Source organism: Podarcis liolepis (assembly GCF_965112155.1).
Source record: "Podarcis liolepis genome assembly, chromosome: Z".
NCBI classification, from domain to species: Eukaryota; Metazoa; Chordata; class Lepidosauria; order Squamata; family Lacertidae; genus Podarcis; species Podarcis liolepis.
In genome coordinates this window covers 11,434,276-11,506,364 of record NC_139570.1, presented here as the reverse complement: position 1 = coordinate 11,506,364, position 72,089 = coordinate 11,434,276, and the positions used below count along the sequence as shown (strand labels likewise).

Below are 72,089 nucleotides of genomic sequence, written 5' to 3'. Positions count from 1 at the left end.
AGGATGTGGCCCATGGAGAGTTTTGAGGGGCAGATAGAGAGGCGTGGTGGCCATATCTGGCCTGAGGTTCCCCACCCAACCATTACCCATTTGCATATATATATATATTTTGAAAAATACCCCCTCTCTTCTTGATCTTCTTTTGATTAAATAGCAAGAGCAGCAACACCAGTAGAGAAAGCCCCCTTCTCCCATAACTTAAAATATCAAGCTGCTTCTGAGCATGAAGGAACAGAAATATTTCCCCACTGGCCAATTGCATATCCTACCTTCATTAAAAGGTGCTTCAGTTAAAGATGGCCAGTCCAACCCATTGGTATCTGATGGAGTGGGGAAGTGCCTGGTTGTTCCAGGACCTCTGCAAGAATCAGAGGATGGCAATGCAACATCCTCAGCCCAGAAAGGCAGAAGAACCATGGGCCGGTGGGGTAAGCCTTGTGTGCAAATCCCCTTCTTGACCTCACACTCTGAAGATGAATCTGGCCCCATGGTTATAACAACATCTGGGGGTCTGGAGGTTCCTTATCCCTGATACCAAGCATACCTGCAGAGCTTAGAGGGAGGACAGAGCTACCCAGTCAAAGGTCCTGCACGCAGTGGGTGCTAGCAACATAAAACAATCAGTGGCCATTTCTGTTTGTCTTCACAGAGCAGGTTCTGCAGGAAGTGGGCCACTAATTTTCAAGTTGTGGTTTACCACATCCTCTCCCCAGTTTCTCCCTCTTCTATATTTATTTATGTATCGAAATATTTATACACTGTACCTACATTTTAAAATATGGCAAGTTGGTATACAACAGCACACAAAAATACAAAAGATCAATGAAAACAGCAATTAAAAACTTAAATAAGAACATAGCTAAAACATCAAGTAATTCTGGTTAGGAAAAGGAAATTCACATTGCAATGGCCTGTTTTTAACACCATTATTGGGAGATGATAGATAGATAGATAGATAGATAGATAGATAGATAGATAGATAGACAGATAGATAGATAGATGATAGATAGATATGGCAGGAGCGATGCCTGATGTTTGAGATTTTCAGTCAAAACCACAAATGCATGATTGCCAGACAGGCACACGAAGGGCTGACATTCATAGAGTTCCTGAATCAATACAGAAGGAACTGCATGAGGTCACTTCCTTAACGCTTTGGAGGTAAATTCTAACATTAATTATATTAAAAAATAATTTACAGATTTAATCCTCAATCCATGGTGAACCTCTACTAGCAAGGAGTTTCACAAGCCACAATAAAGGCCTGGTCCCTACTAAAGGCTGACTGATGTACAGAAGATTGGGAAACTACAAGTGCCTCGTTAGAGGATCTCAGTAATTGAAGTGGATCACAGGGACTATAAGTGTGAAGGGTGGCTGTTCACAAAGCTGGTCTGCTACTTTAAAAGGATAAAGAGAGAACGAGTGGTACAAGTGTGTGTGCATGTGCCTTTAAAAATGGTTGAAAATTGGGACAAACCTGAGCTATGTGTTTAAAAGTTAGAACTATGGAGGAAATAGAAATAAATGTAGAGTGAATGTAGCTGGAGATTCTTAACAGCAAGAAGCTTTCTGAGCAGCGAAAAGGGAGGTTCAGTGAAGGATGAAGAAAGACCATTTAAGAACAGAATGAGAAATACAGCCACCAAAGATGGTAAAATAATTCAAGCATTAAATGAATACTTAGGTGTTTACAACAGAGGTGACTCAAAATATGTCAGCTGATGTGGGCTGCAAATCTTTGCTATACAGGAGGGCTTTAGAGGTTTTAAGAGAGAGAGAGAGGACAACAGAAGTAAAGAACAAGATTAACATTTGAAGGACTTTGTCATTTTTTAAGAGCCTACATTCAGCCGGTTCAAATGAATGCACAGTGATGCTGTATGTACAAGGTAAGTCACAATGTTCTACCTATTTGAATCAACCTACAGGGCCCATTTCACATGGCCGTGTTGTTGTTTTTAGCATTGTGAAATTTTCCAGTTATTGACGTAAGTCCATTTTTGCTTGTGGCCACACTCATCATTGACATGCAGTGCACAGAAGGTTACCCACGATGTAATGTGGTCCTTGGGCTGAAAAAAGTTCTCCACCCCTGAACTACAGGATATTTGATTAGGTGGCATTACCCACATGACTCACTAAGCAAAGAGGAAGCAGCAGCAGTCAGAATAAACAACAGTGCCCAACAGCATTGAGGAGCAGAGGATAATTGCATAATCTTAAAGGCACTCCATACATTTAAAGCAGATTCAAACAGAGAAAGACCTATCAATCTGCCAATCTTTTCTTTGTCTTGGGGGTATTAAGTTTGTTAAGAATACTAGAAATTGTAGCTATGTTAAGGCATAAACTACAGGCTTTTTAGGATTCTTTGGGGGGAATTATGTGCCATGCAGATGTGACCTGAGTGTGTTTTTCAGACAGAAATTCTAGTTGACCAAACCTGCTACTTTCCATCTGAAAATTGAAACTGGAGGATATTTGGCACGACTCTTAATCACAAGCTCCTTGCTAAACATACTGTTTCTTTCATGCGGTTTATGGGTCTCATCGCAGGCAGGAAAAATAAATAAACAGAAGATTAAAAGATAATTCTAGTAAAGCTCAGATTCAACAGCAAATAAGTATTTGTTTTCACATCTTAAGCTGCCTAAGTGGAGAAAAGATCCTTTATGCTAGAGATTATAATCACATGTGCTTTGCCTCACTTTCTACTAACTTGGAATTCCAGGCATGTCTGTACATGCGATCACTGCAGACTCTCACACCAGCCCTACCCTTATCCCTGTGGTGCCTTTACTATAGCACTGAGTTTGTCCATTACGGGGGGCGGGGGAGAGTTTCCTTCTGCCATTTTACCTGCTGCCATGCTACACTGAAAAGAAGCTGTTTTGCAACTGGCAAGGATATAGGCTCAATGTCAGCCACTGTTCCACTAGATTACAGCCTTGCTGAACATTGATAAGTCTCCTAGCAAGCCTTGTTTTAAACAGCACCAGCTTCATTTTGAACAAATCGCTCTATACCAAGAGTTATTTAAAGAGTGCTGTATTTCATAGTCTCAGAAATACTGGACCCTGCAACTGCTCAGGAACACAGAAATGAAGAAGCAGGGACAAGATATTGCCATCTGCCTCACGAAACAATTATCGCCCCACCATCTGCTTGCACATTGTATGTGTGCATTTGTGTGTTGCTTAATGCCTGATTGGAGAGCTCTAAGGATTGGGGAGAGGTGTCATTGAAGATTGCTAATCACCCCAATTGCTCTTTTGTTTGCAGAAACATCTTCCAGTTAGATCTCTGTGTGGTCAGCAAAATGCACACAGGAAGCTGACTCTGGAACCACTAATAAATCCTAGGTTTTTCCCACCAATTGTCCAGTTAAATGATATATATTGACCCTTCATATTTATTCAGTGATTCTTAAAACAAAAACAAACAAAACAAACCACAAAAACCTAGCTGGTTTAAGACCAGAGTCTAGAAAATCAGTTTCCTCCAAGAGTGCCTTGATCTGGTCCACAAACACCCACTCAAGAAACTTGCCCAAGAAGGAGAGATTGGCAACTCTGGTACTTACTTGTACTTACTTAGATTTTCCAAATCCAACAAAGTTTTCTTGAGGAATGGTTTTACCGTTGCCTCATTAAAGCAGGCAGGAACCACCCCCTTTTACAAGAAAGCATTAATCACCTCCCTGGCCCAGCCAGCTGTCCCCTCCCTGCCAAGATGTGCAAAGGTCCAGAGTTCAAGTGGTCACCCTGCCCAATCCAAAATGCTCCAATGTATCTTTTCCCCCACAATGGCTCAAATAAAAGAGTATGGGGGCAGCAGGGTTAAAAGTCATTTCTGTAAAAAATATTGTTTCCCCCATCTTCCCCTCTCTCCCAAATGTCACTTAAAAGCTACAACTGGAAACTATTAACATAGCAATAGTACATTTGTGAATAAAAGAGTATCATACAATGCCAGAAGTAACCAATAGGAAGAAGCAAAACTCTGCAGGATTTCCCCTAGAAATTATGGCTGCTCCAGGGAGTGTTGAACAGCAGGGCTTGGCATTGTTCAGGGTGTTTGCCACTGACCCCAAGAGTCTCGTGGCCCCAAGAGTCTTGTCTCCCTCTTTTGGCTGCCTGTTCCCCTAAGTTCTCCAAGCAAAGCATTTATAGGCAGGAGAAGGGTCAGCAGCTACAGCTCACTTTTTCCCTTCTCTCTGGCCAGGGCTGGAGGAATTATTCTCAAGGGATGAGAGAAGTGAATGGACAACCATAGCAATGTGGGAGACTAAGGGGTGGAACGGGATGAGTGAACCTGCCAATTTAGGGTTTCTTTCTTATTTTTCTAATCTTAAGTTCAATTTTTCCACATTTCCACATCAGTTTGCAAATTATTACTCTTTTTAAAGTCCTCATAAAAAATCATCAGCATTTAGTGTGAATTTATCCTAATACACCCATCTTTATATACAATAACATATTTTTGCAAGAAACTTTCCCTAACAAGATGCTTCTTTTATATGCAATTGTCACAAACATATGCATTTTCACATACAAGTTACCTAGTAGACACATTATTATACACATTACTTGGCTGGACAACTGTATTGAAAAAGTCAATTTCTAAGCATGGCTGTTTCAGGAAGTGCAAAATGCGCAGACTTGCCTTTAAATGCAAACTGAATCAAATTTCTTCCCCATCATCCCTAGTAACAGACCCACTCAAGGAGAGATGCCTGAAGAGATCATGTTGCCCAGGGGCCTTCCAAAACTTTGAGCAGCAAAGTGGCAATCAATTTCATGTTTAAGCCGACCAAAAGGCCAATGAGACTTCATAATTATAATAACAATTTAAAAAGATGTCTCAACTTGTTTTTAAAATGAAGTCAGAACATTGGTTGATGTTTATGTTTGTTAAGCCCTCAATGAAAATAAATGCAAATAGATGGGGCTGGACTCCTGTTGGGATTTTTATTCTATTTTAATAAGGGCTGTAAATCTTTTCCGATGCTGCATGCATTGCAATCAGGACATTCCACCTACCAACCTTGTGTTAATTTCTAGCCAGCTTCCAATATGCACACATTTCTCCAGGGCATAACCTATCACTTCCTTCACTTCCACAATCACTGGTGGCCCAAAAAGAAAAGAAAAGAGGAAGAAAGGAAGCATTTATGCAAATCAGTCTTGTTCCATCGCCTCTCCAAGTGAAATCCTGCAGGCTCCAAATCTCCTCCCCTGCACACCTTCCAAAACATATGTCTTTAAAAAGGCACTTATCTCCCCATACCATAAGTAAGCATGCTGACTGGCAGATAAAACTTTTCTAAGAGGATTAGAAAATCTTTACATTTTTGTCTCCGGCAAAGTAAAGTGTCACCAAAGTAGTCTGTAGTGAGAGTGCAACCAAGTTCCAGTGAAATGTTCAGCAGCCCACGTTAGACTTACCCAGAACACTCTGAACACTGGTCTGTATGAACTTGGCTGCCCGACACTAACTCAAATCAGTGGGTCCTTTACCTAATTTCCCCATGATTTAAGTTAGACATCTTTCTCATCTCTACTACTCCATCCTTTTACTAAAGGGCTAACTCACCTGTGGCCTTCTAGATGTTGTTGTACTGCAACTCCCACCATCCCTGAGTATTGGCCATCCTAACTGTGGCTCATAGGAACAAACTTCTAGGGACTGAGTGGTTCTTCAGGGCCCCCAATAAAATATTTCAGGGGCCACCACCCCAAAGTTGATGGGCATTGCCAGTCAAATGGTGTGCATGCACTGTGTCATGTGTCAAGGTGGGGCTTACCTGCCGCCTTCTGTATTTTTTTTCAAGTTCCCCCCCCCTGCTGTGGCTGATGACAGCCAGAGTCCAACAGCACCTGGAGCATGACAACGAGGTTCCCTACCTCTGTTTTAACAGATGCCAAAAGATTGGACCTTGCACCTTTTGCAAATGAAACGTGCTCAGCTACTGAGTGGTGATCATGCCAACTATGGCCAGATCCATCTTTACAAAGAAAGAGTTCAAAAACTGCTAGACAAAAAAGGGAGGCAATGACAGAATTGTTCATGGTGTTGAGAAAGTGGATATAGAGAAGTTTTTATCCCTCTCTCATCATACTAGATCCTGGTGCTGTCCAATGGAGAAGAAGGATGAAAGATTTAGGACCGACAAAAGGAAGTACTTCTTCAAACAGTGCACAACTGGAATTTGCGTCCATAAAACATCTTGATGACTCTCAACTGAAATGGTTTAAAATGGAGTTGAATAAAGTAATGGAAGATAAAACTAGAAATGGCTGCCAGCTATGATGGCTCTATGCCGCTTCTGTGATCATAGGATCCTTGGTTTCGAAAGTAGTGCTAGGACTCACAAGTGGGGAGAGGGATAATGTGCTCATGTACTGTTTGTGAACTTCCCAAAGACATCTGGATGGCCACCATGAGACATAATGCTGGCCTAGGTGGGTATTTTGATAGATCCATTGGAGCTCTGATGTTTATGATATTGACGTTGATTTAACCACTCTTCTATTTCAAATTTTGAAATGCTTATTTTATTTCCTAATCCTCAGAAGGTTGGCGGTTTGAATTCCCGTGACAAGGTGAACTCCGTTGCTCGGTCCCTGCTCCTGCCAACCTACCTGTTCGAAAGCACGTCAAAGTGCAAGTAGATAAATAGGCACCACTCCGGCGGGAAGGTAAACGGTGTTTCCGTGCACTGCTCTGGTTCGCCAGAAGCGGCTTAGTCATGCTGGCCACGTGACCTACTGTATTTTAATACTTTGTTGGAAGCTGCCCAGAGTGGCTGGGGAAAACCAGCCAGATGTGCGGGGTATAAATAAATTATTATTATTATTATTATTATTATTATTATTATTATTATTATTACCTGGAAAAACTGTCTGCGGACAAATGCTGGCTCCCTCGGCCAGTAAAGCAAGATGAGAGCCGCAACCCCAGAGTCGTCCGTGACTGGACCTAACAGTCAGGGGTCCCTTTACCTCTACTAATTTCTTAAGAAAGCACCCAAGTCAACTACAAAGTATTAAAGCCCTACACCAGGGGTCAGCAAACTTTTTCAGCAGGTCCACTGTCCCTCAAACCTTGTGGGGGGCTGGACTATATTTTTTTTTGGGGGGGATGAACAAATTCCTATGCCTCAAAAATAACACAGAGATGCATTTTAAGTAAAAGCACACATTCTCCTCATGTAAAAACACTAGGCAGGCCCTACAAATAACCCAGAGATGCATTTTAAATAAAAGGACACATTCTACTCATATAAAAACATGCTGATTCCCGAACCATCCGCAGGCTGGATTTAGAAGGCAACTGGGCTGGATCCGGCCCCTACACCTTAACCCAACACGTGCACAGTTACTCAGTGGAGAATTCAGATCCTCTGAAAAGCAGAGCAGGTGGCACAGATAAATTTAGGACTGGCTCCAGCCCTGAGTAGAGGTAGGCACTGGTAGGGGGCAAAAGACAGCAAAAATTTATAGCACCCTCTTTTCCTGATAGATCATCATTCATAGCTAGTAAGCTGTTTTTGACTCAGCAAGACACACATTGTGGGGGCCTAACCTATTAAAACCTACTGTTCCTCGCTGATGTAGATCCCCACCCAAAACTACTGACATGGAACAAAGATGAGATTTTATCCTAAGGTCTGGATTTGTTGTACACGTCTAATTGGGACTTGAATGCCAACCAGCTCATTTGATATTGGGTGAAACCATTAATTTTATACTGCTAATCCCCAAAGAATCAGTTGGGTTTGGTTCACTGAAAATATTTTTTTTAATAATAAAAAAAAGACTTCAAAGGATCTTTAACAAAACTGGGCTGAATGCCAACTCGTAATAAAAGCTAAAGCCAGATTATTTTTCACATAGTTGCAGGTTTCATACGAGTTTCATAAAATTCAACTATAGAAGCAGAAGTACAAATTATAAAATTGCCACCCTATTAAATGTTTAATTTGAATTTGTAACCTTCATAACAGGAAGCAGAGACAAACATTGATCCAAGTGGAACACATGTGGTAATTGTTCTCTTTAATAGCAAACTCAAGTTTTTGAGCTCCCATCATGGCCAAACTAAAGTGATGCTAGATGTGTTGCTTATTGTTGCCTACCTACCACCATCCTGGATCTGGTCTTTCTAGCAATTTGGTTACCCATTTTTTTACCAATGGCATGTTTGTATGTTATGTTCAACAAGTGTCCACAACAAAGGAATGGTATACTCATCGTCCTACAGCTCGTCCTACACTCAAGTAGGACCCTGGCAGACTGGCATGTTCCCTCCCTCCTGGTCGATCGTTTGGGAGCTTCATGCTTACAACCTGCCTGAACATCACAGCGACCGATGCCAACAGACATCGGCACACTTAGGGATCCACAGAATCTTTGCAGCTTGCATAAAAGACCTCAGCAACTCAGCATTTTGGCTAATCTACTTTATTTACATATAAACACACTGCAACATGGCTCCCTCTCTCTCTAGCATCAGACAGCAAAGAGAAAAAGAACAAAGGACAATAGTCCCACTTCACGGAACACAGTAACACAAACATCCTGTCTCCGTCACTTTCTACTCTGTGGAATGAAAACATATACCATCATGTGATAGATAACAATCCCATGACTGCAATCATGGAGCAGGAATTCTAACAGTTTTCACATCTGTACAGAACAGCTAAGCTTCACAAATCAGCAAGCATTTCACTCAAACACTTGTGCAGAGACAGCTTATGATTCTGTTCATTCTAATGTGTAAGCAACCCTATAGTTCACATGTTGCATTCAGTGAGTATACCTGTTGTACATATTGCTTGTAAGCCGCTCTGAGCCCGGCCTTGGCTGGGGAGGGCGGGGTATAAATAAAAAACATTCAATGAGTGTACCATCTGCAAGATGTGTACAGAATAGTAGAGCTGTACAAATCTTGATCCAGCAAGCCACATTTTTACTCTGAAGTCACAATATGATTCTTATCAAAGGAAATAGAGGGAAACTAAGTTGAAAAGTACCTGCAGGTAGTACACAAATAGCATTCTAGCTACTGTACCATCTATGCTAGCAAAGCATTAATAAACAGCTCTATCACAGAAGCCTATACTTAAAAAAAGAAGTCTGAAAAACAAGACCTTGTGTCATGTTACTGCCTGGGATACACGAGAACAGAACAGTGATTTCACCTAAATTATCACTGCAGGAGAAAGGGGGAGATCCCACCCTCTGGAGTTTTCTCTGCAAAATACAGCAAAGAAAAATATAATAATAAAGAGGCAAGAACAAGGAATGATACCTGTTCATTTCAAAAGCTAGATTCAGACCTATTCAAACCTACAGAAATGAGCCAATGCTTAATGTTTAGATTGCCTCTGGTATTGAAAACATTTCACATGCCTTTTCATAGTAATCCTTCCTGACAGCATCCTTGTTAGGTGGGCCAATATTATAATTTCAAGCATACAGTTGCGGTTGAAATGTTCCTGATCACATATCTGATCACACAATAATTGCTTTTACATATTATGGACTCTCATATTCTATTAATTGTAGGCCAAACTTCCAGGGGCCACATATAGTGGTTGTAGCCAGAGGCAAAAGTGGTCGGAGCAATGAATATAAATTTTACTTTTGTGGAGGCAGGCTAGTTTCTGCACATGCTAACTCACCCCTCTCTATCCAGGAAAACAAGTGGCATCATGGGAGTTCTATGGCATATTTCAGCCAAGCAAAAATACCTGGTGGAACTTGAGAGGAGTTGTGATCTGAGGAGAGTCCCAAGGGATGGAGGATCTCATTTGGCCCTCAGGCCTGAAGTTCCTCATCCCTGGCACACAGCTATTGAAATTATTGTACTAAGTTATCCTTTCCATTAAATTCAATGGGTTGACTTTGAGCATGACCAATATTGGACACAACCTTCTTATTTTATTTATTTCATTATAATATATATGTAAGCCAGCCTTCAGTCATGCAGATACCAGAATGGTATACAGTAGGCAATGGAATAAAATTAAACATGTCACAAAGAACAATACAATACATAATGCAATTGTGAAATAACAAAAAACCAGCAGCAACAATTCATCCTTATGACTGAGACCCCTTTGTTCTTCTTTGACAGTCTGATTGGACTTCCTATGGCACCAAGAGTTTGGGTCAGGGCTGCCCCCCCCCCATGACCCCAAAGTACAGAGGCGAAGTGCGTAGCTGACTGCAGTGTGGTTCCAGTGGCCAGCTCCTTCTCCTCCATCTCCTGCCACAGAGGGGGGAAGGAGGGTCAAAGCAGCCGGGTCCCACCAGTGGTGGCACCAGGAGGAGGAGGAGGAGGAACCACCGACCATTGAAGCCTGATGTCGTGTGTGGCATCACATATGTGGCATTGCCTCCCCACGTTCTTATAAGATGGTGCCTCTGTACAGCACTCTCCCTGGCCATGCCCTCTCCATACTACCACATTGCTCACTCAGTGATGGCATGTCCATTAGGGCACATGGGGCACTACCTCTCCAACCCCAGTCTGTCCTCATCCAGTCCCTGCCTGCCTTCTGTCTTCCTTGCAACCAACCAGGAAATGGAAGGAGCAGGGAGGAGATAAGGGCAAAATGAGAATCAGTTTGGCTCTTGTCTGTCATTGGCTGCCACTCTACCTGCTGTTGGACTCCTTGCCTTCTACTTCTTCAATCTCATGGGCAGTAGCCATCACTGCTCACACTGGCTTTCCTTTGCAGCCCTTCTAGAATGTGTCTAGGTAAAGTGGAGTTTGCTTGTGCAGTGCAGGTGAAGTCCCACCAGAGTTGTGGTGCTCTCAGTGTGCTGGGCTGGAACTTCACTCTGATTGGCTGTGGGTACACCTAGCCATAATGGGGGGGGGGGGAGAGCACTTTGAGAGGGAGAAAGGAAAGCAGTTTTGGTCCTGGTATTGAGCTTGTTAACAGTGATACCTCTGAGCTCTGTAAAATCTACCCTGAGAGAATATATACAGTCAGGGAAGGCAGTCTCTGAGCTGGGGGTTAGAGTGAAAGACAGTTAAGGGTATGAGAACTGGGAAGCTAAATTTTGGGAGAGGCGCTTTGCTTACAGCCCAGTTCAGTAGGAAGGGGATAGATCATCTACTGAGAGGAGAATAATCCCAAATCAGTTAGAAGAGGAATGTGCATTGATTCCCTGGTCTGATGTGCTGGGTCCAATAGAGGAACCTCAGATGTGAGATTTCTAAAGCTTGGGAATAAGAAGCACAATAGGCAGGTTAATACTAGCCAGACAGAAAGTACCACCCTGTTTTATAACCCACAAGGTATTGAAACCTAAGCTGTAACACCTCTGTGATAAGTTTTGGTAACTGAAGAAAATCAAAATTTTACACTTACCATCTGATTGAGAAGCCTGTGACATCTGGTGTGTGTGTGTTTACCATTCTTGTGGTGAAATAAATCCTTTTTCTCTTAAGCTACCATAAGTCTCCAAGTGCCAGTAGTTGTTTTTTAAACACAAATAGCCAGAAGGAGAAGGGGCATGCTAGAGTTTGTTTGTTTGTTTGTTTGTTTGTTTGTTTGTTTGTTTGTTTGTTTGTTTGTCTGATATCCCATGTTTCACCCAGTGTAGGACCCAAGGTGGTTCACAACATGAAACTGAAAATGGACACAGCTTTAAAAAAACACAGCAAACAGTCATAAATATTTTAAAATAATAACAAGTTACCATATTAAAAAAACCATGCTGAATCAAAACATCTTGAAACTCCCTAAGAGCACAGCAGGAGGAGAGGAAAATATGCAATACCCATTCTCAGAAGACCCTGGGATAGCTCAGTTGGAAGAGCGTGAGGCTGTTCATCTCAGGGTTATGGGTTCAAGCCCCAGGTTGGGCAAAAGATTCCTGCATTGCAGGGGGTTGGACGATGACCCTCGTGGTCCCCTTCAACTCTACAATTCTTTGAGTCTTTGAGTCTGATGCAACAGCCAAGGGCCAAAGGCCTGTTGGAACAAAAAGGTCTCTGCCTGCTGATGAAAGGAAAGCAGAAAGGGGGTCAGCCTAGCCTTACATGAACTGAAGTTCCACAATCTGGGTGCAGCCATATGAAAGGCCCCAAATGTTCCTGTGAGGGTGGCAGGGCTAAGAGAAAGGCCTCCCCTGGAGATCTCAATACCTGAGCAGGCTTATATAGGGAGACCCAGACCTTCAGGTCATCAAGCAGTATAGAGCTTTATAGCTCATAACCAGCCCTTTGAATTGTGCCTGGAAACAGAACGGTACCCAGTGGAGCTGTTGCAAGAAGGAATTTCTGTACTCCTTGTAACTGGCCGCGGTCAGCAATCTGGCTGCAGTGGTTTCCACAGGCAGCCCCAGGTACAGCATGTTATGTTAATCCAAACAGATTACATGAACTGTGATAATGCTTTCCTCAGTGGAAATGGGAAAATATACTTGTAGAAACCTTTGAGCTTTGCATGGCTGGGATCAGTAGCAGATGGCACAGTGGGGAGCATGCACTTACCTGACCTACCAGCCGCTTGGTTGCTGCTGCTTACCAGGAAGGGAAGTAAAAAGGAAGCAGGGAGGTTGGCTGCTGTGTTTGCAACATGACACCCTCCTTGCTACCTCATTCCTCCTTCACCCACTAAGCAGCAGTCACACACCTGCCAGGAGGCCAGGTAATCCACCCCACCATGTTGTCCGCTAGTGTCTGGAATGAAGCCTACCATGCAAGCCTCAGATCCATTTTTCTGACCTCTTTTGCCCTCTGAGCCCACCCACCACTGGCACATGCCCCCTGGGAGGTTCTACATGGAGAAATGTAGCTCCATTGGTAGAGCATGAGGCTCTTAATCTCAGGGTTATGGGTTCAAGCGCCACACTGAGTGAAAAATTCCTGCATTGCAGACAGTTGGACTACATGATCCTTGTGGTGCCTTCCAACTCTACAGTTCTATGATTCTAAGCTGAAGAAAGATTACCCACTCTTGCTTAAGGAACATATGTTTTCTGGCTGTGCTGCCTGATATCCTTTAAGTGGAGATACTGTTGGATCTTGGTCCTATACTCTTTGAGCTATGAGCCCAGCCAATATGAGACTGGGCTGATAATGCAGTGCAGGAAAAAATACCCAAGAGATGGAATTATCTCTCAGCTCCCTCTCTCTCTCTCTCTCTCTCTCCCTCCCTGCCCCTCCCTCTCCCTCTCTCTCTCTCTCTCTCTCAGGATCAAAAGAAAGGTTGAGCTGTGGAAAATCGTACTAAGTCTTGTAAATACTGCAGCAGCTTAACTCATTTTGGTTTTCTTCTCTGCCAAATGCAGCAGAAGGAAACCAAAATCCACCCATTTAACACAGCAAATAAAATTAACAGGAGCAATGATAGGTCTGTGAAAATGTGCTGCTTTTTGCAAGGAAAAATATAGAAAGGATACAGAGCAGCAGTCATATTATTATGGGGAGAGTGGGCTTCAGATGGTTGGGAAATTTAGCTGCATCAAATAATTTGCAAGGACAATGGCAATAATATGTTAGAGGAAGGGCTAGGACTCCGTGGTAAAGCATCTGCTTTGCTTAGCATGCAGAAGGTTCCATGTTCAGTCGCTGGCATCTCCAGGTAGGGATGGAAAAGCTCCCTGCATAAACCATGGAGTACCACTGCCAATCAGTGTAAGCAACACAGGACTACATGGAACAATGGACTGACTCAGCACAAGGCAGCTTCCTATGCAACACTGATATGGAGCTTGGGAATTTACAAAATACGCTATTTCAGCCATCCCTACAATAGCACTGTAATGCAGATCATACTGCTGATAGGGAAAGAGGTTAAAGATGTATTGCTTAGTATTGCCTAAGGTCAGCTGATAACTTCATGACCTTGTGATTCCAGATCACAAGGCGGGGGGGGGGGTGACACTTTCTAATTTACAGCTTTATAAACATATCAACTCAGAGGCAGGGTCTGATAGTTTCAGTTCTCCCAATTTCTCATTCTTCCATTCTTAATTTCAGTTCTCCACGTTTTTGCAGCAATTTGTGATTTTTTAAATAAACAATTGTACAAATACTTAGTGCATATTTCTTCAAATAGACTCATTTTTGTATGCCTTTTTGACTACTGTACAATTTTTTGCAAGCAATTTCTCCTAATAGAATGCATTTTTGTATGTTATTATTCATTAATTTGTTCATTTCCATGCACACTTTTATCTAATATATGCTGGAGAAAAGCAAATATATTTCCTTCTCCTGAACTTTAATTAAAGCATGTGTTGCTTTAAATCACACAAGGGCACTGATCATCTAGGAATCAAGCCTGCACCTGCTTATAATTTTTTCTTTGTCCAAGTTAACTCCACCCCTAAAAGCTGAGCCACTTTTGTTGGGCGTTCTCTGCTGACAAAATGTTTTCTCTTTTCTCTCTCCACTCATCATGCATGAATAAAGCCTTTGAACTCCAGAAACTGTGATTATTCTGATCTAATTCACCCAAGCTGCAAGGTCTGCTAACAATTCATGCATTTTTGTAAAGATTGTTTGGTTGGACCACAGAATTGCGAAATTCAGGAAAAAAATGCAAATTGGATAGGGTGGCTGTGTTTTGGTTCCCACACTGTTCTGAAAACAGCACATTAGATTCAGCTTTAAATGTGAACTTGATCAAATTTCTCCTTCATCCCCACTCACATGTAGGGCCCACTGAGTTCACTAGGACTTGCTCCCCACCAGTAAAAAGTATGGATAGCAGCCTAGCCTTCTAGAACTACATAGCTAGGGTATTAAATAGGGCTAAAATTACTCAGATTTGGACAGACTTGGATGCCACTGTTCGAGCAAGTCAAATGCAATTGTTTTCTCTATTTATATTGGATCAGATTAGATGATTGCAACTGGAAGATGTGGACAAGCTGCTGAAGAAGTGTCACCAACCACCTCCCTCTTGACCCTTGTCCATTTTGGCTTTTTGTAGCTAGCCATAGGGCACTGACTGGGTGGGTCCAGGAAGTGATTTGATCTTTCCCTCCCAGCATTCCTGGGAGCAACCTTGCTGGATATGACCAAAAGCCTCTCTAGTCCAGCATTCTGTTCTCACAGTGATCAACTAGATGCCTAAGGGAAGCCCCCAAGCTCACAGGGTGATTAAAGCAGGAATGAAAGAAGTCTATAGAATACTGAACATTGCTAGAACCATGAAAACACCAAAAATATTTTTGTACTCGGATCCATCCAATAAAATTAATTGGCAACAGGTTTAGAACAAACAAAAGGATATAACATGAAATTATCAACATGTTGAATTTGTTGCTAAACAAGCTGTAGTGATTCTCACAATGTCTTTAAAAAAGGATTAGAGAAATTCATGGAGGGTAAGTCTAGTGATAGCTCTTAGCCATGACAGCTGAAAATGGAGACTTAATGTCCAGAAGCAGCAGGGGCAATAGACTTTCTCCCATTATGTTCCTTTATAGTCGCTCTGCATCATTCTGCCATTGTCCCAGTTGACCTGAATTCTGGTTTAATGCAAATAAATGTTAACATTAATTCCAGAATCAAATCATGCACAGTTGGGCTTAGCTTTCATTCCTCTAGTTTATTTGTGACTCCCCCACCCCTTTCTTAAAATACGGATATTGCAGAAATGAAACACTGGCCATATTCAATATCCATGTGAATGTTCATATGATTGCATCAAGGCTCTTTCTGTGCATTGTTTTACAAATGTGCAGATGTGGTCTTGCACATTGGTGAAACACCAGTGTGAGAAAGAGGTGGCTGCTCCTCTTGCAGCCTGACCCGATGCAAACAAAGGCTGGGAGAGGGATGCCACAGCACTGGCTAATCAGAGGACAGTTCATGTACACACCAAGGCTGCAAAAGAGGCAGCTACCAGGAACAGAGGAGCAGAGTGGATTAGAGCACTGCAGCGCAATGCACTGCTTAGAATGCTACAGGGCAATGAGGGTGGGAGAGGAATACAAGTACAGATCCCAGGAAGGATTACATGTCAGGCAGTAGCCTTAGGGGGCAATAGGGTCATTGGAGTAAGGAGCTGAAAAGGAAGACTGGGTGGATATAACAGTTGCAAAAATCCAATGGTGAGCTGGAGATAAGCAGGGCACTGGAGGATGAGAAATTTAAGAGCCAGTTATGGACCCTATGATGAGAAGAGTCTCAATTCCTAGACCCACAAGAACGACTATGGTGTATGAGAAGGCTCTGAAGGTTCACATAGAGAAAATTCTGTCAGCCACATAAAAGCACTCTTGAAGCATCCATCCATACAATCATCTTCAGTGGCCTTTGGAGGGGGGAGGTGTTTTATCAAGGCACACAGGGAATCAGGCTGATCAGTAAAAACATCACACACAAAAGAATCTTGAGGCAACAGTGCCTATAATAACAGCAAGATTGGAGTCTCCTTTTAGTGACAGTATTTTATCAAATGCACACATGCATACTGGTATTACAGAGGGTACACGTGAGCTAATGGAACTGACAAGTAGGGCAACAAACCAAACGTGTAGTGCAATATGTACAAAATTTGGAAATGAAAACAACAGCAATGAATAATGGAGAATTCCCATAGCATCAGTTCTGCTTTAGAAACAAGGCTTGTTAATTCAAAACTCCAAAAGCCAAAGAGAAAGTACAGGTGGTAATTTTTGAAGCATCCCCATGAGAGAGTATACTTCCTGTGATAAGATCCTGGAAAACAGATCCTGGTCTGATTCAGCAAGACTCTTCTTATGTTCTTCTGTTTAATTCTCAGAGCAGATCCCCAACCCTTTCTTTCCTGACATTGGGTTGTTTTTACCTCCCAGTCAAAAATATAGCCCCCAGCTAGCATGGAATTAAAAGAAGATGTTTAGACATTGATTCTTATTACAGAATTTTGCATTTGTCTTCGGGTTGTAGTGAGAAGTTTTGGTTTCAGTTTCAGAAATCTATGTAAGCTTATATACCCTGTGGACACTGGAGCCATAGCAATAAGCAGACGTGGCATTGATTTAATTCAACACCGAGTTCTCACTGATGCTGAAGCAACATCGAAGAAGGCCTGAGAATATAGAATTAAAACCATCCATCATGTGCTTATTGCACTGCACTGGCTACAGAGTTCTCTGGGAACCGGTGAAAATTTTAACTATCAGAAGAGGAAAGGAATCCTGGATTGAAAAATTGCAGTTTAATTTTGATCAGTTGAATGAGCAGATGAATGGGGAAGTGGTGGGGAGGAGGCTAGCTATAGAAACAACTTTCATGGTCTTTGATTCCTTTGCAACATACAAAACGACCTCATTTATTTAGGGATGGAGAAATCTGTCCATTTTGTTGTTGTTGTTTAGTCGTTTAGTCATGTCCGACTCTTCGTGACCCCATGGACCAGAGCACGCCAGACACTCCTGTCCATTTTAGATTTTCTCAATTTCTCATTTCTTCTGTCTTAAGCTTGGTCCCGCCCTGCCCCCACTTTTCTTCATATATTTGCATCTTTTTCTTTTTAAGAAAAGTCTAAATGGATACAGTGGTGCCTCGCAAGACGAAATTAATCCGTTCTGCGAGTCTCTTCATCTTGTGGTTTTTTCGTCTTGCGAAGCACGGCTATTAGCGGCTTAGCGGCTATTAACAGCTTAGCGGCTTTAAGAAAAAGGAAACAAACTCGCAAGAACTCGCAAGACGTTTCATCTTGCAAAGCAAGCCCATAGGGAAATTCGTCTTGCGGAACGACTCAAAAAACGGAACACTCTTTCATCTTGAGCGTTTTTCATCTTGCGAGGCATTTGTCTTGCGAGGTACCACTGTATTTGAATGTATTTTCCTGGAGGCTATAAATGACTACTCATTATTATGTTTATGCTCTGCCTCTAGTATTGGAGGCAGTGATGCTTCCTAATACCACTTTCTGGAAACCACAGGAGAAGAGTGGGCTCTTGTGCTCAGGTCTTGCTTGCAGGCTTCCATTAGACATCTGGCTGGCCACTATGAGAAGAGGATGACAACAGGATGCATATTTCTCTAAGTATATACATTTTTGTATTCAGTTTCGCCTGGCTACATGCATTTTTGCCCCCAAAATGCAATTTGATACATCATTTTCACTAATGAATGCATTATTCAGTTGGATAACTGCATTACAAAATTTGGAAAGTGCAGATTTTGAAGGAGAGCCGTGTTTTGTTTATATATTGGTTTGGAAAGTTCAAATTTGATCACCACTCAGGAGGATTATTAATATCCCACCAGAGATGGTTGGGCATTTTCTTTTTTAAAAAAACCAAATAAATGGTGGAATTTATTAAAATGAATGTGCTAAGTGAATCAGAGTTAACTATAGTTGGAGACCAATGACCTAATTTACCATATGATTGCTGTGTCACTTATTCCTCAAAGTCCTCTGTCCTGGAATGTTTAGTTGGTAGGGTCGGGTGGTTGATCTTGAACAGTAATTCATACACACTATAACCAATTAATCCATTGGCTGAATCAGACCAATGTGGTCAGATTAGCAGGAATGGATGAATCCTGTAATTTTTAGTTTCTCTCAGTTTTCCAATCTTAAAATCAGTTCCCTGTATTGCTGGCTGAATGTTGCTGGATCTTCCTTAAATCTTCTGAATGGGATAAAGGCAGGCCTTCCCCATCCCATTTTTAGAATGAATTAAGATTATTGGGAGGATTATTTGTCCCATTACTTTCATTCAAGGGCCACCATGCTCCCCCCCCCCCCCGAATTGCCTGGATCTTGAGGATTAAAGACAAAGTCATGGCTAAAACAAGGAGTCCTGGAGGGTGCTTCTTGATTTTATTAAAGACCCCCCAAGCTTTCCCTCCATCATCTGAGCACTGTACATAATGTAAATAAAAAATACCCATGCATATACTAAACCATGGATCAGGATAGAAAGCTGTAGCCTTCTCTCTCTCTCTCTCTCTCTCTCACACACACACACACACGTGTGTGCATGGTCAGGAGGCAAGATATTGGAACGAAAATACATTTGAAGCATTTTGGAAAGCTGTTAGTGGTCTCTATGGAAATCTGACACAGTGCAATGAATCTGGCGGGCTGGCAGGCTGGGGTGCTTGAAGCAGTTCCTCACCCATGTTCAACCTGCATGCTTGTAAATGAGAGCAGCTATGACAAATGCTTTGAATCTCCAGTCACCTCCTTCCAGGAGAAACAAAGCCTGCATAAGTTCCACACGCCTGAAAGTTCATTTCACTGCTCAAAAAAAGCAAGGTGAGCATGACAATGTTTTTGACTTTTAGAAGAAGGAAAAGAAGAAATATGTCACTGTGATCCCAATATCTGAATATATATTTATTTATTACTAATCACAATTTATTTGTACCCACCTCTTTAACTGAAACTACCCAGAGCAGCAACAATATATGTCACTATCTGCCTGCCTGTATTTATTAATTATTTCATGGCATGGAAAATGGATATGTATGGTGGGTGGGGGGTGGGGGGAGAAAAGCATTTAACTAACTCTGAAATCACAGCACTAACACTTGGAGTCGCATTATAGATACAGATTTCCCTCCATAAATATGACATACAAGGCAATCTGCAACTGTGAAAGTCATTCAAATACATATTTATAGCAATCAGGAACAGAGAGACTGGAATGCATTTTTTATTCTCCTTCAAAATCAACTGAAGGTTTTATTGCTAATGCTTCCCATTACGAGCAATCTGGAGATTGTGATGGGCCTTTTGTAACATGACCTCCTGAGGTTGCCGTAGAGCTTAGCTATCAGAAAACGCTGTTCCTGGTGAACCTATAGAGTAGCCTAGTTCAGCATTCTAACAGTGCAAACTTGTTCACAGGTGCAGTCCAAGTTGACTACAGGAGCAGCTCTATGCACAAACGGCAGGAATGGTGTAAATTAAGCTGGCATAAAGTTATACCAGAGCTTCCATCAGCAAGGTTGCTGCTGATCTGCCTCAGCCTTGCTTTTAAATAAGCATTTAAAGGAGTGTTATACACTGGGTTGGCAGATCACATGACCAAGCAGATAGGCTTAGTATCCACCCTACATTCCCCACTATTGGTCCCACCTTCTCCACACCCCTTTTGGGGGACTTACACTGGCCTCAGCTGAGCTGGGGTGAACAAGCTGCACTGGTGCATCTTTGGCTGAGCTAGGATTGGGGACTTAAGTCCAGCTGAGCCCAGCTGTGACAGGAATCAGCTGTCTGAGCCACTGCATCCAAAGCTGTTCATCCCAGTGGATCTTGCTCTAGGATTGCCTCCTACATAGCCATTTTGCAAGAAGCCCTTCAAAGGTTTGTCGAATTAAAAGGGTAAGGTGCACACCTTATTGCACTCTGTACTTTGCAATCTATGCAGGCCAGTGCAGATGCCATTCTGCACACTGAGGCAATCGTCTCAGGTAGTAGATAAGGGAATGGCAAACCATGCTCACCCCACAGGCTCAGCACTTCCCCCCTCCAGCCTGGCAAGGTTGGACCTGCCTCTCCACCTCTTATCTCCCTGTGTGTTTCATTTTATGTTTATACAATGTGTGGGCGACATTTCTCTAATTCTGTCTTTTGCATTGCCTGCCACTTGGATACAGCGCAACGTTTTTAAAGCAGAGTTCCACTTTCCCTACTGTAGACCACATTCTCCACATTTGAGGGCATAGAACAGCATACCCATCGACATTTCTCCAATGAAAATAGGCACGTCCCATTCCATAATGATAATTTCACTATTTATACCCCACACATCTTACTGGCTTGCCTCAGCCACTCTAGGCAGCTTCCAACATATATAAAAACAGAATAAAACATGAAACATTAAAAAAAAACCTTCCCTATACAGGATTGCTTGGGCGGGGTTGGATAACTCCATGCCCTCCAACATTTCTCCAATGAAAATACGGACATCCTAAGGAAATGTGGAATATTGTGGGATCAAAGCAGAAACTGAGATGGCATCTCTAAATCAGGGATGTCCCTGGAAAATAGGGTCACTTGGAGAATCTGGAAAAGTTGTAACACTGCAGTGTTTTCTTCTCTTCTTTCAGTAGGAAGTCAGTAGGAGTCAGAATCCTGAAAATTGTACAGCCAGCTTTGCTAAGGGAAATAGCCACATTTTACAGCCGCTGTAATAATGCAAATCATATCGGGAAATGAGCAGTCATATCCATGGACATGACAAATCACACCTTGCTTCCCCTGTGTGTCTGTGTCCCAGGGGGCAGGTATGGACCCTCTTGTTTCAAGCAGAATATTTGAAAATAATTATGAATTTTGGAAGTGGCCCTGCTCTCTCATCCCACATTATAGTGCTACTTTGGGACATTTGTTTGGCCTGTATGGCTTCACTGTCATTTTTGTGTGTGTGTGTGTGTGTGTGTGTGTGTGTGTGTGTGTGTGTGTGTGTTTCCTTTTAGGCTTATCCATGATTTAGTAGTTAGCTCCCAAAACGTCCTCCTGAGTCACAGGGTACCAGCTTTCCCTGCAGTCTGGAGATATACAGCTATTACTCCAGTCAGCCTTGCTCTTGGGTTTATAGTGGTTCTTTTAAAAGCTTCATATTTTATTCCTTCAGGGACTGCTGAGATTTTTATGGAGAAGGGGCAGGCAGCCCAGCCCACTCTTCTATGCTGGCACAGATGTTTGAAAGCTGTTGCTGATGTTGCCCTTCAAGTAACAAAAGGTATTTGGAGTCTGTTCAGGGACCAGTTCCAAGATTTTGGGGATGGGTCTCTGATATGTGTTATAAATGAGGAAGGTGAAACATGCCCATTGTCTGAGTGCAAATCATTGTCCTCTTACAAATTACCAAAAGAGGGGAAACACATCATCAACAACAAAGATGACACAGATTTGCATAAAATCTGCATATCCTAATTTATTCATTTACATTATTTGTAAAGATTTCTTACCAGGCCTCCATTATAAGCTCCCTCAACAGGTTACAATGCTAGCGTTACTCTCTGCACTTCTAGTCTTTAACTGAATTCCCCACACAACAACCGCTATTTAATGGAGCAGAACCAGATACATGGAATGCAATCATGCATTTCACATGTCATCTGTTTAGGAAAAATGAGAAATGGGAGACACTGAAATTGACGTGTTCACCTAGTCCTAGGAGGTGCCAAACGAAACCTGCTCCCAGCCAGGCTAATGGAGGAAGCCTCCCTGTCTCACTTCACCCTTTGATGTAACCTGGTAGAATGGCTGCTGATAGAGGCTGTTCGGGTCCCCTTTATGTAGCTTGCCATGTCCTCTCTCAACATCAGCCCTCTTTTAGTTCTTATTGCACACTCACACACAAGTTCATTTTATTAAAAATACAAGTAACTCCGTGCTCCTAGCATATTATGTTACTTCTCAGTCTTCTCAAGCAACCTTAACAACTGTTGCCAAAAGAAATGTAACAGTTGTTTGGGGATTTGAGTTTTATTTTTGTGCAATGGTTTTGTGATACATGGTTGTTTTTTCTGGTGTGCGTGTTTTTTTTTTTTTTTACACATACTTGATGGATTTGTCAAAATAGCTCTGTAATTAAAATTGAATGTAAGTATAAGAATACATTACTGCCATAATTGCATGGTGCTATTTTGGCTTGTAATTGAACTCAGAAAGCTGACAAAATTAAAAGAGAAAAGACCTCCCCTGCCCCAATTTCCATGGAAACAAGAAAAAAAAGCTATATCCTGATATTGTTGCTTGATTCGAATGAACCCAGCTTTCTGCAAACCCACAGCTAGACCTACATAGAGTTTGTTTCTGGTGACAAAATCAGAGGCCCTGGACCCAATCTATGCCTTCCCAAGGCCCCAGAGGCTCATGTGGAGAGGGAAGCTTCATAGGTAGATCTGACCCTAACACGAGGCAAGCATTCCTGGATGACTCTTGGAGTTTAAGCACCCTGAATAGAGTCAGCCCTGACTGACTGTTGTAGATGTTATTAGATGTTTCAAAACTGTGCATGAAGATAGGGTTGGCATCTGGGGCCTGTGTCGATGTCTCAGTTATGTGGCCTATTGTTTCGGGCGAGTAGCTGTTTTGGGTTGGGAAGGAGATGTCTATGAACAAGTACAGGCCAGTACCCAAGGCTTGTGAGAGAGAAGTATAATTGTCCACTAAGGGCTGTTAGTAACTTGTGACAAATTTGAGTGGTTTCAGCTGGGAGCTGTTAAGTGACGAGAAGTAGAGTTCTGCCATTTTCACATATTGAGTTGTCCTGTAGTGGATTATTCTTTGACACCAGCCTGACCTTGATTATCTGCTTCCCCAACCTCTCACATCATTGGGTAGGTGTCATAGTCTGAGGAATGCCTGGTGCAAATTCCTGAGTTGTGAGTCTCTGTATGATGAACCTGAACAGATGTGATGGTATTGTAGGGCTTGTTTGAAGACAATGCTTTTTGTGTCCCCCTAGGTGAAAGCTGAAAGTGGAGTGAAGCATGTAAGTGGGTTTGCAGTATCAGGTGGTGCTTAGATCAGGATGGCTGGAGAGGAAGGTTGGTAAGGCTTGTGGACTCTTGTCAGTAGTATCAGCGCATTTGCCAAGAGGGGAAAGTGGTCGGAAAGTAAGCATGTACTAACCTCTCCTCTCCTTCCAGTATTAGCACAGCAATGCCACTTATAGGAGGCCAGGCACACACTGCTGCACCTCTCCATTGGCTACCCCTGGCTTACATATCCATTAGGGAGTAGCAGAGCAGCATGCAGAAATGGAACCTCTTGTGTGGATTGGTCTAGGCTGAGGTCAAAGGTGATGTTAAGGTTATTAGAGCCCTGATGGAACTGTACTAGCCCAATGGGAGATGCATTGCTTAAAAGATTGGCCAGTAATACTTCTTTCAAAAAACCAAGTTTGCACTGGTGTTGATGCCTGTCAAAGCTCAACTGGGAAGTCATTCAATGGGGCGAGCACCACTGCAGAAAGAGCCCTATTCCCACCTGCCATAATTCATAGGGGAAGGGGATCTGGAGGTCATGAGGTTCTTTCGTCAGAATGGTGAAGCTGCTTCATCAATTCTCCTAGCTTCAACCACCCTAGGATCATTTGAAACTTAAAATGATCTCTCCCCTCCACTACTTCAACACTGTAAACTGTTGCCTGCAATTACAGAACAACTCCATTTGATGCCTTCCTGACAACTGCTGAGGCGCTCTATATTATTATTTTCAAATCAATGCTTAAATGGATAATTTGTATGCGCCAGTGAGCTAGTCAAAAAATTCACAATGTGCCTAAAAATATCTATTGTGCCAATGGGTAAATCCTGGCAAGTCACTGAATCAAAAGGAGCATGACAGAGGTGATTGGAGGATGTAATGGGAATAATTAAGCTGTTTTCTGTTTTCATTGTAGGGGTAAAGTATGTGTTTTTTGCCGAAATCTAAAAACTTGATGAAAAACCCGAACCTTGTTCTGATGGTGGCAGCTCTCATTTCCTCAATAACTAATTAATTCTGACACCCCAAGCAACAAATCAGAAAGCTCTGAATATTCAGTGTGTGATTTGTACCTGATTTGCAACAGCCTCCAGTTTTGCTGTTATTTAAAATTCAGCATTCAGGAAAGCCTGGAATATAAAGGCAGATTGCAATGCCTCAAAGCCACCCTGATGAATTGGCACAATAGGTGGGAGGTACAGTACTGATCGTCAGAGCCCTGATGACAGCAGACAGCATTGTCCACTGCAGTTTGGAACAGGGGAATCAAGAGCCACACAACCAGAGCTGTGATTCCACTGGGATCTACCATTCCAGAATGCAGGAGGGTCACCCTTTGGAATGCTGCATTATTTGAATGCTACAAAGGCTCATACATTTTGGCACCTGAGGCAAACCAGAAATTGGTGGCCCTCTGTGAATTGTAGTTTGTTAAGGGTGCTTATGAGAGCAATGGATCACCTCACTGGCCAGTTTTCTTTCTTTCTTTCTTTCTTTCTTTCCTTTCTTTCTTTTTATAAATATTTTATTAAATTTCCTCTTTTATAACAAATTACAAATAACAATTGTCCAATTTTACATTTTACGTTGTCTCTCCCCCCCCCCCGCCGCCCCCGGTGACTTCCCTCATTTCTCCCTTTCTGGTTTGTTACAAAAATTGTTATCTTCTGCATGTTAATATACATAAAATGTCATTACATTATCTTCCTCCGTGTTTTAATTAAATAAAATTGTGGGTGTTTATTCAAAACCTGCCAGTGAGTCCAATTCTTTAAGTCGTTTTTGTAAATAAATTGTAAAAGATTCCTATTCATTTTTAAAGTCTCTATTGTCCTTTTCATGCAATTTATCTGTTACTGGCCAATTTTCTGGGGGGGGGGAATAAGCTACTGGAATGAAATGGTTGGAGATAAGATCCCCTCTACAACCTATTTTCAACTATATGACTCTGCACTATACACAGACAGACAGAGAGTGTGTGTTCCTCCCTCTCTCTTTTCTCCGTTCCTTCATTCTCTTTTCCTCTCATTTTTCTTTCGTTCTGTGGTGTCCTCTATTTTATGCACCCTAGCTTGGTTATTACTGTTGCTAGTATTATTGGTTTTGTTTCATTGCTCTTCTCTCTACTGGTTTCTCTTTCTCTCTGTGTGTGTCTTTTGTATTTAATTATGCTAGCGTAGTTTCTAATGGATGGGATACGGTGGCTGAGTATGGGGACACATCTGATGAAATGTGTTGTTGTTTTTCTTCCCATTTGTTTTCAACCTTCTACTGTTTGGGCACCTCCCAGAAGAGAGAGAGAGAGAGAGAGAGAGAGAGAGAGAGAGAGAGAGAGAGAGAGAGAGAGAGAGAGAGCGCTATGATGAGACAGCACTAAGAAGTCCGAAGTACATGGCAATGCAAAAGTGTTCATCAGAGCTTTATTTAAAAAAGAAAACGGGAGAATGGGGGGGATAGAAGAGCAAGAAGCAGACAAATGCCCTTCTACATAAAAGACCCAACTCCACTCTAGGAGGAGAAAAGGAGGGATGGGGTGAAAGGAGAGAGGAAGGGAGGGAAGAGAGAAAAGGGTAGGCATGACTATTCAACATTATTTATTATTGTTAAATTTGTATACCACCCTTCATCTGAAGATCTCAGGGAGGTTCACAAAGGAACATCAGAAGAGCATCTTCACAGGGTCCATATCCCAGGCATGATGTCAGCGCTCCATCAGGAGGCTGAAAATGGAAATATACCCAGTGTCTGAGCAAAAGCCTACCTACATCGTAATCAATAAAGCTGTGGCCAGTTTTAAATCCTGTAACATTATATTATCAAGTTTGTTTACATCTGGGGCTGCTCTTGGGAGTCTGCCCCCTGGGGTGGGGGTGCTGCAAGTGGGTCTGCAATTCCATACCCTTGATTTCAGCCTTCTTTTAAACAGCAAAAAGCCATCTGTGCCCGTCACCACATCTCCTGCTAATGAAGCCTGTGATTTAATTTTGCGTTGTGTAGAGCAGCACTTCCTCATGTCTAGCCTGAACCTACTGCCAGTTAATTTCTCTGGGTAACCCGTTTCATAGAATTATGAGAAAATGAATAGGTTTCCTCTGCCACAGCCTTTTCCATTTTCTAGTAGTTGTTTTTCTGCCGAAAGCGATGATCTACTCTCTCTTTATGTTTTCAGAATTCTCAGTATGCCTTGCCTTTTCCTCATTTTTGGAAGTCAGGGAGGGGGAGTGTGCAATCTTGTATCTTTTCACATGGCAGAGGGGATTTGTAAGTCAACCCTGTGTGATGTGCATTCATCAGTGCTATGGAAACCCCACACTTATTTTCTCCGAATATCGAATTAAGATGCAGCAGTGACCTTTCTCTCTTTCGTGTGCAATTGCATGTAAACTATATGATTATTTCAGACTGCCTTATCATTCCTTCTGGGCTCTGTTGGTACACATAGAGATGAGCCAAATCCATTTTTTAAAAGAAATAAAACCAAACAAATTTTTTTTTCCAGAATGCAAAGGTCAGACCTAAAAAAAACAGTTAAGGTATAAGAATAATGAGGCTGCCAGGGTTGCCTACAAGGCAGCTTGTGTTGTACGTTGACACGGTGCATAAAGTAAGTGGATGCTTTTCCAGTTAATTTATCTTAATTAAATGTGGTTGTCGGTGCCCATTGGGACTGTTAGGGTAGAAGACAGGGAGCCCTACAGTAGGTGGCAACAGAGTCATCCTCCTCCCTGCAGAGGGCAACATAGAGACTAAACTGAAAAAGCAAACTGACAGTGCCAGTCTCTGAACTGATTTGCCCCAATGAACCAGCCTTTACTGTTAATAAATTTTAGCCAGTATGCCAGCAGCAGATAGGAATGCTGATATGCTGCACACAAGAGCAGATAGGTTGCTGCCCAGTCAAGTAATTGTGGCTGACCTTATAACCCAGCCAGTTCAGGAGAAAGCAAGAGGCTGACTTTGCGGAGTGGTGGAACCACGTTGCAGCCAGAATGAACTATGCTGTCTATTTTTCCTCCTGTCCTCATGCAGACTTAAGCAGCTTCTTATTAGGGGTGCCTGCACAATGACCTCAAGGATCTCAGGCTGAATCATGGTACATCACAAACCTGAACTTCCTTGCCTATGAAGCAGGTTCATAATCTCTTTCCAGCATTCCTAAAGCACAAAGAACAACATAATTTATCATCTGAACCTGCTGCAAAAATATTTCAGCATGCAAAAATACTCCTGCCATGCCCCCTTCTCTGTACCACCCACTCCCAGAACAGGAACTACTGCCCTGCGTCTTGTTGTTGTTTAGTCGTTTAGTCGTGTCCGACTCTTCGTGACCCCATGGACCAGAGCACGCCAGGCACTTCTGTCCTCCACTGCCTCCCGCAGTTTGATCAAGCTCATGCTAGTAGCTTCAAGAACACCATCCAACCATCTCATTCTCTGTCGTCCCCTTCTCCTTGTGCCCTCCATCTTTCCCAACATCAGGGTCTTTTCCAGGGAGTCTTCTCTTCTCATGAGGTGGCCAAAGTATTGGAGCCTCAGCTTCACGATCTGTCCTTCCAGTGAGCACTCAGGGCTGATTTCCTTCAGAATGGAGAGGTTTGATCTTCTTGCAGTCCATGGGACTCTCAAGAGTCTCCTCCAGCACCATAATTCAAAAGCATCAATTCTTCGGCGATCAGCCTTCTTTATGGTCCAGCTCTCACTTCCATACATCACTACTGGGAAAACCATGGCTTTTACTATACGGACCTTTGTTGGCAAGGTGATGTCTCTGCTTTTTAAGATGTTGTCTAGGTTTGCCATCGCCTTTCTCCCAAGGAGCAGGCGTCTTTTAATTTCGTGACTGCTGTCACCATCTGCACTGATCATGGAGCCCAAGAAAGTAAAATCTCTCACTGCCTCCATTTCTTCCCCATCTATTTGCCAGGAGGTGATGGGCCCAGTGGCCATGATCTTCGTTTTTTTGATGTTGAGCTTCAGACCATATTTTGCGCTCTCCTCTTTCACCCTCATTAAAAGGTTCTTTAATTCCTCTTCACTTTCTGCCATCAAGGTTGTGTCATCTGCATATCTGAGGTTGTTGATATTTCTTCCGGCAATCTTAATTCCGGCTTGGGATTCATCCAGCCCAGCCTTTCACATGATGAATTCTGCATATAAGTTAAATAAGCAGGGAGACAATATACAGCCTTGCCGTACTCCTTTCCCAATTTGGAACCAATCAGTTGTTCCATATCCAGTTCTAACTGTAGCTTCTTGTCCCACATAGAGATTTCGCAGGAGACAGATGAGGTGATCAGGCACTCCCATTTCTTTAAGAACTTGCCATAGTTTGCTGTGGTTGACACAGTCAAAGGCTTTTGCATAGTCAATGAAGCAGAAGTAGATGTCTTTCTGGAACTCTCTAGCTTTCTCCATAATCCAGCGCATGTTTGCAATTTGGTCTCTGGTTCCTCTGCCTCTTCTAAATCCAGCTTGCACTTCTGGGAGTTCTCGGTCCACATACTGCTTGAGCCTTCCTTGTAGAATTTTAAGCATAACCTTGCTAGCATGTGAAATGAGTGAAATTGTGCGGTAGTTGGAGCATTCTTTGGCACTGCCTTTCTTTGGGATTGGAATGTAGACCGATCTTCTCCAATCCTCTGGCCACTGCTGAGTTTTCCAAACTTGCTGGCATATTGAGTGTAGCACCTTAACAGCATCATCTTTTAAAATTTTAAACAGTTCAGCTGGAATACCATCACTTCCACTGGCCTTGTTATTTGCAGTGCTTTCTAAGGCCCATTTGACTTCACTCTCCAGGATGTTTGGCTCAAGGTCAGCAACCACACTACCTGGGGTGTACGAGACATCCATATCTTTCTGGTATAATTCCTCTGTGTATTCTTGCCACCTCTTCTTGATGTCTTCTGCTTCAGTTAGATCTTTACCACTTTTGTCCTTTATTATGGTAATCTTTGTACGAAATGTTCCTTTCATATTTCCGATTTTCTTGAACAGATCTCTGGTTCTTCCCATTCTGTTGCTTTCCTCTATTTCTTTGCATTGCTCGTTTAAGAAGGCCTTCTTGTCTCTCCTTGCTGTTCTTTGGAAATCTGCATTCAGTTTCCTGTATCTTTCACTATCTCCCTCGCATTTTGCTTGCCTTCTCTCCCCCGCTATTTGTAAGGCCTCGTTGGACAGCCACTTTGCTTTCTTGCATTTCTTTTTCATTGGGATGGTTTTAGTTGCTGCCTCCTGTATAATGTTGCAAGCCTCCATCCATAGTTCTTCAGGCACTCTGTCCAGCAAATCTAAATCCTTAAACCTGTTCCTCACTTCCACTGTGTATTCATAAGAGATTTGGTTTAGATTGTATCTTACCTGTCCAGTGGTTTTTCCTACTTTCTTCAGTTTAAGCTTGAATTTTGCTATAAGAAGCTGATGATCTGAGCCACAGTCAGCTCCAGGTCTTGTTTTTGCTGACTGTATAGAGCTTCTCCATCTTTGGCTGCAGAGAATATAATCAATCTGATTTCGATGTTGCCCATCTGGGGATGTCCATGTGTAGAGTCGTCTCTTGTGTTGTTGGAAAAGCGTGTTTGTGATGACCAGCTTGTTCTCTTGACAGAACTCTATTAGCCTTTGCCCTGCTTCGTTTTGATCTCCAAGGCCAAACTTGCCAGTTGTTCCTTTTATCTCTTGATTCCCTACTTTAGCATTCCAATCCCCTATAATGAGCAGAACATCCTTCTTTGGTGTCACTTCGATAAGGTCTTGTAAGTCTTCATAGAACTGGTCAATTTCAGTTTCTTCAGCACTAGTAGTTGGTGCATAAACTTGGATTACTGTGATGTTAAAAGGTCTGCCTTGGATTCGTATCGAGATCATTCTATCATTTTTGAGACTGCATCCCAGTACAGCTTTCGCCACTCTTTTGTTGACTATGAGGGCCACTCCATTTCTCTTACGGGTTTCTTGCCCACAGTAGTAGATATGATAGTCATCCGAACTGAATTCGCCCATTCCTGCGTCTAGTACCTCCCAAAGCCCAGTGCTCCAAGAGATGGGTTAATCTCAGAGGCCAGCATTTCCCCTGTTATGCCTGAAGAGATCTCTGGGGCCTTGGTGCACACAGTCCAGGGCTGATCACCAGGCTAGGTTCCAAGCACTAAGCTTCAGGCTCCCCATTGAACCTTTAGAGATGGGCTCCCTAATATTAGTCTGCTGTCTGCCAGTGCAATACAGGATTGAGCTCCAAGCTGAACTGCAATCCCTTGAACTCTGTTGAATTGTGAGCATGGGTTATTTGAGGGGGGATGCATATTGGTCAATCAAACATTTGAAGCAGCTCTAATTATTTTTAAACACAGATTCTCAGAGCTAATTAGCTTCTGAACTAAATGCAAAGTGTTTGAAGATGGCACTTGCATCCCTTCACATATAATACACATGCATAATAAATACATCAAAGTGCAAATCAGCCCTGGAGGGTGGCATTGCACATGCAGCTTCCTCTGTTGTACATGTGTGCTGGGAACAGAAAGGAACTGGCTGAGCTTGTTTTTTGTCTTCATAAACTGAAATTAGTTTCTGTGACCTCAGATATTTATTAGTGATCGACCTTTCCCTATTTCTTTTACATGAGAAAACACCCCATCACACACACACACACACACACACACAGAGCATTATGCAAGGATTTGAAGCATATGGGTTGAATCATTATACTCAGTAAGGTCAGCATGATTGCAGCAGAAGGGTATAGCCAGCTTTAATGCAATCTCCTTGACACCAGTTCAAGTCCATCACGCGTCGTACCCCTGCAAATAATTCCCTTGTAAAGTATTTGTCAGAAGTGAAATGAGTTGGGAGTCAAAGCCCCACAGCTCCGCTGAATATATGACTAGCATACTCTGACTGGCAATTGCCATCCAAGAATGTCACTTTTAAAGTTGTCCTTGGAAAGGGATGTCACCCTCAATCAAAGCTTCAGCTCAGTGACAGGAAAATTAGGATGGCGCCTGCAAGAGACTCAACTCGACCCAACAGGGACACTGAATGTTTTCAAATAAGATCATATGGGGAGTTAAATTCACTCTGTCCCAGAAGCAATATTGGTTGCAATCACCCTGCGCAAAGACTCCGCACGTATTTTAAAAAACAAAAAACCATTTATTTCCAATTGACTAGTTTGCAAATAGGCAATCCTTGATTATACAGTAAGACTGTCCATCAATCAAAGAATTTAGCTGGTCAATTGCATTTAAATACATCTGTGTAGTAATGAAAGATCCCTACAGGTGCCTCTTCCAGATGATGAAAGAAGGGAAAGAGCATAAAAGTTGATAAACAAAAGCTACCTCTCATCATATGATGGAAAGCTCTCTCTTTAAAAAAAAAAAAATATCCCAGTTGAGATAACATATCAGAACCCAAACTAAGTAAACAAACATGCCCTTAATTCTCAGACACACTGATTAAAAAATATTCCCTACTGACTAACTCAACAGAGGGGGGAAAATTAATTGGCTTAATCTAGCTATTAAACTTCACAATCATCAAGCTGAACATTTTGATTGAGGGTGACATCCCTTGCATGGTCATATTTAAAAGTGGCATTATTGGTTGGTGAGTATGCTCTGAGTATACTAGTCATATATTTCTTGTTCTGACTTCCAACTCATGTCAGTTCTGACAAGGGTCTCTTCACAGGACTGGGAACCTAGGAAACTGCCAGCTGCCTACACTCACTGGTAGCAACTCATCATGTTTTCCCGTTTCAGGCAGGGTTCTTTCCCTGCCTTATTTCAAGATGCTGTGGATCAAACTTGGGACCTTCTGCAGGCAAACCACCTGTCCTACCACTAAATCAAGGTTCTCCTCATGACTATCTGGATGCAAACTAGGTGCAGGGGAGAAGGCCCAGACCCAGTGGCCTTCTGCATTCACTGGATCCAGCTTCCAGTGCACACTGAGGAAACTTGTGACCAGAGAGATGCTATCCTGTGCTCTACTGTCCAGCTCTGGCCCAAGAAGATGGCTAAAAATAACTACCGTATTTTTTGCACCATAACACTCACTTTTTTCCTCCTAAAAAGTAAGGGGAAATGTCTGTGCGTGTTATGGAGGGAATGCCTACGGGTGGCATGCCTACGGATTTTCCTCCTCTAAAAACTACGTGCGTGTTATGGTCGGGTGCATGTTATAGAGCGAAAAATACGGTAAGTTAGGGTGTTTTGTTCCACCAATAGACCAGTTCATAGGAGCACAGGAAGCTGCCTTATACTGGTCCATTTAGTTCAGAATTGTCTACAGGGACTGGTTGTAGTTCTGCAGATGCAGGCACCAACTGCAGATGCCAGGGATTGAACCTGGGACCTTCTGCAGGCAAGAAAGACGCTCTGTCACGGAGCTGCAGCCCTTCAGCCCCAAAGAAAAGGTCACATAACATTCCATGACATTTATAGAAGCTTCTGATCAAGTGTGCTTCTTGCCTTGGGCAACAGGGAGACCCGCTTTTGCCCCAGACACTCTGGGCAGCTTCTAGCATATACAAAAACAGAATAATGTATTAAGATTTAAAAATTTTCCTATACATAAACTGCAATTGCCTAGCCTGCATTTCCATAAGAGTCATAAGACACAAAGCTTGATTTCAACCTTAGCTTAATTTCCAGAAGTTAAGGTTCATCAGACCTTGGCAGAGGTCAGGGCCCAGGAAAGACAGGCTGTCCATCCAAGTGGGTCAGAAGCAGGTGTTTGATGTAAAGCAGCCCAAGGTCTAGGCATAAATCCTTGATACCAAGGAAGCAATCAGAGGGACTAGAAGCAACAGCTGTACTTGAATGATCACATCTCTGCTTAGTAAGTCAAGATTATGAATGAGCTTCATGCATCTGCACACAGCCACTTCTTCCTTTGTGTGTGCTGCAAACCACCCAGGAAGCCACCACTGATAGCTTCTTGTCACATCTAAACCAGGAAATGACGACTTGTGAATAAGTTAGGATATAAAGCATAGCTGTCAACTTTTCCCTTTTCTTGCAAGGAATCCTATTCAGAATAAGGGAATTTCCCTTTTAAAAAAGGGAAACGTTGACAGCTATGATATAAAGTTGACCTAACATCTTTGCCTTTCTGTCTTATTTTGCCATAGTTTCCAGGTGTAATGGGGAGGCATAGTTTACTGGAGCTACTTGGCTTGTTTCCCCATTTGCACCAGGTGAGGAAGGGACGCGGGTGGCGCTGTGGGAAAACCTCAGCGCCTAGGACTTGCCGATCGCATGGTCGGTGGTTCGAATCCCCATGACGGGGTGAGCTCCCGTCGTTCGGTCCCAGCTCCTGCCCACCTAGCAGTTCAAAAGCATGCCAGTGCAAGTAGATAAATAGGTACCGCTTTATAGTGGGAAGGTAAACGGCATTTCCGTGTGCTGCTCTGGTGCCGGTTCGCCAGAGCAGCTTTGTCACGCTGGCCACGTGACCCGGAAGTGTCTGAGGACAGCGCTGGCTCCCGGCCTCTAGAGTGAGATGAGCGCACAACCCTAGAGTCTGTCAAGACTGGCCCATAAGGGCAGGGGTACCTTTACCTTTACCTACCAGGTGAGGAGCAAAGTAGCTGGGTGCAGATGCAGGAGGCTCATTCATATCCTGGCTGAAAAAGCTGAGATGTGATGGTTCTAAAGCGATCGTTCAATGTACTCGCACCAGAATCAACTTACCCAGAGAAGCAAGCTCCAAAAGCTGGGCTTTATAGGGCCTGAAGTCAGCAAAATAGCTGGCTGACAATTACACAGGTAGGCTAGTACTCCAGTGCAGGGAGTTGCCCTCAAAGGACAAAACTCTGCGAGTGAATCAGGGCACTAATTGTGCAAGATGTCTGACTGCAAGGGCCCTCACTGCAGTGAAGGGAACTGCTGGCCAGTGGCATCAATGGGTCCATCTTGAAAGCTTCCCTGCTCACATCAGGGAAGAGCATGAGGCTCTTAATCTCAGGGCCATGGGTTCGAGCCCCATGTTGGGTAAAAAGATCCCTACATTACAGAGGGTTGGACTAGAGGACCTTCAGGACCCTCTTCCAACTCTACAATTCTATGATGGTTCTATGATTGCTGCATTGCTGTGCTCATGGCGGGGGTTATCTAGCAGGGAAATGGGGAAAGAGAAATATGGGGAGAAGTCACATGAAACAGAAAAGTAGGGAAGAGAGGGAGAAAGGGGGGATGATACAAAAGGAAAGTGGGAGAGAAGGGGATAAAGAATGCTCTCTCCAAGGAAGTTCCTTTTTAACCAGGCCTTTGGTTGACCTGATCAACATCCCATACCCTTTTAAAATGTGGCTCTTTGGGGGGGGGGGGCGGTATTATTGGGTTATTACTTTTATTTTTATTTTATATACTGTGATCCTTTTATGTGAATTGCGCTGAGACCTCCGAGTATAGGGCGGTATATAAATTCAATGAAGGAGAAGAAGAGAAAGGGGGGGAGAGAAACTGGTAAGCAAAGTTTGTGAGAAAAAGAGAATAGCTTAAAGAAAATGGGTGGTGCACTGTCAGCTCGGGTCTCATCTACTGCCCCAACCCACCCTCCTATGCATCCCTGAGAGATTCCCCCTGAAGGAATGCGGCTTAGTCATGCTGGCCACATGAACCGGAAGCTGTACGCCGGCTCCCTCAGCCAATAAAGCGAGATGAGCGCTACAACCCCAGAGTCGGTCATGACTGGACCTAATGGTCAGGGGTCCCTTTACCTTTACCTTTATACCTCAGATTTTGATCAAAATTGCTGTACTGGATTATCTCACATGTCAAAGTCACTGGTGTGAATAAATATTTCCTATGCCCTATATTTTCCAAGTTATGAAGGGGAGTGAAAATTAAGGAAATGTTATACAGTGGTATGTCTGGTTATGAACTTAGTCCGTTCTGGAGGTCTGTTCTTAAGCCGAAACCATTCATAACCCGACGCACGCTTTTGCTAATGGCGCCTTCCGCTGCTGCTGCACCGCCAGGGCGCGACTTCCGCTCGCATCCCAGAGCAAAGTTCACAACAAGGGGCATCTACTTCCGGGTTAGCGGAGCTTGTAACCCACAGTGTTCACAAGGAGGACAGTACGTAACACCAGTTTCCACTGTATACGTGCATGAATAAATTCACTTCTGGGCCCCTCTGGGATTAAGAGTCCTGAAGCTTTTCTAGTTTCCTAGTAGATCTGCCTCTGAGCCCTTATAATAAAAAAGTATCCCACCCACTCCCTTACAAAGTCAGACAAGTCAAGGTTAGCTTACAAGATTGGCAAAAGGAAAAAAGAAAAGAAAAAGAAAAAAGGTCCCACTTTCGCACCTACAATGATCAAGCTTAATATGAGAATGTAACAGGCAATAAACATGGAATTAACACTAAGAGACTAGAATTGAATCCTACTTAACACAATTAATTTGAATCTAAATGTGCACCAGAAATAAAAAAGCACAAATCTACATATAAAAAGGGACAAACTCCAATATAATCTAATCAAGTAATAAAAGGAGCTATTTTCCACTTTCTCTTTAATTTGCAGATATTTCCAGTTCACTCACTCCTATAATTTATTTTCTTGTGCATTAGGGAACTAACTAATTTTTTTAAAAAAATGAAATATAGAAACACATTTTCCATAAAATTGCATATAACCTTCTGCTAGGTGTAAAACTAACTTGACAAAGCAATAAACAAAACAGAAAAAGTAGCTATTAAATCCCAATGGTGAAATATTTCCCTTATCACATTTTTTCTTCTTCTTTTTTTCTTTTGCAAATTGCTCAGCTAGCTTGCTGGTTTCAGGTTCCTGCTTAATTAAAAATGTGGCCTTGTTTAAGTAACACTCTCATAATTTGTGTATCAAACTTTTGACACAAAACCATTAAAATTCATAAATATTGCTGTCCAGTGGAAATGAAATTAGGTCTGTATTCCCACTTAGGTGTACCTTGTCAACATTAAGAGAAGCCCATCTATTGCCATTAGCTTCAATTTACATAAATAAATATGCCTGCTTTGTGGTAAATTAAAAAACAATGGATTACCAGCTGTATTGTGAAGAGTTTTGGCACAGATTCCCAAGTCTCTAAGCTGCCCATTTGCTACCAAGCCTAATTTGGGGTGTTGCTACTGACATCTAAAGCCCTATACAACTTGGGGCCCTCTTAATTCATCAGCTGTCTTCTCCCCTATAGTCCAGTCCATCCACTGAGATCTGCAAATAAGGTTGTTCCAGCACCTGTGCAGGTACATCTTCTAATGACCAGGGGGCAGTCCTGTTCTGTCCGGCCTCCAGAGCCACCTCCCGCTAAGGTACAATGGGCTCCATCTGTGACAATGTTCTGGTGCATGCAAAAAAACTAGCTGTTCACCTGAGCATTTTTCACAGCCAAGATTTAAGTGGTGACTTAGAAACACAGGGAGCTGCCCTATACTGAGACTATTGACCCATCTAGCTCAGTATGTACACACTGATTGGCAGTGGCTGTGCAGGATTTCAGGCAGGAGTCTTTCCCAAGACATGCGTGAAGATGCTGGGGATTGAACCTAACCTGAGATGCTACAGAAGGATAGGTACTTGGATGAATGAGTTTCCTACTGGTATATCAGATGAACGGTTTACCAGCTCTGTAAGAATTGTGGAGTTAGGATTGCAGAAGCACCTTGCTAGGCTGAAATCATTCCTGTTCTCCTCTCCAGTTAAACAAACCAAACCAAAAATCATCCAGGTAATTGCAGCTGAGACAGCTTCTTCGCTTCATTCATTCCAGCATACTCCCCAGGAAACAAAAGTTAGCAGATGTCTTATCAATAAGCACCAGCCATTTCTTCATCTATAGCACTCTTCGAGAGCCTAAAGACATGGAGAATTAATCTCTTGCATTTGCCAGATGTCACAGGAGCAGGAGCTGCTTCTTGATCCACTTGTCTTCTTCCCTGCCTTGGGTTATATTCAGCACACTTAGTATTAGCTCAATGGCTTTTTATGTTGATTATCATCCTGTTGTCATAAATAAGAGGCTGGCGTGCATAAGAGATGCAATTAAGGGCAAACAACATCAGATGCTGTGGGAGGAAAGGTCTCGTTGAATACCACTTCAGCTTTGAAAATGCCCTTTGCATTGATAAAATCTGTAGCACTTCACAACCGTTACTCACCAACAGGCGAATGTTCACATGGCTTTAGAATCTTATTGCGCCTGGATCTTCAGAGTGCAGTGGTGGTCGGGGATGCTTTTCACCAGTTCTAGATGGGGAAATAGCTGTTTAAAAAAAGTTCTATGAACGAATTACATTATGTATAAAATGCAAGTACCATAGAAGAATGTGAAAGGGTAATGGGGTCATAACAAAAGAGGTCTCTCATGGGAAACTACCGGCTGAACAGACACCAACAGGACACTTTTGAAGGAAGAGTTAGGGGAAGCCCTGTGGCTCAGTGGTAGAACATCTGCCTTGCACGCAGAAGGTTACAGGTTCAATCCCCAGCACCTCCAGGTAGGCTAGAAATGAAATCACTGCCAGTCAGTGTAGACAATACTGAGTTAAATAGACCACTTGTCTGACTCAGCATAAGGCAACCAGGAGAGAGCCCTACCCAAAAGCCTGGAGAGCCATTGCTTTTCACTGTAGGCAGTACTGAGCAAGATGGACCAATGGTCTGATTCAACATGAAACAGCTTCCTGTGAATCTGGTGAACCTAATGGAAATGGACACGACTTACTTGGGCTGAAGAAGACAGGTGCTTTGGTGCCAGAGGATATTCAAGGTGATCCCTCTCATTGCTAAGTCCAATTGCATCTTTGCTCTGAGTCACTGTGAAACCTGGCATTTTCACAGGTTTCAAATACTTATGACAAACATATTAATAGCTGGCAACCAGTGGCAGGCAGAGCCAACTGTGAATGCAGCCGCCCTTCCTCTGAGTCAAAAAGCGGATGAAATGACACAGCAAAGTAAGGTATATATCAGGTTTGTGGGATGTGCAGACATGAACTGAGGTAGCAGCAGGGCTGGCCCAAGACATTTTTGCACCTGAGGTGAAACACAAAATTGCATCGCCTTTCCCTGCCAGGAAAGAAGGGGTGAGTGAATATCTACATTATGAACAATGGGGGAATAAAGATCAGGAACAAGAGTAGGAGTAGACCGTGGGAGGAAAAATATGAATCTCTGTGACCCACGTGTGTGGGGTGAATAACAAAATAATTGGCTGCGTGCCTGGATTCAAAATGCAGGGCTAAGCAGACTCTCCCACAGGAGAGAGTCCTCAGTAGCAAGTTTAACCTCACAAAGTCAAGCAAGCAGCACAGTGAAGCCTTAAGAATGTAGGCTGTTAAAGATTTTGTCCCATTTAGTCTCTTTGCAAAGTGCTCCCCTCTTTCTACCCTTCTTGCAATGAAAAGACCACACACTTTTTAAATATTTTACTTACAAAATGTTCCAAAGGTCAGGTTCATGCATTTATCCAAGCAGTAGCAAAGAGAACACCGACAGAATGCTCTTGGGCAGAAAATACAGGAAGACAGCTTCAAACACATGTTCTAAGCTCGGAACTTGCTTTAGGCATGTATTCCTTGGTCAGTTAAATGGTGTAGAGGGAGTGAGAACAGGAAGAGAAGGCTTCACTTCCTCTCAATGGAAAAGACAGGGCATGACCTAGCTGAGTCTAGGACTCCAGCTCTATTGTCTTAACCCCTTCATGCACTAACTGGCAATCATACATAGTTATGTTTGACTGCAATTTCCCACAGAGACCAGGAGCACCTCCTATTTCTTTTGACAGCAGCAAAATTGACTATAGTTGAATTTTGGAGATCCTTAGAAGCAGATGTGACAAAGGACTGGCATGAACAAACCTGGCAACTGGCTCTCATGGATAAACTGGCTCAGTGATTAAGAGACAGGAGGACTCAGCACACATCCGAATTTTGTCCCTAATTTTTTTGTACAATATGCTGCTCCTCTTGTACATGAATTCTTCATTGGTACATAATTATCCTGGAAAAACTCTTCCATTTGACTGACTGTAACTTGGAACACACTACAGTAGTATTGCTTTCCCCTGTCTCCTTTGTTGCTGCTATGTTTCCTTTCCTATTGCTGTATGAAATATAAAAGCAATATGAAGTTATCTTTTTTAAAAATAAAAAAAGACAGATTCACCCATCTATGCCTTGGAGAAACTGTTGCAGAATTTCTCCTCTCTCTCCCGCCCCTACCTCATTTCCATGCCCAAAAATACTGTGGGATATTTAAAGAGGCCATTTCAGAACAACCCTAAAGAAAAAAGGATAGCAGCTGCTTGATGAAAAGCACAAGCCTGTCCTTACAGATGACCTCCACAAGTTTTAAAAATATGAGGATCTTATTAAGGACAGAAAACAAAACACTACATACAAAAGAAACCCTGGGTTTTTCTAATTTGTTATTGATCTTCTGAAACAGTGCAAAGAGAGTTTTAAAAGACTCATAAATACTGAGATCAAAAACTGCCTTAAACACAAATATTTCATAAAGTTTTCCCAAAAGGAAGACACAATTGCTTTTTTAAAAAGTCTTCCCTAGCCCACAAACCTTAAAAAGTTGGATCATGTTGTGACTTCTTCCCAAAATTGTTATGATCGGTCACTTTAGACTTCCAGGCAAAGCCACATAATTTTTTTAGTCATTTTTGTCCAGTGATGCACTCTTCTTTCCAGCTTTTAGCATATGCCATTCTTACAGTTGGGCTGCAATCCAGGCCCAGTTGGTGCAATTCAATGCACTCATGTTGCTGCCTCCATCCACCTTGGGTATTAAGATAGGCAGAGGTGGCCCTCTTGGTAGCTCCGCCACACTTAGATGTTTGGGGGTGGCAGCCTGGGAGAGGGTCTTCGCTGTGACATGCGGCAAATTATGGAATTCCCTCCCCATAGATGTGTATCTGGCACTTTCTTTTTTTTCTCAGATGCTAAACATACATTTTCACACTGGCTTTTGACAGCTTAGATATGTGTCTAGTAGATTTGAGCAAAGCCCAGATCCCTCACCAAACTGGGAAGATTCAGACAGATTTGAGCTTTGGCCAAATTGGGCTGAGACAACTCCAGGTTGCCCCAAGGCAGGCCTGCCCACTCAAAGCAATGCAGGGCCAAAATGCAGGGCTGCTTTTGAGGCGGGACACAGGGGAGAGAAGGCAGACTCTGCAAAGAGCAAAACAGGGCTGTTGGAAGAGGGCTTTCAAACTGCTCCTCACTACATTGTGGCTATGCATGCCTGTTCCCAAAAGGGGAGCAATCCATAGTTAAAAGTAAGGTAAGGTAAAGGTAAAGGTAAAGGTAAAGGTACCCCTGACCATTAGGTCCAGTCGTGACCAACTCTGGGGTTGCGGTGCTCATCTTGTTTTATTGGCTGGGAGAGCCGGCCTAAAGCTTCCGGGTCATGTGGCCAGCATGACTAAGCCACTTCTGGCGAACCAGAGCAGCGCACAGAAACACCGTTTACCTTCCCGCTGGAGCAGTACCTATTAATCTATTTGCACTTTGACGTGCTTTCAAACTGCTAGGTTGGCAGGAGCAGGGACTGAGCAATGGGAGCTCACCCCGTCGCGGGGATTCGAACCACCGACCTTCTGATCGGCAAGTCCTAGGCTCTGTGGTTTAACCCACAGCGCCACCTGCGTCCCATAGTTAAAAGTAGAAGTCGGCAAATGTGTCCTCCTTTTTGCTCTTCAAAATATGGCAACCCTAGCTTGTGTGATAGCTGTGCTTCTGGGGCTAGTCCTTTGAGCCCTTCTCCTTGATGTTCCTTGTCCTTGTCTCCATTGCTCAACAAAGAGGGACAACCACTGTTGGGACAGACAGCCACTGTTGTCTGTCACAATCATCTGGCATCCTGTTCTGTTGCATGGAAGTTCCATTAATCTGCCACACCAAGAAGCCATTGATAAACCTATTAAAGCTAACCGCTATTTATTTACAGTTGAAAATTCCACAATTTAACCATGCATTGTATGAAGTATTGCCTACACCCTCATATCATGAGTGGGAAGAGGTAGGTGCCCACTGATCACAAGATTTCTCTGTTTTTCTCCTCCTTCTCCCCCCCCCCCCACGTTGAATGTTTTATTACAGTCAAGGAGGATCCAGAAAGAACTGGATTTTCCTTGTGCAATTTAAGTTATTTCTCCCATGTTGCCTTGACATTCCAGCATGCGATGATGCATCTCGTTAGGACGTAGGTGGGATTTTCTCACAAAGAAGCTACATGGGATTTGGAGTGGGTGGGCAAAAAGAGTGCCGAATCTAAGAAAAGGTTAATAAGACTATATAATATCATCTCACTTTAGGGGGCTGGAGGCAGATTGGAAGAGTGGGAAGTGGGGGCAATCTGAAGCAAATGCTGAAGAAATAAGAGTCAAGCTGCTATGGAAACGAAGGAGATGGAGGGGGGAGTTGAATCTTTCTAGAGTAACGGCCACTGCAAGACTTTTAGGAGCAGGAGATGATCTGAAAACATTTTTGTTTTTTAACCCCTGGGCAACTTTTTTCAAACTTTAATGATCTTGATGAAAGATGGGGATGAAAATAGCTGTGCAAGTGTGGGTAGGTGGCATGGCACTGTCTCTCGCTGGAGAACAAGGGAGGAAACCTGGCTACCTGAAACAGGATAGCTAGCATAGATAGAATGGAGGTTTCTAGAAAGGTCTTTTTTCCCTTGGGCACTCTTTAATTAGCTGCAGTCACACAAGCAGAGCAATCCAAACCCTTGTTGCATCAGATGGAGGGGTGGAGGTGAGGGGAGATGTTCCTCTGTTGGTGTAGCATTCCCACTGCCAAAAGTGTGTCAATGCTCCTGCTTCAGAGCAGAGCAGAGGAAGGGGCAGGACTGAGCTGAGCTCCCCATCCTTGACCTGAAAGACTTTAATTCTGCAGAAAAAAACACAATAATAATATTAACTCCCATGTTCCTGCAATGTGGGGTTGAGTCACACTGATGCAGCTGTCTCAGAACCTAAATCATCAGCAACTCCAAGAAGACCCCAAGGCCTGAGTGAAGAGGTACATCTTCAGTACCTGATGGAACCAGAGGATAGAAGGTTATTGACGGATCTCTAGAGGCAGCACGACAACTGAGGAACCCTCAAAAACATCACCTTTCATGCCGTTAGTGGCAGTGTTGCCCCTGTAGAACTCAGCAGGGAGAAGGATGGGGACAAACCTAGAATGAGTTAGCTCCACCTATCATTGGCTCTGGCTCCACCTACTGCTAGTCTCCCCGCTGTCCAATGGATACCAGCCACCACTGCGTCCCTCATCCAGCTTCCAAAAATTCTAAAGGCATTGAACATACGATTTCAAGCTTAAACAAAAATAGATTTTATCAGGCCTGACAGCAAATTCCACACAAGTACGGTTTTTGAAAGGATGCATGGAATATGACTGGGTTTGGGAGACTGACTCCCAGCTTAAAGCCTGCATTTCCTTATTGACAACCTTCTAGTGGCCAGTTAGCAGGACCAGGAAAAATGTTGGTGGGCCCAGAAGAAACTGGGCATGGCACAACGGCTGGGACACCTTCATATAGTAGGTTATGTTCCAACTACACAAAACCCAGAGGTTTCCACACACAAACACACACATACATAGCACATACCTCACCATCTGAGCAAGGAAGAAGCATTATCACAATTCAAGGACAACTTCCAGGCAAGTAAAAGCACTTGAGGAAGACCAGTGAAGGGTGTGGCCCTGAGGCAAGTGTATGTGCTCCGAGGAGAGTCTCAAGGGTGGGGTCGAGAGGCCTGGGGGAGGGGGCACATGTGGCCAACAGGATATCCACCCTGTGATCTTTGGATGAAGGACAGGATAGCTCATTCAGTAGAGTATTGGACTCTTAATCTCAACGTCATTGATTTGAGCCCCACATTTGGCAAAAGATTCCTGCATTGCAGGGGGTAGGGATAGATGATCCCTAGGATCCCTTACATTTTGATGAGTCTAATTAATAAATAAAATAATGATAAAATGGTCCCCACCTAGAATACACCTAGACCCCACTATCTATATGGGCCAGACTTTGCCCTCTGGTAGTTTTCACCCATGAGTTTTTTGTGCCCTGTATTCAACAATGCATAAAATCAGATCTGCTTAGTAAAATGTGCATTCATTCTGTGTCTTCTTAGTTGTTAACTAACCTAATCTTCCATTTTAAAACCAAAGGTGGTCTGGTGGCAAAAAGAAAGGCAGGGAAAAAACCTGGCATGTGATGAGTTGATCCTTTCGAAAATGTTTTCCGCACAAGACATTTCTCACCATATGCTTTACAAGTTGTTTGCTAGCAATGTGGTGGATGCTAATAATATATCCAGTACAAATTCTGCTGGTTTATTTTTATGATTCAAGCAACATTTGGTTTATCCATTTGAAGACAGAGAATTTACACACACACACAAACACACAAACACACAAACACAGCCTATTTCTGAACTGTAGAATCTACAGGATCTGAACTGTAATAGGATGGGGTCTTTAGGAGTCATCTCATTCACTTTCAACAGACAATATCTCCAGGACTCATATTCTGCCCTTTTTTGATTCAGCCAAAGGGCCAAGGTACATTGGTTTTAAGCTAACATTAATTTTCTTTAAGGTTGAAATGAATGGATTGCCTCTATGCAGCTACATGTGAACTTTCCAGAAAGAAAGGATAAGCCTGTTGCACCAGGTTATGCTTGTTCCAATAGCATTCAGGAAATTGGAAGATGGGCATCATCAGCGATCCGAATGTTCAAAACAAACTCTCATAGCCTCTCCTGCATCTGGCAGTTCATTTCCTAATATCCTAGTCAAAACTAAATAAATAAATATTAGGACATATTTGCACTAAGATGCTGGTGGATTTTTGTGACAAGAAGAAGAAGAAGAAGAAGAAGAAGAAGAAGAAGAAGAAGAAGAAGAAGAAGAGTGGAGAACTGAATTTAAGACTGGAGAAGCAAGAAGCTAAAATTTGCTCATTCCTAGCATCTTCATCCTGCAGGAGCATCTTCACACCCATCATTTCCAGCTCCAAGGGCCTTCTGGCGGTTCTCCCACTGTGAGAAGTGAAGTTACAGGGAACCACTCTGTGGAACGCCCTCTCAGCAGAGGTCAAGGAGATAAATGACTATATGACTTTTAGAAGACATCTGAAGGCAGCCCTGTACAGGGAAGTTTTTAATGGTTGCTTTTTAATTGTGTTTTTAATATTTTGTTGAGAGCAGCCCAGAGTAGCTGGGGCAACACAGATGGGTGGCATATAAATAATAACAACATCATCATCATCATTGGAAATAAATTCCAAAAGGTTTTGTTTGTGGTTTCCTGGTTGTTTGGTTTTGGGGGGAAGATCTCTTACAACTTCAAGAGGCACAAATCCTGCAACTGCACTGAAAAAAATGGAGGAGGCACTTAACATCCCCATACTTACCCATGTCATTTCCTCTTCCTTGCTTCCTATAATTGTCTGAATAGCCTTGTAGGATGTCACACTTACAGGTTGCCATGAGCCCCACAGTCCTGTCAGGATCAAGCTTGAGTTAGCAGGTTCTAGCAGAGGAGGAGGAAGAAGCTGGTGGCTGAACTGTGGAAACCTGAGTTGGAAGAGAGGGAGGCTTTAATTGTTTTGGAGGGGGAAGAATGGCTGGTGGTTCTCTCCAATGACCTGCCTTTGGACCTTCCTAGCAGAGGATGGCAAAGCAGGGGGCAGCATCCACTGAACAAGAGGGTTCATCCAGTTCTGAACTTCTTGCCCTACTCCTGAATCACAGCTCCTGGGTCATCAGTCTGTTGCTGAACCTTTACCAATTACTTGAATGAATATAGATCTCTTCCAAGTAAGAGTCCCTGCCTGCATGCATTGGGTGGAAGCCTGGATATTTAGCAGAATGTAGAATGCGCACTCATTTCTTTTGCCTTTCTGGCTTCTTGTATTCTGATTATTAGTATTATTTCCCCCTGTCTGTCCCTTTCAACTTTTCCAGCCACTAAGCTTTTCCAATCACTGCCTTCCCACTTTGTTCCACTCAAGTCCAGATTGATATTTCCTTCCCAGCCATGAAATAGTCTGTTCCTGTCACCCGGTGTTCAGCACGTACGGTCAACATTTCTCGGCAGAAGAGAGCAGTCAGCAGGAGAGCTTGTTTCTCGCTACATAATAAATGCTTTGGCACCAGTTCTGGGCATCCATCTGTTTTGCCAAAGACTCTGCTAAAGACAAGCTTTAGGCTGGAGGAGAAAAGCAAAGACTCCCATAAAATATTGTTTTCATTATGTTGCAGACTCCTCTCCCACCTTCATGCACACACACACACCTGTCAGAAACCAAATATAGAGTGTCATTATTCAATAAGGCATCATGACTGGAGCACCCACTTATAGGCACAGCAATTGTCAAGGTTGTGCACAGCCAAGAAACTCCAAACACTTCCTTGCAGCCCAATCTATCTTTTCCTTCTCTAAATGGATGGTCATTACAATTGCACTGTAAAAGGTAAAGGTAAAGGGACCCCTGACCGTTAGGTCCAGTCGCAGACGACTCTGGGGTTGCGCGCTCATCTCACTCTATAGGTCAAAGGAGCCGGTGTTTGTCCGCAGACAGTTTTTCTGGGTCATGTGGCCAGCATGACTAAGCTGCTTCTGGCGAAACCAGAGCAGCACATTGAAACACTGTTTACCTTCCCACTGGAGCAGTACCTCTTTATCTGCTTGGACTTTGACTTGTACTGCAGTATCATTCAAATGTGTATATATCTTTAGCTTGGATCCAAACTTTGACGTAGTTTATTGAAAGGGCACTGTCTAAAAATATGTGGAGGAGGAGACAGCAATAGCATATTTAAACCAGGCAGACTGTGGAGGAGGGGCTTATGGTAGGGATGGGTTAATCTATCCATTTCACTTTCGCTCAGCTTCTCATTTTTTCCAGTTTCCAATTCTCCACATTTGCTCATCAGTCTGCATTTTTTTAATTAAAAAAAGCCGTCGTGAGAATTTGCCAGCATTTTAGTGCAAATTTTTGATACTCGTGACATTTTTTATGCTGTTTCCCTTATCTCACTTGGGTTTTCCCCAGAATATAATGAATTTTTGGCATGTTTATTTCATTAGTGCATGTGTTTTTTATGCACACTTACTTCTAATATACACAATTTTGTTCCCATTATTTGGAAGAATGACATTTGGAGAAGTGTGAATTTTGAAGTGTAGCTGTGTTTCAGTTTGGCATTTGGAGAACTATAGGTTCCCTATTCCTGTTATAGAGTGGGCTTACAGCTGCTAATGCACACACACACCAGCTACTTTTAAGTACAAAAAACACAGGGGCTCAAGGATATGCACAGATTTGCCACTTAAATTTGAGATCTGAAAACTACCAGATGTCAACAAACCTTCAGCATTTGGGACTAAATCGAGAAGTATATTTTATTTATACATAGGGGAATCTATAATAATAGGCCCTGCTGCACTAATGTAGCCTGCAGCAGTGAACTGTGCAATTTTGATTCAAATTAAGTCAGTGCCTCTCAAATCAATATCACTCACTCATATTTCTATCAACAGCTGACACATTCATTGAGAAAATGGTTTTTTATGCATCCAAGGAAATTGTACTTCAGGCTTCTTCAGATGGCGCACACTTGATGAATGGAGTCTGCACTTCCATTATGTGGGAGAACATTTGATTTCTTCAGTGTTGGCATTGTGGCATCTTGTTATCTTACATCCCCCATTATCAGTCCATTCATTTCAAGCTTATTCTTTCTACATCACCTTTCTCACCCTTTGTAACAGATGTACTGTACTATGTACTCTGACTGAAACAGATAATAACAACTCAACTGTCTCCCTTGAGTCAAAGTCTCTGTGTGTGTGTGTGTGTGTTTCAAAGAAAAGATGGCTTGGCTGATGATAAGTATAAGCAAAAATAACTACTAGACAATATAATAATATAAGGATCTGAAATGGGAAGACTGACAAGGGAAAAGGTCACATATATCTTTTGGTTATAGCTAGAAGAAAGTTGAGAGTAACTTTCGTAATGGTTTTCAGCTCCCTCTTTTCTTCCTTCATTACCAACTCTGGTTTCTTCACTTGTTCTTAGAGAAGCCAGGTGAGCCTGGTAACACGTAATATGTGTCATAATAAAGTACAGACATAAGAATTCTAATGCTATGGCAGAGGAAAATGTTTCCCTGTACACTTTCTTCATGCCAGGCATAATAGTATATGCCGCTTGCCTTTTCTTTAAACTAAAGAAAGCCCCAAATGTTGTAACCTTTGCCCATAAGGGAATTGCTTCAAGCACTTGATGAGTTTGTTTTTCATTTTCTGAGATAGTGGAGTTTGAGACCATTGAGAAAAGCAAGCAAGTGGACATCAGCAGCACTGCCAAGGAAGGGGTGGTAGTGAGCACACTCATGGAGGGGGTTTACCAAGAAGAGCCTCAAATGCATCCACATCTACCAAGGATCACAGGTTTACAGAATCATAGAACTCGAACAGAAGTTGGAGGTCAGCTTCCAATCATCTACTCAGCACAGGAAACTTGCACCTAGAGCATCCCTGACAGGTGGTCCTCTGGCCTCTGTTTAAATGCTTCCAGTGAATGAGGGACCCATCAGCTTCCTCCAGGACAGTGTTCCACTATTGAACAAATGCTACCATTAGGAAGTTCTCTGACATTTAGCTGCAATTTGCTTCCCTGTGATTTCCGCCCACAGGTTCCAGAGAGCAAGTTAACTCCATCTTCTGCCTTTGTATGGTATTTTATATGAATACAGCTATCGTATCTCCCCCCCATTAATACCTCAAAAAGGCTAGTGTTTCTTAGGGAAATCTGTTTATACACTCTTCTGCAAGTGTCCAATAGTAATGCAGTTTGGAGAAATCAAGGTCTGGTTATGAACATGCATATTAGCCCAATAAAAGATCCCTACAACTCTCATGAGGGCTTCAAAATTACACATTTCTGCAAGAAATGTTAATTACATTTTTTAAAAAATAAAAAAGCAGCTTTTAAGTCCCGGCTTTTCAAAAGCCCCAAAAGGCTATGTTTCCCAAACAATTAATTAATGGGGGCTATTAAACCACATTCTGTTACTTTGAATGGACTGCACTAGGACAGTCACCCAACTCGGATGAAGCAGTGAACACACAGATCTCTTTCAGAAAATAGATGGTCTGCAAAATGAACTGCACAGTGCATAAAAGCAAAATAGCAGGAACGTTTGGGTTACCTGCACTTATTTCCTTTGCTGCAACCATAAACACAATACAGCAAACTAGAACTGTGGTAGAAGCAATGGACACAAGAACCTCTTTAGACTACCAAGCCATTTGCTTAACTTTGAATATAGATCAGTCGGGAGCACCCAGATACAGTACATATAAATTAACAACCAACACAACTGTTTATTGTTTTTCTCTTGTCATTAGACATGGGAATGTCTTATTAGACGGCTTGAGGCCCAGGTATTTAAAGGATTGCCTCCCCCATGCTCCTGACATTGGCAAGGGAGGCACTGTTTTGTGTTTCTGTGGCCAGTGAATGAGTGACATGAGGTAGGTCATTCTCTGTGGTAGCACCCCTTTTGCAGGGAAATTCACCTGCCCCTTCCACTGGCATCATTTGAAGTCACATTCACTTACTCACGTCTATGGTACATAAATGTAAGTGCTTCTTTTGTCAATAAAGACTTAACTATCAGATATGTTCCTTCCTTAGCTGGGGTGGGTCAGGATAAACTTTACAATATTTAGCTTGTAGCACTGGTATATATCAAACTGGTTAGGTCGCTGATGCCTCTTTTCTTTCCCTCTCTTTATTTACTTATCTTTTCACATGCAAGTTAGAGAATGACTGAAGGGATGGCTTCATTTAGAATGCCGATAATTACATAGGTTTTAAAAGACTGGGCTACAACAGGGAAGGCCCCTTGGTTGGTGTGTTATTTCTCATCACCTTGCAAGAACCAATATAAAGAAATGGCATAGTTTGCTCCTTTCTCTACTGCAAAGTCTAGTGGTTGCTAGTCATGAAAATAGGTATGAGAGGAGAGTACGAATTGATGTGGTCTCCTGAAGTGGGGAAAAGCAATGCCACTCCTCAAATGCAGATCCTAAAGGACAAGGGAGGTCTAAACCCAGTTGAAAGCTTGTAGGCTCCCCAAATACAGTCTATCATCTCACCTCTTTAGGTTTCAGATGATACCATCCCCCACCTGCACCAGGTAAATGCTCCGAGAGGAGAAGGCAGGCAGCCAAACAGATGGTGAGACTAACAAGAGGTGTGGAGCATTGTTATATAAGATGCACACAGACTGAAATCGATGTCAACATTGCCTTTTGAGCCTCCAACATTTTCCTCCTCCTGTCCCCCCCACCCCCACCTTCCTTTGGTATTTAAAACAGACTATATGGCCAGCAATTCATTTATATTTCCTATATAATTAGTCACTGGCAAGTAAAACAAATTAGGTGCTTGATAAACACACACAATTATATTTTCAAAGCATTTGTATTTATGCATGGAAGATGGGACGGTTTTATGAATGTGTAATCAGGGATGTAAAATTGGAAAGAAAACAAAATTGAGCACAGCTAATTTGGTAGGGGAGGCAAATTAACGCTATGCCATGGGCTTTGCGTGTGCATTGCCCTGATAAACTTCTTCCTGGCAAAGGTTCCTTCTATGCCAAGGATGGTAATCCTTCTTCTGTGCCTGTCCTCTTTTATTACTCCTTTGAGGAAATGTTGTTTATAAAATAAAGATCTGCACAAGCTCAGATAAGAGAGTGCCCGTTTCCCACCCCCACCCCCCATCTAACCCATTAATAGCGAACAATCTGGGACAGGCCAACACACTTCTTTTCTCTTTGGTGTACACACACACACACACACACACACACAGCAATGTACCAGCAGGCTCTGCACTCGAGCAATTGCAGCAGATGTGCCCCATGAATAGGTTGAAAGGGAAAGTTCACAGATCCTGAAATAGCAGGACAGAAAAGGTGGAGCTGGGAGGTCTCCTGCCCTAGCAGGAGCAATAATGGGAAGAGTTGCGAGTGTGCCAGTAATGAAGAAGGCAGATGCAAGATGCACAAGAGAATGAATGAGAAGCAATGGGAAGCTTAAAGCAAAAGGAAGTGGGCAAAGAAAGCTGGTAGATGCTGCCATCAGGGAAACCAGGAACAGACAGGAGTATAGAAAAGGAGGAGCCAGCAATGGGACAAAAGGAAGTGCAGTAGCCAAGACAAAGGAAAGGCAATCTGGCTCAAAAAGCAAAAAGAATAAATAGAAATCATTTAAAACAGTTCCAAAGAGTCACTCGATCAAGAGATGCACAAATCTCAGAAGTTCATCTGTTTATCATTTGTGGGGGCATTAAAACCTGGTGTTGTTTTGCAATTTATTCTATTTATCTAGCAGCTCAAAGTGGAGACGAGTGGAGGGATTATGGAAGGTTGAGAGAACAGAGTTTATTTGAAAAGTAGTGCAATCTTGCACTGATCTTTAGGGATCAAATGAGTTTTAAATTTACACTGAAGCAGAGAGACACAATGGAAAGGGTCGTTAGTTAGTTCTCAGTGGCAAAAGGGCGTTTGGACTGTACCACTTTATTTATTTATTTTTTTAAATGATATTTATTAAAAGTTTAAGAATTACAGAAAAAAGAAGAAAAGAAAACAACAAAAAAATTGGCAAGACATACATTACAATACATAAAAGGAAAAGCATAAAAAACAATACAACAATACAGCAATACCGCAAAAAATAACATTAAAACACACATCCAATGTTCCATATCTTTATCCTTCATTTACTTGTTTCATCGACCTCCTCACACCTCCCTTTTTGTATTCTAATTTAATTAATTGTTTCAGCAAATTCTTTCCATCTTTCTCAATTTTTGTTATATAATTTATCTTAACGATCTAACATATTAATTAACTCAGTGAATCCTTTCCATCTTTCACTATATTCTGTCATTCAATTTACCTTAATTTATTAACCTTATCTTACCATAAAAAACCTTAAAACTTAATACTTATTTGAACATGACTCCTTATATCATTTCTACTAAAGCCAAATAGTTTCATTCCAACATTTTTCCTAATACTCATTAATTTTACACTAATTCTCAAAATAATTTTTTTAAAACTTTCTTCCAATCTTCATCCAACGTCTCTTCTTCCTAGTCTCGGGTTTTGTCAGTCCTTCTTGTCCATTCCATCTAGTCCATCAACCTGGTGATCTTATGTCCGAGGTTCTTAAGTCTTTTCCATGTCCCTTCTGCATATCTTCTTCTTGTTTATACCTGCACTTTACTTTGTCTTTTGTTGATCTTTTTCTTAATTTCTTTCCTTTCTCATTGGGGGGGTAGGTCTCGATCTCCATCTCCCCTCAGCAGGTATCTCCATCTCCCCTCAGCAGGTCAGCCCATTCCCCACAGTCCCATTCCCCACAGTCAACACTGTAATCCAGAAAGTATTTAAAAGCATGTTTCAAAGTCCTTCCAAAATTAAGAGCCCTCACAACTCCAGACCCCCCCCCTGTCCACTCCAGATTCAAACTTCAAGAACAGCAGCTTATGCTCCTGCAAGGCCTCGAGTCTCTCCATTTGTGTTACTTGAGGTTCAACAGCAACCTCCTCCATTATCTTCTGCACTTGCCCTGTCAAAACAGTTTCTATATGGGTATTCGCCGTTTGTCCAAAGTTTTTAACTGCAACAGTCATCAAATCCATCTTCTCATGCATCTGCTCCAGCAAAGCGCTTGTCTTGCAAAAAGCACATAGGCGCCGACTCCATGGGGCCTGAGGGGGCCCGAGCCCCCTCAAAAATTCATTTGGGGGGGCTCTGCCCCCCCAATAATCTCGGGCGCCCCTCCAGCAGAGCGCCACCGCCGCCCCTCCCCCAGCCCAAAATGCACAGGGTCGGGCTGCATGCCTCCTGCCCTCCCTCCCGAGCAAAAGCTCCACCCAATTTCCTTCGGAGCTGATTAATAGGCGCAGCACGCTCTCCCCTATTCGCTCACGAGGAGGCGGCGCCACTTTATCTGCATATTCATGAGCTTATTTATTATTCATGAGCTTTCGCGGACTCCCCCAATATTTTTTATAAGTCGGCGCCCCTGAAAAAGCAAGCATCAAAACTTCTTCTAAACACATTTTTTTTCAAGGTCAGAGTCTGATCTCACGATCCTAATCTTCACAGCTGTGAAATCCCCAGATCGACTCCAGCAACAATTTAACAAGCTTCCTCTAGAGGAGACAATTTTTATTTGTATCCATCTTTTGAAAGGAGGACCAACAAAAGAAAATTACTTTCATTTTTCAAATATTTTGTTTCTTTTGAATGCAAAAGGCAACATTGGAATCAATTTGTTTCTCTTTTTTAACTATCTGTCAAAAGTGGACTGTACCACTTTAGACCATTTGGTGCTGGTTCACATTTTGCAATGCAGTTCTTCAGCTACACGGTGTATACAACAATACAAATACAGGGGCAAAGTGTGCATACAATCCACATATAATGTCCTGTGTGAATGTCTGGAAGCAGTCGGAGGATGGATGGGGTTAACAGATTGAGGCTCAATCCTGACAAAATTACTACTTCCGGGGGCCAGAGGGTGGAGGACTCCCTGGTCCTGAATAGAGTAACGGGCACCTGAAGGACCAGGTGCGCAGCCTGGGTGTCATTTTGGACTCAAAGCTGTCCATAGAGGCACAGGTTAAATGTGTGTCCAGGGCGGCTGTCTACCATCTTTATTTGGTACACTGGCTGAAACCCTACCTGCCTGTGCACTGTCTCGCCAGAATGGTACATGCTCTGGTTATCTCCTGCTTGGACTACTGCAATGCGCTCTACGTGGGGCTATCTTCGAAGGTGACTCAGAAACTTCAAATAACCCAGAATGTGGCAGCTAGCCTGGTGACTGGGAGTGACTGATGGGACCATATAACACAGGTCTTAAAAGCTCTAAATTGGCTCCCAGTATGTTTCCAAGCACAATTCAAAGTGTTGGTGGTGACCTTTAAAGCCCTAAATGGCCTCAGCCCTGTATACTCTCCACCCCCATCATTCAGCCCAAACACTGAGGTCCAACTCTAAACACAAATTTAAGGCCATAAAAAGCCCTGCTAGGTCATGCCAAATGCCTCTCTAGCCCACCATTCTGTTCTCACTGTGGCCTACCAGATGTCCATGAGATGCCTATAACCAGGACCTCAGCCAAACAAAATTTTACCCCATTGTGAATCCCAGTAACTGGTATTCAGAGTCACACTGCCTCCAACAGTGAAGACGGAACACAGCTATCGTGGCTTGTAGCCACTGATAGTATTGTCCCTCATGAAATGTTCCATTTCCAGGGCATTTGGGTTTATTTAATCTGCAAGGCTGAGCCCATTTGCCTTATTTTTCTCACCAACGATATTTCACGCTGAGAGAATTTTAAGCAGATTTATCTGCTAAAGCCTCTAACTAGAAAACTGTGGGGGGAAATGAGATGCTTATCCTAATAGCATAGGTGTGCTGTGAACAGATCTGGTGTCCAAAAAATCTGGCATCGCTAGGCAATGAACGTCTGTTAGCTGCTACGGACAATCAGAAATACCCTTGACTTTTAATGAAGGCCTTAATAGCATCCAGCCTCATGCTGTTGCTGCTCAACTTTCAACTCCCAATTTTCACATTTCTTGATTAATTAAATCATCGCTTTGAAGCGGCAGGCATCCTACACAGTGACAACTACAGTAAGGGTTCCTCTTCACTTTTAGGACTCCACATCTCAAAGCCTCTGCCTGTGGGTTTATTACATCCTTTGACTCTAAGGGTCTTTGATATCTTCCATTTCAAAAAACAAAGGGCAGGCCAACTAAATTGTCTTTTTTTATTCTCTTCCTGGAAAATGCAGCTGGGGCAGTGGCAAAACTCATTGCCTGGGGTGCCTTCAGTGAAATGCTTTTTGAGTCTTGCAGAAATCTGTTTCAGGGGAACTCAAAGGGTCAATGACTCAAAAAAAAAAAAAGGCAGCAAGGAATTGGTGTGCCCTGTTAAATAAATGTTGGACTCAGTGTATCAGAGCCTAAGATGAGTCCTTGGACCAAAGAACCATCTAGTCCAGCATCATGCTCCTACAGTGGCCAATATGAAGCCTCTGAGAAGACTGCCAGCAGGATCTGCCTTCAACAGCACTTTTACCAATTTATCAGCAAATGGGGATATTGACTCATTGTCAGAGGGATCATCAACGTATTTTCTATCGATTAGTGCTTTGTGTACTATTGTCAGTGGAATGGTATTCTAAGGGTTGTTTTCACATATTACGCACCAAGAGACTCTGTTTACCAGAAAGAGGATACCCAATAGTAAGCTTCAGTCAAAAATTGCACTCTGGTAATTGCATATATCTGGACAAGAAAGCTCTGAAAGCCTGAATACGATGGTTCTCACCCACCCCCAGAAGTGTCCTGAGCACACCCAACCCAAGGAGGACAAATGGTCAGTAGTTTAATTCTTTATTGACAAAACATGGATCTACAGTAGTTCCTAAGGTGCACTGAAAACACACACACACACAGAGAGAGAGAGAGAGAGAGAGAGAGAGAGAGAGAGAGAGGGAGATTAAGTATATTGCATCCTCTCCCCAGGCTTCTGTTCCAAGTTGGACTGTTGGAGAAATGGTGTGACCACTCCCCACCCACCCAACTTAAGTACCCTTGTCTGAAGGGGCATGTGCAAGCAACCAGCAACTTCTACACAAAACCTGTCACTTCCTCTTCAAGTCCCTCCTGCTCCTGGGGGACAGCGGGAAGGGGATGGAGGGGATTCTACTGCCCCTCCACTCCTAGCACATTCTGCCCTTCCTCCAGCCCTGGCTCCTGCCTCGCTACTCCCTTCACTTGGATCACCCTCTGGCTCCACTGCCTTCACCAGACACTCCTTGGAGACCTGCCACTCCTTGAAAAGAAAAGGAAAGATAGTTCCCACAGCCTAGAACTAGGGATGGGGGCAAGAGTGTCATAATCCCCTCTCCATACTCTGATACAGACCAGAAGTGGGAGGCACTTGAAGAAGAGGATTCTGAAGGGGAGTAAAGAGGGAATGAGACAATGAAGCAGAGCTCCTCTCTACCTCCAGATGCACCCAGATCTACTGGCAAGATGGCAATTCTCAAGGCTGGCTCTTTTCCACCCGTAAAGCAGCGGGGTTTTTTTAGAGATCATGGAGGTTGTTTCCCCACCAGAGAGTGAAGAGGGCTCAGGGGAAACGCCTGTTGGGACAGAGGGTTCAGAGCAGGAGGAACCCTCATAGATGTCTCCCAGGGAAACAGACCACATCAAGGGAAAATAGGAAACTTATTCTGCAGGAAGGTACCCACCTTCAGATCAATAACTTCTAGAGTGCCAGGGAGTCTCTGCCTCTGCTTAAAAGCTTGGCAGTTTGGTGGGGTAACTCACTGGAATATCTTCATTACCTTAATGCAATCCTGGGACCCTTGTTACTGATCTTGGGCACCTGAGCCTTGGGCAGGACTTATTGTTGCTACCACTTGACTTCTGAGACCACCTGAATGAACTCTTTCTGTGACACTGAGTGAGCACCTCTAGTCTGCTCTAATAGGCCTTCACTTCCTTTTGTACTAGAAAGAGCGCCTGCTGACATTTTTCAGCAGGAAGCGGGACAATGCACCATGCTCCACACTAGGCCATGCTCCTTGCACATGCCCTCTCCTCCTCAGTAAATGCCTGTGACCACCTGCATCCACTCGCTGGCCATTACTGACAAAGGGTGGATATTCCAGGTTAGCCATTGTAAAGGACACTGACAGCATTTTCCTGGCAACATGAGACTTTACCAAGCTCTGCTCCTGAGGGCAATGCCTGACTTAGAATCATAGAATCATAGAGTTGGAAGAGACCACAAGGGCCATCGAGTCCAACCCCCTGCCAAGCAGGAAACACCATCAGAGCACTCCTGACATATGGTTGTCAAGCCTCTGCTTAAAGACCTCCAAAGAAGGAGACTCCACCACACTCCTTGGCAGCAAATTCCACTGTCGAACAGCTCTTACTGTCAGGAAGTTCTTCCTAATGTTTAGGTGGAATCTTGCTTCCAGGTAAGAACAAAAGAAGGGCTCTGCGTGATCAAATGAAAGTACAGCAGTGTGTCTTCTACATTGGCTTAAAGAGATGTATTTGGAAAAGCCCAAAAGCACGGCATGGTCATAACCTTCTACTACTGTGGCTCCCCAACAGCTGGTCTTCAGTGGCATATTCCCTACAAACCTGGAGGTTGTAATGAGCCAGGAACCAGGTGCCATGGGATAAAGCTCATAGTCAGAAGAACCAAAGAAGAAGCCTGGGGACAGGACGAAGCCAGGACTGAAAGAAACCAAAGGAGACAGGAATGTGCCTGAACTCCAGAAGAGCTTGTTGCTCAGGTAAGCTTTAACTAGAACAGGAAGCCCTCTTAGAGAACTTTCTGTTCCTCCTGTCCAGGGAGATCCAATGACCAGCTTAGATGGCAGGGGCAGTTCAAAGTCTGAGGACATGCCTCAACACACAGCTCAGTGGCTCACCACACTGTTCCTTGCAGCACTATGTCATGATTGTGGCATCCTTCAGAGGAAACTTTAGAGTGCAATGGCATGAAAGAGCCCTGCTACCACCACCCATTGTCAGAAATGTGGGTGGCGGCAAAGAAAGTGAAGAAAGAAAATGGGGATACAGAGTTTTGTCAGTTCCCACCCCACCCCAGGTTTGGCTGAAATGCTCCTCTGAGAACTTCCAGCCCAGCATTAGTTTGCACAATCACAGTTTCCCAGACAAAATAGCAAACTGCAAGCTTCTGCCACCTTCATCCTGGGCAAAAGGGGAAGGGATGGGACCCATGAACCTGTGGCTGTTTGTGCTCATGGCAACTCATTAGTTTGCCATTCCATCTGAATACCATTACTGTGTGTAAAAGAAAAAGGAAGAAGCCCTGGTCCAAGGCACTGATGTGCAATAAAAAAATTAAGTGTTTATGTGTTCTTTCAACCTCCTCCTATCCTCCCGAAACTCTCTGTATCAAAGAAACTCAGATTATTTACCAGGAAAAGCATCACTCTTCAGTCGTAAGAGCTATAAACTTGCCTTTAAAATTAGGGCTGAAATTCTCAGGTAACTAATTTGTTTGCCTAATGCCATACCTGGAATCTTGCACACACACACACACACACACACACACACACACACACATCCCCCAAGCCCTGCTTTTCAGAGCCGCTACCATGCAGGATGATGAAGGTTTATTTGCAATGCAATTAGGAAGTCTTTAAATACTGTTTGGTGGAACAGGGAGATCCGCCGTAGCAATATTTGAGCTGGGCTGGTGAGTCATCCCCCATTTTAACTTCATAAAAAAACACCTCAGGACTGCAAAGTGGGAGGCACCAGCCTCTTTGGAAATGCAGTCACATAGTGACAGTCCTCATTGAAAGTGCAGTCACATGCCATTATGCTACTTTTATCCAATATGAGAGGCACTTATTCTTAGCCAGCCTCACACTGTAGGGAAAATGGAATCTGGCGTGGAGCTACTGCCTCTGATGCCGACTCAGGCACATGACTCCCCTAACCCCCACTCCTTTCTTCTTCTCAGTACCCCCCCCCCATAAATAAATAAGTAAATAAAGCCACTCTGGGAAAGCAGGTTATTGTATCAGGCTGCAAAGAAGCAGCACAGCATCCCTCTTGCATAACCAACTCGTTTCAACAGGGGCTAAGACAGGCAGCATTCTGGAGCGTTTGTTCTCAGGCTTCCAGGACAATCTTATGCCTTTACTCCAAAGACTTGCTGTGCTCAATGCAGCTTTATCTCAGGCAAGCATGCATTGGGTTGCAGCCCTACCATAACTCCCACACACAAACACACACCACTGCTGATATCTCAACAGCAGGGTCCTTAAAAGCATAGGAAGATTGATCTTAAACCAAAACACTGGTCTTACACAAAATCGGGTCCATTGCTCCATGTAGCCCAGTATTGTCTACACAGACAGGCAGCAGCTCTCCAGGCTTTCAGATAGGTGGCTCTCCCAGCCCAGCCTGGAAATGTTATGGGGTGAACTGGTGGCCTTCTGTTTGCAAAACAGATGCTCTACCACTGAGCCCTTCCCAATTTATTGTAGCTTTTGAAAAAATTCAGTGAATGCTAAAAAATATTTTTTTAAAAAAAAAATGCCCCTATTATTTATCATGAGCAGCTCCTGTTTTCTGTTTCCCTTCTCTGATAAATTTTGGATTTTGTGAGTTAACTTTCTAAAATATCCCCCGGGTGTTTCCTCACCACCACCAAGACATCTTGCCCTCACCCTTCTATGTACTAGCTGTCAGTGGACAGGATAGCATCTTCCACTACATCCAAGGGCAGCAGACTAGCTTAAGGGATGCTGGGAAGTCCCTACGACACACAGTGCTATCTTCCAGCATCCTGGCATCACCTCCTACTTCCCAATAAAAGGTAAAGGACCCCTTGATGGTTGAGTCCAGTCAAAGGCGATTATGGAGTTGGCAACGCTCATCTCGATTCAGGCTGAGGGAGTCAGCGTTTGTCCACAGACAACTTTCCAGGTCATGTGGCCAGCATGACTAAACCACTTCTGGCGCAATGGGGCACTGTGATGGAAACCAGAGCACACAGAAATGTCATCTACCTCCCCACTGCAGTGGTACCTATTTATCTACTTGCACTGGTGTGCTTTCGAACTGCTAGGTTGACAGGAGCTGGGACAGAGCAACAGGAGCTCCCTCTGTCACTTGGATTCAAACTGCCAACCTTCTGATCAGCAAGCCAAAGAGGCTCAGTGGTTTAGACCACAGTGCCACCCACTCCCCTACTTTATCTTTACTTTCCCCACTTTCCCTACTTCCCAATATCTGCTGGGGTAAACATAAAGCTCTGCTGGCTGCCAAACCAGGCCAGATCCTGATGGAGCCAAGGGTCCCTTGATACCTCCCGACACCGATGCCACTGCTGCATACCTGTATGGGATTGGGACAGAATGGCAGTGAGGACTGGACACAGGCTGGGGCACTCCTACCCACGTGACCATACAGGCTTACCAACTCCATACAGGTAAGCAATGTTGAGAGGGCAGCTCCACCTTGCCAAACATGCTGCTACTAATTCCCACATACACATTGCAAATTAGAAGTACAGAATCGTAGAGCTGGAAAGGACCACGTAGGTCAGGCATCCCCAAACTTGGACCCTCCAGATGTTTTTGGCCTACAATTCCCATCATCCCTAGCTAACAGGACCAGTGGTCAGGGATGATGGGAATTGTAGTCCCAAAACATCTGGAGGGCTGAGTTTGGGGATGCCTGATGTAGGTCATCTGGTCCAACCCGCTGCAACGCAGGAATCTTTTGCCCATTGTGGGGCTTAAACACACAACCCTGAGACTAAGAGTCTCATGCTCCACAAGTTGCAGGAAAAACACTTACGAATGCAGCATTGTTATTGGGAATGGAAAGTTTAAAGTGATAGATGTGATTCCTAAAGAGGAAAGACAGACCATAGAGAAGAAAATGCCTAGAGCAATGTATTTAAGGCAATGCCAGCCAGAATAGTCGTGAAATAGTCTTTCTGTACTTGGAGAATTGCAGCTATCCCACTTAAAAAAAAAAAGAGTCACATTTGCTGGACTGGGGGCAGGGGGAGGACTAATGAGGGAAAACATGAGGGTGATGTTTTGTGTATGGGGCCATGCAGATGCCCTGTAAAAATGAGTGAACAACACATGGCTAGTCCACAGTAAACACCCGACGATGAAAGCACCCTGAGCTGAAGGAAATGGAAGATGTTTGAAGGCTTGTTTTCAGCAAAAAGGGGGGGGGCTCAGTTCTCTGTATTCATTTTTTAAAGTGTTGTTACAAAAAGTTTGGTCATGGCTAAATGATCAAAATATTTTCCATCAAGCTACAGCATATCTCTGGAAATGATTTCAGACAAAGAGAAAACTCTCTGCAATGCCTGAACTGCTGCTCTGTGATCAACAACAAAAGGGGGCGGGGGAATCATATCTCTTGCAATCAAGTACCAGCTGCTTTGCAAGGGAAGATTATGCCTCATTTGCTCATTTACAGTTTGCTTAGTACACACGGCAAAAATATGCTTCTGGAACCAGAGCTGGCCTTTTCAAACTAGGCAGAATGAGGCAGCTACCTCAGGTGGCAGGTGCTGGTGCCAGCAACAGAGTGCTGGCAAACAAAGTGATGTGTAGTATGCAGCCTACCCTGCACACTAGAAGTTAGCTTGCTGTGTTCAGGTATGGTTAAGGATGCTGTCTTATCACAAAACAAGATTCAGTCACCACTGCAGTCAGTTTCTGTGTGCGGGATTGGGTGGACGTGCCATTTTGTCCTTTGCCTCAAGCTGCAAGATATCTTGGCCAGTCCTGATTGTGACTCTAAATTTCAGTGAGAGTTTTGGTGAGAGTGCCCAACTTCTGCTGGAGAGATCTAGGTTCAGAAACTTGCTTGGAATTGCCATTGGACCAACCGCTGTCTAGTCTTCCTACCTCACATTGCTGTTGCAACAAAAGCCCCACAGGTGGAATGTCCTGAACTCCTTGGTGGATGGGTAGAATGAAAAAAAAAAGTTAGGGTAGACATTTTGGATGGGTAACATGCACATTCTAATTTTGAAGAAATCTTTCTGACGGCTATGACAAAACAACGGTGATGACCACCATGCCCAGAAGCCCTGGCTCTAAAGAAGGATCAATCTTTGGCCCTTTTGTGAGAGCCTGGATATAACTGCAAAGCCAAAAGCACTATTGCAGCAGGGAAGATGTTTAAAAATGTAGTAAGGGGAAGGGGAATGGTGGCACTGCTGCCTCCACAAAGAGAAATATAGAGACATAGCCAAGTTATGGTGGCAATGACTGTGGGAGTCACTGGCTAAATTAGAGGCAGCTGATGTGGCGCCTGTGGGAACAGTGGTGGCCTTGAGGTCTTCTCCTGGTGCCTGTGAAACTTCTTAGCCCCTTCCCCAACTCACTGTCTCCTTGGTCGTGAGGTGGGAGGCTGGTTGCTTTTCCCCCTTGAAAAGAACATAGAGCTAAAGAAGGAAGTTGGAAGAGTGTCCCTCTTTCCCTTTTGCTCTTTCAGCCCTGTGCTTTTCAAGACCCAGGTTAAAAATGAGGTATGTGCACATGAGGTTTCCCTCTTTCTGTCTCTTGGGGGGGGGGGAGGTATGATGCTATGGGGGTGAGTGAGTGACCAGAGGGACAGTGCCCACAGCATTCACTCAAAAATCCACAGGTGCCTAAAGTCCTAAAAGGCTTGTGACCCCTGAGCCAGACCATGCAGAGGGTCCCCTGAAGACTTGTATTGCCCCTGAGATGATGGCATAAATCAGTGTTTGAATGGTGCAGCAAACCATTTTAAAGTGATGCCTTTCTCTGGAAGTGAGAACATTTGAGATCCACAGATTCCCCCCCCCCCCCAGTTTCTCAACAGTAATACCGGGATTTTAAAGCAAGTTTTTCTTTTACTACCCTGTGCACCAGCTTAACCTTTCTTTGCTCTCCTCTTCTATTTTACAATGCTTATGAACACACATTTCTGTGGCAGCCATTCTTGCATTGCTCTCACACCATCCTGCCCTTGGCTCACAGCTGAGTCAGCACCATAGGCAAGAGGGAAAGCACATTTCTGTCACTCTGAAGCAGGCCATAGCTCACCTGGTCAGGCTGATTCACCAGAGCAACTGGCAGGAAGGCTGGGGAGTGGGCAGAGAGTGCTGGCAGCCAATGACAGAGAACATTTGTCTTGGAAACAATGGGAAAGTGCCAGGAGGGAAAAATCTGATGGTCAGCAAATTGAATGTTGCTTTAAGCATAAGCTGAAAGGGGTAGTGTGGAAAAGGCTTTATTCTCTTTAAAAGAAAGAGGGAAAGTGTTGTTTTCTTTCACAGGTGTGGTAGAACCTGATTTGGCAATCAAAGTCAATTGGGTAATTAGCCACAAGAAGATGTCCTTTAAAAACCATCTGGTCCTATCTACTACCACTATCCTTATTACAGACTGCCCTTCAACAAAAGTTCTCAGAGCAGGGAACTCAACGAAATGCAAAATAAAATCAGGAATAAAATCATAAAGCCACAATATTTTAAGAAGAAGAATCAGCAGCAGAATTGTCCATAATTCCTCCAACACAGCACAAACATCTTGTTAACCATGCCATAATATCAAAAGACAAGAAAGAAGATTCTGACTAAACATTAGGAAGAACTTTCTGACTTTAAGAGCTGTTTGACAGTGGAGATGAAGGTGGTGGGCTCTGTTTTTAAACAGGCTGAATGGCTATTTCTCAGGGATTTTTTAGCTGTGATTGCCACACTGCAGGGAGTTGGACTAGATGACTCTTTGGATCCCTTCGAACTCTACAGTTCCATGATTGAATGCCAAATGGAAGATATGTGTTTTCAATAGGTTTCAAAAAAAAAAAAAAAAAACCATCAGTAATCCATCATTTGTACCCATAACCAAAGAGGTCCATCTGAAAAAGAAATGCCACTGTTGTCTTCATACAACCAAGATGAGGACTGAAAGCTTGTATGCCAATGTAGCAGTACTCTTAAAGATATACTGTGCATTCCTACACATGTAGGAATAATTGGGTGCACTCTTCCCACCTTGGATAAAATCTATGCTGCCAGGTGCCATAAGAAAGCGGCAGAGATAGCGCAGGATAGCGCGCACCCCGGAAATGATCTCTTTCAGCTTCTGCCTTCTGGAAGAAGGTACAGGGTTACAGAGACTAGGTCTAGCCGCCTGAGAAACAGTTTCTATCCAAATGTGATTTTGGTTTTAAACACAGTGTAAAGTAGTCTCTATGAGAGTATATTGTATTTAATTATGGGCTATCAGAGTTTTTAGGGGGCTAACCAGGCTGGGATAACTTGGATAGCAGGCTTGTTGGTTTTTGAATGTCTGGTGTAGATTTTTTCAATTTCGTTGTTCTGTATGGGACAATGACAATCAAGATTATCGTATCTGAGTCCACTTTGTTCAACAGAATTTCCTCTGTACAATGAGGTGAGGGTTGCAGCCTTAATTTTAATTGAGAAAATCAGGATTAAGGCTCATCTCTATGCTGTTCAATATAAAGCAGTGCTGGAAACCAGTGTATGGAATGCTCATACATAATTTCTCCTGCAGCATCTTCTGCAGCCTTACACAGATTTTTTGCAGAGAATCACCATTTCCTCAAAATAGTTTATATAGTATGGTATAGGGAAAGCCAGTGTGGCATTGCGATTAGGCTCAAACTGGGATTCAAATCCCCTACTCAGCCATGAAACTCACCAGATGACCTTGGACCAGTCACAGTTTTTCAGCATAACCTTCCTCACAGGGTTGTTGTGAGGATAAAATGGGCAGGAAGAGAACCCTGAGCTCCTTGAAGGAAAAGTGGAATAGAAATGTGACAAATAATAAACAAGCAAACAAACAAATGGTTGTTTATTTTCCTCCCCAGTCTTCATTTCTCTGTGTGTTCTGGGAGACCAGGGGAAGAAGAGCTCGTAGCAGCAGGAAGGAGAGATTCCCTGCCTGCCTCCACTCTGACACCCTACTTTTTCTGCCTCTGATTCTGGACTGCTCTCTGCCCCAGCCTCTTCCTGCTCACTAAACCCTGTTGCTTCTTCAGCTTCCAACACCTCCTCCCAGTCTGATCCCTCTTCTGCCTCTGACTACTCATTGTTGTCCCACCACCAATCTCTGGGCTCTGAGCCTTCTTCCTTTGAGGGTTCCCTTGGGGATTCCCCAGCTGGTGCCCCCACCACTCCTCTGCATCCAGCCAGTCCATGACAGGTAGCCAGTGCAGCTGTTTTAACAATGGTATTCTCAACCAGAAGCTCCCATCAGCAATCTGGCTGCAGCATTCTGCATCAGTTTCTACTTCTGTGGAACTGAAAGCCACTGATGGTATGGGGGGAGAAGACAATCCTGCTCCCCTTCCCAACCTGTCTTTAAATCTGTGAATAGAACCATTCTGCATTAGAGACAAGGATTCACATAGGATGCTTTGCTGTCTCTGTATAAAAAATTATATTTTTAAAGATTTCTTACCCACCCCTCATCACAAGGTCCCAGGGAGGGTTGCAGTAACATAATATACAATTATAAAAGCAGATAAAATCACTGCAAGTATAAAACACATAAAGCTGTTCCAAATGGAACAGAACAATATAAATAATTCATTCTATCAAAAAATGTGTGGTTCCCGTGGCCTTTAAAAAACATCCACAAAACTGAGAATCTCAAGTCAAATCAGTAGTACGGAGCGTTCCAATAAATTAAATTTCTTTTCATAAGGTGGAAATGTCAGAAGCAACTGCTAAATGGGAATAATACTTTGCACCTGTAGCACATGGGAACCTATTAAGGGGCAGCGAGAACACTGCAACGCTTTGAGACAGCTTAATTTATGAAGCTTGCAGAAATAATTAAAAGTAGTCCTACTTGCTCTGCAACCATCAGGGGATCTTTTCATTTAATGAATCAAGAGCATGGCACTGTTCTCGCAGACAGTGAATGGAGGATTTATTTATTGTGAGACACAGATCCTGGCTGCGAAACTGATATGTTGAAGTACTGCCCTGCAGTTTAAATCTCTCATCAGGCATCCTTAGAATCTGTACATTGTAGGGGCAGTGCACAGCTGCCATCCAGTGATGTCAGAGAATTCCAGTGGAAACAGGCCTGGGTCTCAAAAGCAGACCCTCCAAGTGTCCCTATTTTCCAGGGACAGTCCTGGATTTACAGAAGCCATTACAGTTTCTGATTTGATCTAAGAATGTCCCACCTCTTTTCATCAGAGAAATGTTGGAGGGTATGGAGTTATGTGACCCCTGAGCCAAGGAGATAAGGAACTATACAACCTTTAGAAGACATCTGAAGGCAGCCCTGTACAGCGGTACCTCGGGTTACATATGCTTCAGGTTACACACTCTGCTAACCCAGAAATAGTGCTTCAGGTTAAGAACTTTGCTTCAGGATGAGAACAGAAATTGGGCTCCGGCGGCACGGCAGCAGCAGGAGGCCCCATTAGCTAAAGTGGTGCTTCAGGTTAAGAACAGTTTCAGGTTAAGAACGAACCTCCGGAACGAATTAAGTACTTAACCTGAGGTACCACTGTATAGGGAAGTTTTTTAATGTTTAATGTTTTATCATCTTTTTATATATGCTGGAAGCTGCCCAGGGTGGCTGGGACAACACAGTCAGATGGGTGGGGTATAAATAATAAAATTATTATTAGAATCAAAAAACTGTGGAGTTGGAAGAGACCATGAGAGTCATCTAGTCCAACCTCTGCAATGCAAGAATCTTTTGCCCAATGTGGGGCTCAAACTCATGACTTCCTAACTCATGACCCTAATATTAAGAGTCTTATGCATTGTTGTTGTTGTTGAATAGGGCATCTCTATTTTCACCGGAAAAAATATTGGAGGGTATGCAGAAGGTGGTCTAGCTAACCCTAACTCCAGCCCACCCAGAATTATGCTCTTCAGAAATCTCCAAATATCCAGTTGCTGTTTTTCCAAAGCATCTAAAACAGGGATGTGAAATGTGTGGGCCTCCAGAAATTGCTGTACAGCAAATTAACTCCCTTCTCTCATTGGTCATGCTGGCTGAGGCTCGTGGGAGTTGAAGTCCAGCAGCATCTGGAGTCCCACAGCTTCTCCACCCCTGAATCTTCATACTCAGCAAACCACTCAAGATTAGCCAGTCTTCTCCTTTACGCAGAGATGCGCTGTTAGCTGGGCCGAAGATAAATTAAGCTTCCTTAATTGCTCAGATTCAACTTACAGCCCCACTTTTACAAAAGTTACATTGGTTCCAGTGGGGAGCAATTCCATTTCTCTGGCAGCATGTTATAATAAAAGACTTGACTAAAAGGGAAGGATTTTTTCCCCCTGCCGATTTAAACAACGCCTTTGAGACAGAAACAGGCCTTTCAACTGTAAGTCACTTCAGTGCGTTTAGCTGATTAGTCCAATAGCACACCATGAGTTAGGCTGGATTTCGACATCAGCTAAAGATGTATTTCCAGATACCAACTAAATTATTAAAATGGGGGTATTATCCTCTTAGCAGCAATCTTCTTAGCAAGAGAAAAGGCACAGTATACGGACGAAAGTTTTCGACAAAAGTTTGTTTATAATGTGCAGCTGCCTTGGTTGTATCACACCTTGACTACTGGTCTCTCATGGTATCGCCTTGGTCTGCTCTCTTCAGCACACTTCTGTCAGAACTATTCATCTCTGTTGCTGCTCTGATGATCACCAAACACCACACCTTAAGCCCCTGCACTAACTGTCCACTTCCAAATCTTGCAAAAGCTCCTTCTCAGTACCTTCAAAGCCTTCCAAGACCATATCTTATCTCTCTTATGGAAAAGCTCCCAGAGTTTTACAAATCGATAAAAGTAACAGTGAGTCCATGCCATCAGGCTTGCAATGCAGAAATATTTTACAATAAAGGGAAATAGGGTGGGGAGGGAAGAATAAAATAAGCAAGCTCAGGCACCAAACTCCTTAATTGCTTTATTTTTATTGAATTCATTTATAGACCTCTTTCCACCTTAGGATCCTAAGCAGAATGCAGAACAAAATCCCAATGCTAGGAATATATAAAATCAAATGTGTATTAAAATATACATTTGCGTGCTCAGACCCAGAGACCTCCCCCCTAAATAAAGACACATTTGACTCAAATTTTAGTTTTGGTTTTTGGTAGAATTTAGGCCACAACCTTAATGATTACAGAAGGTGAGTGGTTGCATAGGCTCTGGTTAGACTAGCTCCCTGCACCCTTGCAGGCAGCGCTGACCCAGGGTACCAGCATAGGTCAGCAAAGGGTGAACACCTGGGTAGGCGAAAAGCCAGGAACAAACTATGTTCACCACCCAGATGCCCCCCTGGACTCAGGCATGGGCACAACCCCCCCTCGGGGGTTGACCAAACCAGTTGAGTCCCTGGATTCATTTAATGGAATACCCTTCACATAGGGATGGCGAGACCATTCTCCCATCCCTATTACCTGAACCAGTGCCTATCCGCCACACAAGCCCCACGCTCGCCACCAACCACTCACACCTGTAACCAATCCCTTAACCCCACTGACACTGAGGCCAGCCACAAATCATTCCCAGTCACAGACAGATGAACCCCATCAAGCCTGTAAAGGGACGCATCACGGAAGGTAATGCCCGGGTGACAGATGACTGTCCCGCCCAAAGCCAGAACCTTCTTGGCCACAGTGCTCTGCATGTGCTTCCTGGCCCACTTGGTGGCAGCTGGGCATTGGCTACCATACCACACACGTCACTGCCATCAGTGACCACGAATTTTGAGTCCAGGAAGAGCTGCCTTCAACTCTTCCATGTCCTCCTGCATGTGGGTCCGCAATCTCAACCAGGGGCTTCAGGCAATTATTCATGCCCAGCTGCACCACCACCACCTCCGAAGGTGCCTCCGCAGACACCTTTGCCCACACCACTTGAGAGAAGCCCCTCCCAGCGCATTCCTCGTCTGGATACCCAGGAGACACACACGTGGTCGGGCAGTCTGAGCCTGTGTCCGAATCCAGACTCCGCTGCCCTCCTGCCAGCCCAGTGGACAACGCTGTGCCCAACTATCCAGATGTGCAAGGCAGGCGGACCTAGGAATGAACAAAACAACATTAACAACTGCACCTCAGCGCTGCATCCGAACATAACCCTTGTAATTGTCAGATTTCCAGTGGCCCAGATCCTTAATCCTGTCAATGGACAAGCCCCAGTGCACAGCGGTAGTAGCTGCCCCAATATGGAAAGAATGAGGTGCAGAATCACTGGCCAGCAGGCCACACGCTGTAAATGATGTTCTTAATATTATTTTGATTTATATACTGCCTTTTATCCAAGCCCCTAGAGTGGTGTACAACATTAAGAACATATTTGTTGTGGTTGTTGTTCTTAATTTTTATGAATAAGCAATTACCCATGTATGAACGTAACCTTCTCTAATGGAAGAAGCTCACTGAGAGACACAATAAAATATATATCAACATGAGGGGAGTGCACAAAAGAAGCTGCAGAACATGAGAAAAGAAGAGCATGGAAATGGGGGCGGTCTGAGTGCAAGGGAGAACTGAAAAAAAGAAGGACGAGGAGGGAAGGAAGAGGGGGTGAAGGTAGTAATCAGTAGTGGATGGCCAGTGGAGTAAGGGGACTAGGCTAGTCCCTTAAAGGTCCAAGAGCCCTTCCACCTGGCTTTGGGAAGGGGGCAGCAGGGCTCCAGCATCATGTCAGAGGCCCTGACACCTCCTTACCAAAGCCTGAAAAACTTCTGTCTAGCTTAGGGATGTCACACGCGCTACAATGGCCTCCCCGCCCCCCAATTGCCCTTGCAAGCTGGCGCCTCTGCCCTAACTGTTCCCCTACAAAAAAATTAACTGCACACCACTGGTAATGGTGGTGTGCAAAGGGGCTTTGGAATAGTAGATTAGGCATGAAAATGGAGGTTGTTTATGTGAGTGAGCTGAGAAAAGTAAGGCGGGGGAGGGGGGAAGGGAACAAAGGGCAGAAAATGAAAAGGGTGATTAGGAGTTGCAATGTGTGAGAGGAAGAAGATGCAGGAAGTCACCATGGGTGTTTTTTGTGTGCAAGTGTGGGGTCGCACAAATGGAAGGTGGAGGCATGGGCATGGAGGTCAAGGTGAGAAGAGCAAAGTGGGGCTGACGAATTGAAGAGATAAGTATTTTCATAAATGGGCTGGGAAAGGGGGAAAGTGAGCTTGGTAGCTGCATAGGGTGGGGAGGAGAAGCTCTGGGGTGTTAATGTGGGGAGTGGGTGATGGCAGGGATTGGTGAGTGGAGTGAGTAGTAGTGCAGCCTCTAATAAATTAATAGGAACCCACCTCCTTCTGCGATGTCAGAATCCCCTTTCAATTTGACAATTTTAATAAATGCAACCACTGCCTTTTGCATGCAGTTTTGCTGATGATATTCAGCACTGTAGCTATTTTTAAAATAAAATAAGACACACACACAAAAACCAGAAAGAGCATATTTGGAATCATTTGTACAAATGGAATAGATCCAAACAGCAGACTATGACAAGCAATGTTTAGCTAATTATAGGCACTTAGCAAACAGTAAATATTATTACTATAATAATAATAAAAGGTTATAGAACAAGGATAGAAAATCTCAATCTCTCTCTCTCTCTCTCTCTCTCTCTCTCACACACACACACACACACACTCCACATTGTTTCATCTCCATGGAGTTTCAGCGTAAGTCTTCTCTCATGCATCCCTCCCACAATACAAGAAGAGGTCTGGTTCTCAGTGTCCTATATTACACAAGGTAAATCCTATCTAAGAAATACAAACATGTTACCCTTGAACATACTGTTATAAGTTTGGAGGGGAGGACCCCACTAAACCCAATAACTTAATAAATGGCAGAATCTAGCTGATATTTGGGATACTGAAGGGAAACAATACAGGCTGCAGCAGTTCTCCTGACCTGTGCCAAAGGAGATTCCTGGATTTAGCCTATGCAAACTAGCTTGGCTGGGCTGGTTGAATGCAATTGTTATGAAAGAATGGCCAAGCATTTACATATCAGAGCAGGCTCTCAGGTCTCTGCAAAACAGGGGTTGCCAAGGTGAGGGCTGTGAGGTGACTGGGGAAAGTGTTGTTTTACAAAAGGCTTGAGTTTTTTGTAAGAGGTGTGCTGGGAAGAAGAAGAGAGGGGAAGTTGCTGACCAGAACACCATGCAGGAACTGGAGGTCAGAACCATATTGGCACTGGCTGGAGGAGGCTGCACCAAGACCAGGAGCCATGCATGGCTGCTTCTTTGGACCCAAGCTTTCTGAAGCTATGAGAGGGGCGATGAGAGACACTCTTAGGGTATAATGTTCTGCACACCTCTCCACTGCAGATGTCCAGTTGTAAATATGTGCTAATAAACCATATTTCTTAAATACACTAGCTCTGCTGTGCCTCAGCTTTCCCAAAGGAAACACAACCCTGGAACCCCTGGAATCTGATGCAGCCACCTGGTGGAGATTGGGGTTGTGCATAACTGTATAACACTATCCCACCCAACATTAATACAACGTGTGCTGCAATGACTCTACCAAACCAAGGTCGTAGTGATTGGTGTCTATTGGGACTGGTAGAGTGGAAGGCCAATGAGTCAGAGCTCAGGATAGATGGAGGCAAAGCCCATGACAGGCAGGGCCAACCATTTCTACTTTTGCCCCCTGCCTCTTACATGATGTATTATACTAGAGCAGGCTTCCTCAAACTTTGCCCTCCACATATTTTTCAGACTATAATTCCCATCATCCCTGACCACTGGTCCTGCTAGCTAGGGGTCATGGGAGTTGTAGGCCAAAAACATCTGGAGGGCCAAGTTTGAGGAAGCCTGCACTAGAGCAGCATTTGACACTAAGGAGAAGGAAGCTAACAGGCAGTGTCACCCTCTGGACTACTTGTAAGAAAGAAGGGGAGACAGGTAGAGTCTGGCTAAGGGCAGACTGAGGCTACTGCCCTATCTGCCAAAATGGTCCAGCCTCCATTGATCCTAGAGCCAAGGGTTCTGTTTTTGTGAATATTCAAAAAAAAAAAAAAAGCCATATAACAAGCTGCTTTAAAAAAATTAATCCTACAATGTTTTTTTTTTTAATGTCATGTAACCACACATGAGTTTGCAGTTTGAGACACTTAAGTCAATGGATCCACAGAAATAGTTTCACAGTTATTTGGATCTGGACTACACCATCATGATAGTTTCCGTGACAATTTCATTCTTATTATCCTACCATATCTAGTCTCATTACTCTATAGCAGGAGCAGGAAACTTCCTGGTGTTGCTGGACCACAGCTCCATCATCCCTGACCATTGGCCATGCTGACTGGAGAGGATGGGAGTTGGAGTCCCACAAAATCTAAAGGGTCCCAACTATAGCAGCCTTCTCCAATGTTAGTCTCCAGATGTTGTGGGAACACAATCCCCATGATCCCTGACTATTGTCCAGGCTGCGTCCACTTTTATTCGTCCACAGTCTCTCTTGTGACAAACCCTAGGTGAGCACGCAGATCATATCAGATCCTGGTTTGGCAGCTACTCACAAAACCATGGTTTCCCAGGTACTCTTCATTTGGCCATGATGCCAAACCATGACATAGCTTTGAAAATCATGGTTTGTTTTTAATGTCTGAGCCTCCTCACCACCATTTGTCTTGTTAAAAAGTGGCTATCCTAGCTGTGTTGTGTAGCACACTCCATGTTAAATAAACAGTCACTCACATTAGTTGAGAAACGTTAAGCAAGTTATGCTTTGCTCTCTGATTCATACAAGCACAATAGGAGTCAGGAAAGGCAAAGTGGAGATTATTACCCTTTTTTTGAATTCTGTAGTGCATGCCTTTTTTCTGCCTTGCACCTTTTGCTCCCTCTCTCCACCCTCACACGTCTAGCATTTGCTTTTCTTGTGGGAGGCATGACTCATGGAGAACATGACAAGTGCCACCTCTGAAGGAGCTGCTCTTGGCATTTCTCGGTTCCAATGAGAGAATAAAA

General features: G+C 43.4%; 2 long non-coding RNA genes across 3 annotated transcripts; one reads left to right on the top strand and one right to left on the bottom strand.

Moving 5' to 3' along the window:
• Positions 1–17,807: 17,807 nt before the first annotated feature.
• Positions 17,808–44,978, bottom strand: LOC310698910. Of its 2 annotated transcripts, none has more exons than XR_014521811.1 (3): positions 44,877–44,978; positions 37,586–37,673; positions 17,808–17,979 (listed from the first exon to the last, which is right to left on the bottom strand). It is a non-coding gene; the product is annotated as an uncharacterized lncRNA (long non-coding RNA). The 2 variants fall into 2 exon arrangements; XR_014521812.1 differs by lacking the exon at positions 17,808–17,979 and adding an exon at positions 36,070–37,492.
• Positions 31,804–35,051, top strand: LOC310698927. Its single transcript, XR_014521829.1, has 3 exons — positions 31,804–32,465; positions 32,637–33,632; positions 34,010–35,051. It is a non-coding gene; the product is annotated as an uncharacterized lncRNA (long non-coding RNA).
• Positions 44,979–72,089: the final 27,111 nt, after the last annotated feature.